Source organism: Calonectris borealis, chromosome Z, assembly GCF_964195595.1.
Source record: "Calonectris borealis chromosome Z, bCalBor7.hap1.2, whole genome shotgun sequence".
NCBI classification, from domain to species: domain Eukaryota; kingdom Metazoa; phylum Chordata; class Aves; order Procellariiformes; family Procellariidae; genus Calonectris; species Calonectris borealis.
In genome coordinates, this window is record NC_134352.1 from 69,279,351 (window position 1) to 69,351,439 (window position 72,089).

Genomic DNA, 72,089 nt, shown 5'->3' on the forward strand with positions numbered 1-72,089 from the left:
TGGACTAGATTTTGACACTTCAATATCTGAGTTTGTCTTATCTTTAGAGGACTGCCTAGATGGAAGAGGCAGCTTTACAGGTAGAAGTGTTTGGGGGAACAGGAAAGTTTGGTTCTTTCTGTATGACCATCTATAACAGAATAAGGGAGAGTGTGAGTCTGTCCTATGCCACTGCAGGCAACTCTTGGGGATATGGGTCAGATTTCTTTTGATTTTTCTTTGGTTTTTTCTATGATCAAGAAGATCTGATCACTGGACTCTTCCAGTCTTACTTCTACATGTTCCTTCCTGTGGTTACAAATATGTTTATTTAGGGAGGGCTCCTAAGTTTTTCAGTATCAATAGCTTTTTATGGGTTTTTCTTTTCTTTTCTATTAAAACAGAGTAATCCAGACCAGTTCGCTGAGAACTAGTTTGATTGTTATAACTTATTATGTCTGTTGCATACAAGCAAGGTCGCACAGTATTTAATAAAATACGAACCAAGACATGTCTCCATCCTGCCACAAGACTGATGGATATGGGGGATCTTTCCTACAGTTACTGTAGTGAGTCTCTACACCTACACCTGCACCTATAGTTATCTCCAAGAGAGAAAACAGCATACCAACCTCTTCTAATAACTAGAATCATTACTATCAACCAGCATTCATTGCACATTTCTATCTCCCCTCAGTCTTCTAGTTTTGTTCTCAAACCATGGCCATATCAAGCAGTGAACCTTGTTTTGAGAATTGCTTAATTGCTTCAGGTTTAGAAGCATTTTTGTTAATCACAGAAGTTGTAAGTTCCTATTGTAGCTACATGCACATCATTAATTGTGGGTTTGCATTCTTTTAAAGCCGCCCTAATTGCTTCCTACTTCCACTGCAAATTGTGAAAGTATCTTAAAAAAAGAAAGACAGGTGTTACTCTGGGCCCAAGGAGGCTTCAGTACGAATGGAAATCTCAGACAGCTGAATTCACTATCATCTTCCACATCAGTATTGATACCCCAGAGCACTGCATTCTAGGCTTTTTGTGTTCATATGTGAACCAAAGACCTCTGTATGTTCTTAAGCAAGTGTGTAACATGTATATGCTACAGCTGATCCACATCATGTATTTCTGTGGCTTTTCCAGTTTTCAGACTCACTAAAATCTAATGACTTCTAACCCTTTTGACTGCAGAGGCAATCCATTCTTTGTTGGAAGTGATGCCCACCTGAGCCTAAAGATAGCCTCAAACAGTGGCTCAGAAATGTGACTTTTACTAGCCTTGAGGATGCTTTTACTAACCTTGAGGCACAACCATTACACTTCAGTGTCAACATAATTGTTGAATGGAAGTTCATTTTGTGCCTAGACTGGCCTGGGAGTAAATTCTGCATTGAAGAATTAAAAATTTTTACACAGAGGGAATTTTTTTTTTAAAAAAAGGAGACTCACAAAATCATGGAAGAAAAAGAAGAGGAGGATAAGAAAGAAAAAAAAATTAAAAGGCCCCCAAAAAAGTTTTCTTTTTCTTTTTTTCCAAAAAAGAGATAAATTGTACTCATTTTAAAAAGGAAACTGCATATCAAATTACAATATCAGAGTGGTGAACTTCTGACTTGAATCCAACCAGTTTATCCACACTGTGGTTCTCCTCGTGGTGCCTTCTTTCACGGCATGTCCTGGATGTCCACCCTCTGTTGGTTTTGTTCCCAATAGTTTACATATCCTTATTCTGTCAAATGACTGGAGTTAAGTCCATCACATAACCAAATACAGGTATCCCTCACTATTATCACAAAAAAAGACATGCCTCTAGTCACAGGCTAGGGACAATATGTCTATATATGTCTATGTAAGAGGGCAGAGCCCAACCAAAATATTGCTCTTGTACTATAAAAACTGGGTAGTTATTTCCCCATGTGTGTATTGCCCTAAGCAGCATGGCAGCTGTAGAGCCCTGGATTTCTGCCATAACCAAGGAATAACCATTCAGTGTAGAATCTGACAGTTTCTTCTAAATGAGTCTAACTTTCCCGTTTTACAATTCAGACGTCATGAGACAGTATAGTTCATTTAATTTGCTGTGCTGATAATTCATACATAATATAGCTGTTAATTTGGTGAGCCAAAGCATCAGGCATGCTGATATTGTGCACACATTTCTTTCTCTCCTTTGGTTATTTTGTGTTGCATTATCACTGAAGATTTTTTTCCAATTCCATGTTTTGTAATAGTAAGGAAGTGAGCTGAAGAGCTACAATGATTTCATCTAAACTGTTCTCTTTTTGTCTGCACTACAAAAACTAACATCCCTTTGACAATATTTGCTTAGACATTTTTCAAATCATAAGAAAGGAAATTATGGGAGTGAGAATACAAAAATGGAGCAAAATCCTCTTTTTACCATAAAGTGTGCATTGGAAATGAGTGAGTTTCCTACTGTTCAGAACATACATGTGAACAGTAGGAGACAATGAATGCTCTAAGGGCTGTCTCCTGCCTGCCGACACAGTAAAGCAATCAGAAGAGAGAAGGCTGTTTGCCTTTTCAAAAAAAAAAAAAAAAAAAATCAGTCTTTTTTGAGAGACTGTGGCAGAGTTCTTTATTGTCATCTCTTCTATGATGCTTCACAACCTCATTGGACTTTTAAAGTTATATACAGCTACCCTCCTCTGTGCTTTCTGGTCCTGGGATTTTCCCTGGAATACATGAGATTCCCAAAGCTGAAGTCTTTAACGATGTCATTACTTGCACAAAGAAACGTGCAAGGAGTTCTGTCAGTTCTGTTACATTTGAAAAAAAAAAATCAGTTTAATATTTTTCCAGGTTTGCTTTTCTTTAACTACACACAGTATTTGCTAATAGGAGTTTTGTGAAGAACAAAACAAAGAGGAAGGGAACAACATGCAAGTGAGTAGGTATGGGGGGAGAGGACATTAGTAAAACCTGCTCACAACAGAACAAGTAGGGTCTTTTGTATACGTTGACATTACTCAAGAACTCAGATACACAAAATATCAAGTTCTGGAGTGCGTTTATCTGAAGTTTAATCCAGGATATAATTAATGTTTAACCTAATCCAACTCCAACTTCAGAAAGCATGAGTCTAAGTGTCCGAAGTCTTGACTTACCATTAAAAAACACCAGCTTTCTTTCAGTGAATACAGTTAGTTTCTTTGTATTCACTTTCTGGTTTCTAAATCATTAGGCAATGTCCATATCACGTGTTGTTTTGTTTTGTTTTTTTTTCTACAGCCATAAGTATTAGAAACTGAAAGATTTTATGACTATTTCCTCAACTGATTGACTGAATGAATGATAAATACTCTAGGGAAATTGTATAAAACAGCTGGAGGTTTAAGAAGAAACTTTGAACCTTGCAAGACATGATATCACTCTAAGATTAGTGAAACTCCATCCCTGAAGTTCTTAAAACTTCTGTTCACTTAAGTGCTGCATTTATTGTCCTAACTGACAGCATTTAAATGGACAAAATATTAAAATTTAGTTGATAGTCCTTTGATAATCAAGTAATGGTAAACATGCCAGTCTTCAAGATAAAGTTAGCACATTCTGCAGAGGCGGAAAAAAGCTCCAGTGGCATAACTGGGTCAGGATGAATCTAATGGAAAAAGTGGATTCTCCAGCCCAGGGCTCAGGTCATTTTGCAGACTCTGTCTATGCCACCACTGAGGTACTGTCCTTCATACACAGTCACTGAAGCCTTGAGTGAAACTTTAGTTCAAAGGAACGTCACAAGACCTACCTGGCTTTGGCCTTGTGCACGGGTTAAATGTAACAACTTGAACAAATCACGCAGAGAGCTAAATTCCTCCCTAAAAAAATTAGTCAGATAAGATAAGATAGACAGGGAGTCCATTTTAAAGAAAAAAAAAACCAGAGGAACCAAAGAAACCAAAGGAAAAAACACCTCCAAATTGATTCAAATACAGAAGTTCCTCTTCCTTCTTTACTAAGATAACGTGTCATAATCTCATCTTTACACAAGTTCTCTATGGTGATTTGTGTGATGAAGTAAATGCTTTTTTCAAAAAAAAAAAGAGGGAAAGAAAATAATCACTTAATCTAATAAAATTAAAATCTTTAAAAAACACTTTCTGCAGTGCAAAAATGAAACTAGCAAATCATCTTGGCATACTTTTTCTAAAAGGGATGGTTGGTCCATTAACTTTTCTCACAAATATGTTTGGTTTTGTTTAATTCACCTAGGACTTGGGAAGAAAAAAGCACAGCCAAGGTTCCCTGATTCTCCACTCTCGCCTCATTAGAAATGGATTCAACAGGATTCAGTAAAAGAAAAAAGAAAAAGGGGTCAAAAGTTCTCCCCTGAGCCTAAACAGCTTGGTGGGCCACAGCAGGTAAGGGCAATTTCTGCAGCAAATGGAAGAGAAACAAATGAAATAACTGGCATCGTGCCCAACTACCTCTGATTCACCAACAAAATGGTTCTTTACAAGGGGGTCAACTGGGAAAAGCAAGTGGAAGGAAGGTGGGGTGAGATTTGAGTTCCTGCCTCTGAACCACGCAGCTCCTGTTCTCCATCATGCACTCTCATCATGAGGGAATATTTAAAAATTTTTGCAATCTTATGGATATTCATACTTTTATGCTGATACTTACTCATGGGCGTATTCAACCCTAATTATGGGGTCACTGTCACTTTAAAAATATTTTCCAGACCTCAGCCCAGGTGCATCTTGCTTTAAATATTCTATCAAATTATTTGCTTGTAAACAATCTCTATACAAAAATAAATGCAGAGATTGAATGTTCAGTTGCAAAAAAGCAGACACATAAGAAAACCCACCCACTATGATGCAGTTTTCATTACGTTTTTGTAGCCTGAAACAGCCAGTTTGAACTCATATTCACTCATCCTGTTGTAATTCTGGTCATCCTTCAGTGCTGAAATGACTAAGGCATCTAAATCACATGAAAATTAAATCCCTTACAAGTTATTTAAACATTCTTTTTATCTTTTTCAACACTGTTAGTTTAAACAAGGTTGAACAAAACCCTGGCTTGGGGAAGAGCGGCTGGAAAGCTGCCTGTCGGAAAACGACCTGGGGGTGCTGGCTGAGAGCCGGCTGAACATGCGCCGGCAGTGTGCCCAGGTGGCCAAGAAGGCCAACGGCATCCTGGCCTGTATCAGAAATAGTGCGGCCAGCAGGAGCAGGGAGGTGATCGTGCCCCTGTACTCAGCACTGGTGAGGCCGCACCTCGAATCCTGTGTTCAGTTCTGGGCCCCTCACTCCAAGAAGGACATGGAGGTGCTGGAGCGTGTCCAGAGAAGGGCAACGAAGCTGGTGAAGGGCCTGGAGCACAACTCTTATGAGGAGCAGCTGAGGGAACTGGGACTGTTTAGCCTGGAGAAGAGAAGGCTGAGGGGAGACCTCATCGCGCTCTACAACTACCTGAAAGGAGGTTGTAGCGAGGTGGGTGTTGGTCTCTTCTCACAAGTAACAAGTGATAGGACAAGAGGAAATGGCCTCAAGTTGCACCAAGGGAGGTTTAGATTGGACATTAGGAAAAATTTCTTCACTGAAAGAGGGGTCAGGCCTTGGAACAGGCTGCCTAGGGAAGTGGTTGAGTCACCATCCCTGGAAGTATTTAAAAGACGTGTAGATGTGGTGCTTAGGGACATGGATTAGTGGGCCTGGTGGTGTTGAGTTGATGGTTGGACTTGATGATCTTAAAGGTCTTTTCCAACCTTAATGATTCTATGATTCTATAAAAGGAATGCATTTTCTCCATCAGATTCAAACACATAATTAGGTGTAAATCTCAACTGAATTTAAATCTGATGTCATGGTTGGTATGGCAAACACAGCTTATATGATCCATATTTTTGTAAAAATAGAAAAGAGGACAAGAAATTTAGTACATCTAATAGCTGGGAGACAGCAAGCTGCCCTGGAGCCACTGTGGGCTTGGCAGCAGTGAAGGCCAGCAGCATCCTGTGGTGCATCAGCAAAAGAATCACCAGATCAAGGGATGTGATTATTCCATTCCACTCGGCACTTGTTAGGCCACACCTGGAACCAGCTTTCATGCTCAAATTCAGGAGACACATTGAAAAAATAGAAAGGGTGCAGTGGAGGGCCATCAAGATGGTTACAGAACTGGAGAACTTGAGATATGAAGAAATGTTGATGGAATTGAATTTGCTCCACCTAGAGGACAGAAGGTTCAGGGGGAACTTAATCACACTCCACCAATATCATAAGTATACTTATAGAGAAGATGGAGGTACTGTCTTTACAAGGGAGCATGGTGAGAAGACAACAGGAACAAGTTGCTTCAGGAGAAATTCTCTCTGGATATAAGAAAAATATTCCTACTATGAGAACAATAAAACATTGGAGTAGACTGCCCAAAGAAGTGGTGGAAACTCCCTTGCCAGAAGTATTGAAGACATGGCTTAACAGGTCCCTAGAAAACCTAATCTAAAGCTCTGCTTTCAACAGAGGTTGGACCAGATGATCATCAGAGGTCCCTCCAACCTTTTAATGACTTTTGAATGATTCAATTTATCTTTTCTTTGGTATTCTCGCTCCACTCTTGAAGATCTTATCTTTTTCCTAAAATGACACTTACTTTCTAAAATCAAAAAAGTTTTTAAAGTACATGAGAAAGAAAATGTGCATGGTGTATTGATGCTCAGTCCCTCTGCTGGATTTGCAAGAGCACAAAAGGGATATGTGAAAGAAAAATGAGAATGTGCTCTTTATCTGACTCAACTGTTCATGTAATTTCCACAGGAGAAATGTATAATGAGGCTTTGAATTTAAGCTACACTGCCTCTGGGTTCCCCCCTCCAGTTATGAGGTTGCAACTCGAGTCACATTACACTTATACAAAAGTGGGATTACATTCCCCTAATGGAGCAGAATTAAGTCAAAGAAGGTGGAACAGCTTTCAAAGGAGCAACTTCAACACAGGGGGCCAAATTCTACTCTCAGTTACACACATGTGACTGTCACAGTGATTTCAATGGGGATACTCAGGTGTAACCAGGGGAGGAGTGCCTTTGTGACACGGAGCAGATGTGAAAAATCCAAGCGTAGACTAACCATGAGCATCTCATTTTTAAACAGCCACTTTATTGTGGATGGCAAGCAACAGAGCTTTAAATAGGACCGTAATCTACTGCACCGCATTCAGAAGTAAAACTTTCTCCCATACTGGATTCACTTTCACCCTCTTGCAACCGCTACAAAATACAGCAAACCTACAGTAAGAGACATTGAAAAGTGACAGTGAGATTCTGGAAGGTGAGATTCTCTTCTCAAAGAGCTTACCATTTCTCTGGTTGTTGAAGCATTTGTCTCACCTCCATCACTACAGCACCTGCAGTGTCAGGCTGTGTTCAGAGCTACTTTATATCCTTCTATTTTAATTCTTGCAGTTTTTAAAAGTCAATGTCTCATTTTTTTTGTCTTAGAGAATTTTTTTACTTATCTCTGCATTTCTGTTTTCATGTAAGTTAGCAAGTGTAATAAAACTGTAATGAAGATGGTTTTTTTAAAGCTTTATGTAAGTAAAGGAGATTTTAACATGTCTCACAATATGGATCCCTCATTTGGAATAGACCAGACAGACTTTGTGGTAAATTTCATCAATGTCTGTACAAGAATGTAAGTTCAACAATATTAATTCACACCAGCAATTTGCCAGAGTGCTAATAAATTGTATCATGAGTGGCTGAGATACAGTCACATGGAAGGAATGGAAAAGTACCAGTAGAAAAGCAAATAGCTGACTGGTACACTTCTGTCCAATCTATCTTCTGTCTAGGATCAGCTCATCTGATCTGAAAGACACCATCACATGCAGAGGCTCTCAGTATATTGTCCACATTATGTGAACATATAAGCAATGCTGACAGAATGAGTCATGTGATGGGCAGTGCAGCTGCCTGTCACCCAAGAGTGGGGAGCTTTGGCTGTGCTGCCAGGAGCCCCCCAGCCCCCAGAGAGAGTGCACACTGTGACCTCCTTCATGGCCGTGCCGCAGACCACTGTGTCATTGAAATAAAAAAGAGAAGGGGAAGGGGAAGGGGAGGGAGAAGGAGAAGGGGAATTAATCTGGCAATAAAGTAGGGATTTGCTCTAAATGAAATATGTAAATGCAAGTAACCCATGTAAACTTGTATTAAAGCTATTGTACACTACAGAAATTATTCCCATTACATTTTCTTTTTCCTGAGAAATGTTCCTATAGCTCTTTAATCAAGTTATTTCACTACCACCTTTTGAGAACTGACCGCCTCTACATCCTCAGCCTAGTCTACAGCTTGGGAAGGTGAGAATGGAATCCAAAGCCAGGAATAAAGATACATCAATGACACTTGTCTTAAAGTTGTTAGGGTAAGCTATACTCAAGCCATACTTGGACCATACTCGTAAATAGTTAGAAGCCAGAAGTTGTGTCAGGTAATACTGTGGCTCTATAATTTCCGTGAGCCTCCAAAGGCAAGCTTCATCTCTCACTATGCATTAGCCATCCAAAAGTTGCATATCTTATCAAAACCATCCGGAAGAGAAGTCAAGAGAGGTCAATTAAAACTGGGATATTAGGAAATGACAAGAAAGGGTCCTAGGTTTATGTTGAAGTGAGGTGGTATCTTTTGAGAGAGACCAGGCTGGGACCTAGAAGCTGTCCAGGGCAGACTAACTTACATCATTAAGTGTAGGATAAATTATTTATCCAAAAAAAAGACAGCCTCTTCACTGTATTTTGCAGAACTCAAGAGGAACCATGCAGCTACCTAAGGAATACCAGAAGGACTAAGCTGTCTCCCTGCCACGCTGTGACACATTGGTGCCAGATGCTCCTAAATCTCACTAGCATTTGCTGAAGCCATCTGAAACTGCTTCTCCAGCAGCATACAGAGAAAGCATCACATCCTTTCTCTGTAGCATATGATGAATTTAGATTCTGATTTTCATACAAAAAAGGCAGAACACACTAAGTAACAGCAGAAAACTAATACTGAATAATCAATCTATTTGATAAGAAAAATAGCACAAGAAGTATGGAAGAGGAATATTAACTGATCATCTCCCTAGATGCATAGAACTAGACAATGCATTCACAAATAATGTATTCTTTAAAAGGCAGAGAAAAATCATTGAGAAAATAATTTTGCAAATAATGTTTGAATAGTACTCATCTTAACTCAGCTTCACACAGCTGTCACTAAAATTTACCATACCTGACTGCCCTTTACCATTGTGATTAATGCTAATAAAAAAATCTAGTAGTGTTTTATAACCTTGTCAAAAAAAAAAAAATCTGCACAGGGCAAGAGGGTGAATAAAAATTTGCAGCACTTACTTAGAGTCATAAGTATTACTGATTAATAAGGTGTGGTCCCTGTGATATACCTGTAATTACTCTTCCCACTGCTTTATTCACTTGGGGCTTGGTTGTGCATGGCTGGAATTAATGTTATTGTACCACAGGTAGACACAGAGATGCGCTTAGGTCTTTCTGGGAAATACTGAATAAACAAATCTCAGTGACATTCATAACATATAAGAACCACCAATGCCTTCATAGATTTAAAAACAAAAAAGACATAGATGTTTTCCTTGTACCTTTCTTTGAAGCCAATTTTATTTATGCCCTGTCCTGGCATTCTCCACCAATTTTCTAATGTGTAGTTTCATCCAAAGCATTACTCAGGAAAACTGCCTAAGATATCTTTTCATTAGGATGGTGCAATATTCTTCTTCTCAGCAAAGGACAAGAAGCAGCATAATCTCCAGGTTCATGAAAGAGTCCAATAATGAGAGGACTTGAAAAGTAAAGTATTAAGCAATGAAGAAGAAAGAAAAGGATTTATGGAGATAGCATTTCTACCACCTGTTCATGTTATATCTTTGAGACAGATTCATACTTTGGAATAGTTCTGTTCTCCAGTAGGTACTTGGATGGCTCCTGTTACTCACTGGGACTCCACAATTACGGGGAAGATATTGGCCTACAGTTTTATTTTTGTATTGTAATTGGATTCAAAGGTAGCAAGCCTGTAATAATTCATAAAGAATATGTGTCAACTAGGTCAGTAGGATGTTTGTTCTGGGATCATATTGGCTTACAAGTTCTTATTAAACTAAGAATTTACAGAAGAACAGTAAAGGAAGTAGTGTCATCAGATGAGCTATTACATAACACAAATCTAATGATAGTTAAAAGACAGTATCCAAACTGTTAGTTTTGGAGATTTTACATTTTCTCCAGATACCTACAAAAAAATTCCAGTGGTGTCAAAGCCCAGAAGAGCAAAAAAAGGAGAATCACTTTTTTGAGACAATAAGGAATAGCTTGAGAGGATCATATTGAGCCATAACATGGCTTGGGGTCATTTGAAGAAATTGTCTGCTACAGGAACATTTCATTAGCTAAAATGTTGTATTTAAAGGGTGTTGAGTACACCATGACTTCTTTTCTCTAATGCTTTGGTCCTGCTACAAAAGAAATACTTCTTTAAGAAGGCTGACCAATGCTTACAAAGTCATGGAGAGAATAACACAAGTGCTGAACCAGGTTATTTAGAGAAATTTTGATCGAGAGCTGATATAGAAAGGTGAGACATAAGGAATTCTGTCCCTGCTCCTAGGTTTGTTGCCCTCTCTCATTATCACAACATCAGAAAGGTTGTATGTGTTGATATTGCACCTCTGCTCAGCTTCCTCATGTAGACTGAGACCACATCTACCTCCAGCAGGAGCAAATCAGGTTGAGGAGAAAATGCCATTATCATGGTAATTGTGGCAGCTATTAAAAAGGGTTCTATTCAAAAGCCCAAGTTCAGTACAAACAAGAACTCACACAATGCCACAGAATTGTTCTTAGTATATCTGTAAAGAGTCTGGGTGGTTTATAGTGATAGTGGCATCTTCTAAAGATTTTACTAGTTGAGTTCTAAATGCCATAATTCAATACATTTTCTTTTTTCTCCAGTGGGAATAGGAGGAAAAATGCAGTTTTGATTTGAAATTGTGTCTTGCCCTAGTGTTTTATTCCTGCAGTGCATGAGAGCATATTGTTGTAGTTAATGTGGACAAATTCCAGGCTAGAGGTAGTGTTATACGTACCATGATGGTGAAGAGATCAGATCCCACATCCTGGGTTTCATTCTTCTCTGAATTACTTTTGATCCAGTCATTTGCTTGACTTGGAGGAATCCAGTTAATTTGTTTTTGCAACAAAACCCATCCAAACTCTTCTATTTGCAGAATCCTATCAACTCATGCCAATTCAGTTCATACTTAAGTTCATACATTTGGACAAAATCCTGAATGATAAGAAGGAGGCGTTGCCCTTATCACAGTTTTTGAAATATGGTTTCCTTAGGAATGACCTTCACTGAGGGTACATTCTGTGCATACAAAAAGCAGAGTCATTAATAAGTTATATACAATGTAGGACTTGAAAAATACATACAAGGTAGACAAAGCTTTGTAGTTTAAAAAAGCTGCTTGGAACTGTTAATATATGATATGACATGAACAAAAAGTAACTGACCATACAAGAAGTGTTTTTAGACAATCCAGTACCATTTGATTGGAAAGAAAAATCAAAAGGAGAACTCAACAAAATAATGTTACCTGCTGTTTTTATGGACTGCTAGAAATAAGAGTAGCAAAGTTGTTCAGAGTTTGCGGAAGGGGAGGTCATAGCAAATTTTGACCCCTAAATTCTTTTTTACTTGGAGAGTTCAAACTAAAATTTTGGGGATAATCAAATGACAATGATACTCCATATATATATATACACACATAAGGAAATATCTGAATAATAATTAAGATGATTGTTTGTAATGTTACAGTACTATCATTCATTTCAAATAATTTAGACATAATTTACTACACTGAAATATTAAATTTAATTTCAAACAGAATGTTTAATCTCTGTTAACACTTGTATAGCTTATTGGGAACAAATAAACTAGAATTATATGGGCTGAAAAAAGGTAGATCCCAGTCTTTCAAGGAGGAGAATTTTGAGGAAATGTCAAAAACCATCACCTCCAGTGAAAGACAAGAGGGTGATGTCAAGTACTATCACTTCTGTACAAATGAGTCAAAATTTTATTTTAATAAAGAAGCTGAAGCCTACAAAATAGCAAGGACTCAATCATCCTGACAGTGAAGCAAGCAGGTTGAAATTCCATGCCATTCAGTGAGACAAGACTGAGTCCTGACCATGTTACGAACTACAGCACCGCATCAGACAAGGTCCTTCTATCCTGTCTCTGGGAAAAGCATAAGAAAACAAGATACATACAGAGTAACCCATCCCTGACAGAACCTTCTAGAGACCAAAATTTGTCTGCATTAACTGATTTTGTTCCTTTTGGAATCTATTTACCTCTCAGCATCCGTAAAATCATGTGACAGTGAGCACAGCATAGTTATTAATTATACGTTACCTGAAAAAATGCTACATATTGTTTGCTTTTATACCTGCTGCCTGATAAACTGAAGTAGCTCAAGCGATAAATAGGCTTTTTATTCTTTATCTTTGACTTATCCTATATTGTAATATGAGCCCATCATTTTATGGTGGAAGAGCTCTCATTATCTTCTATAAGAATATTTTAGGAACTATTGCATACAGAAATGTAGGCACAGAACCTGTGTATCTGCGAAGAATCCAAGTGTACTCTACTTTTAGGGGTATTTCTAATGAGAAACATCATAAATGCTGTGTTCAGTTTTGTAAGGGACTTCAGTGCAGCACAAGTTCTTGTGCTCAGTCATCGCTTCCTCAGGAACATCCAGTGGGTCCCATTTCCAGTGAGGCATTGTGTAAGATCATGTTTATAACTGATCACCTGAAGTGGAACAGGAATGGTGGTGAGTCAGTGCTCTATCACTCTTGCTAAGAGCAATAGCTTATGTCAGGCCTTACTGCCTGCACAGAAGGTGGCAGTTTGCTGAAGATGTATGAAGTGTAATGGTAACTGGTCATGCTAGTGTGTGGCTGCTCTCTTTCAATGACTTTCTTACTGTTTCCCTACCTGTATTAGGACTGACCAGATACAGGATTTATTGCGCTGTTGCTGCATGGAGCTGAAGCATGATTGCTGCCTGCTCCAGACAGTGGCAGAGAAATGTTGCTTTTTAGGGAAACAGTGTTCTGGTTTGCTTAATGAAATAAAAGTCTCCATGGACATTTGTTTCATGTTATACACTCTTACAAACATGACTGCATCAGACAGCTAAGGGATACTTCAGGGTCAAATTCTGATTTATACCTATCAAATTGTATTCAAACCAGTGGAATTGAGCAGTATGGAAGTGAGAATAGTAAGTCACCATCTGTCTCTGGTAGATCCTCAGACACAGAGAAACTAGAATATATTTGATTGTGCAGTTTTATTTAAAATACATCACGTTAGTCTGCACATTTGAGTAAACTTCCAGTCTAGAGCATCATGACAAAGAATTAATAGCGTCAGAACACTGACAAATGATAGAAATACTGGAAATACTTTTTAAAAAACAAACATTGTTTTCAAATGAGAGCACCCAAGCTAGCTGAAAGAAGAAACAGCTACAAAATTATTTAATATTAAAGAGCAGGAAAAACACAACGAAGCCTATAACAGCCTTGCAGCTTGGGTGGGTCTCACTCGATCCTCAAAAAAGTACACAATGCCTCATACTCTGATATTCTGCTATATAATGCTATACCGGGCAGAATCTCCAAACCTCAGACAGACAGCTTCCTGTGGGAAAATCCCTAACTTTTTCTTTACGACCTTGAATCTTGCTAGGGGCAAGCAGAAAGAATATTTTGGTGATTAAGTGTAGGATAAATTCTTTAAAAATATCTTTGGGGAGGGTTAGCGTAGTCATTAGTAATATGGTATTTTTAAATATCCTGGATCAAATCTTCAAACCATGCCCCAACCTCTTTGTGTTGTGGGTGTGGTACAAAAGACAAAAAGCTGCCCTTGTAGGGCTCTGTTGCACCTCCATGAGCCTGCGCTGTGTATCTGGTATCAGGACAGAGCAGTGTACGTAATCAAGGTAGAATGAAAAGAGGAAGGAAAACTGCTGTGGTTTCCTCATTTGCATCTAAAACTCTGTTTTAGATGGCACTGAACTATTTTGTAGCATATCTATTACATGCTGATAAAAAATATGATCAGAATGAACTGATAATCCTTAAAAAAATATGATCAGAATGAACTGATAATCCTTAAAATCTCATTATTCTGGAAAAAAACATGATGTTGTGCTTCTATTCCTCCCATCCCCGTACTTATTTTTGTTGCTTTAGTTTCGAATGAATAATGGTGAAAATAAAGCATTTCTTTCCACATCAGATGAATCTTTGCATTGATCATACACTCCCCACCACTACTTTCCATCAATTTTTAAATGATCATTTTAAAGGATCCAAGCAACAGTTTCCATTAAAAACCCTGGTGAGATTCTTTTGCACTCTCTGATACAGTCCTCCATTGCCAAGAGATTTCTCCTGATATTCATGGAGTCAGTTGCATTACAAATTGCAATTATTATCCAAATTATACTTTCAGTGTGGTTTTAGACAAGCCTGCTTGTCTAAAGCTGCTGGTGTTTGACTCACTCCGTAGAACTGAATAAAGCAAGGATTACCAAACTTAATTTGAAGAGGTAAGAGTATCTTAGAGCTCTGTGCAAGGTCAAGTTCTTGCACAGGAACTGCTCAGTTGTTCACATACTGCACTGAACTGTTGCATAGCAAGTACAACAGTTTGGGAACCTCTCAATAAAACAGTGGTACCCCTAATATAAATATGACAGAGTTTCTGACAAGCTCAAGAAGAGGTGACCATGTCTACTAGTACTCTAGGAAGAAACACAATGGTTACTCACAGTCTTTGAAGGGAAAATCTGGGATTACAGCTATTACAGATATAAATATAGTATTTTTAAAAATCATATAAAGAAAGATTCACCTCTAACTTAGAAAATAGTTTCTCCAAGATGGGCTCAAAACCTTATCGATGCCTATCTTTCTCAAATATATGCCTTTTCCTCTGCAATCTCCTTTTCTTCACCCTCCCAAAAAACTTGGTCATGTCCTGCAGGTCAGCATATTCTGGCTAGATTGACAACAGGCAAGACCGGAGAATAAACTCAGAAGCAGAGACTTGGAGAAACTTGCTGACAGGTGGTTCTTTTCCATTTTCATATTGTGGCTGCTCCAATTTAGCACCAACTAGCACAGGTTGCAGCTGTGGACAGATTGTGCAGATATATGTTCATGTTCTCATACAGGCAGGCTATATACGCTCTGCAGGTCAAAATTATATTTTGAAACTTCACCTGGAGACCAAGTGGCTAGCAGAGCTCTGGGAACACTGGTCTCATGTTCCCAGCGAGATATGTTGCTTAGTGAGCAGAGGTGGCACTCTGATCGAGTCGTAGCTCAGACCGATGCGTTTGCTGTAACACAGAGACCATTGCAAGAACCTAGGTGCCGGGGCACGGCTCACAAGAGCAAGGTCTTCATTCAAAAGTTATAGTAACAAATGTCTAACCAGAAAATGATAGAGAAGTGTTGTGGGGAAGCTTGCCTTCCACCCGCTGAGATGGGATCACCTAGCAGCAGCCAAAGCCTCAGTAATGCTTCCAGCTTGGCAGCCGGCAGAGCCCCTGATGAGCAGGGCAGGTACGAGCTCTGCCCTACCTGCCGGCAGCTTCCTCCAGCCTGCGGCATTGCCTGAAGCCTTATGCGGACCGAGATGTGGCCAGCTCTCAGCCGTTTCTCAGTCTCACCCACACACTGGGCAAGGCACTTGAAAGCAGTGAGCAAGTTAAATGAGGCACAGACCGAGGGTCCCTGTTTTCCCTTGCGCGATCCCCGCCACACTGCTCTGACACTGCTAGGACGATGGAAGTTGGCCAGATCTTTCCTCCCGTGGAGGCTCTGGGTCCCTTCTGGCAGGTGTTGTCAGCACCCTGCAAACACTCTCCACAGCAGCGGCCTTCCAAAAAGGGGCTGAGGTGCCCAGCGTGAGGCTTCAGTGCGATTTAAGCACTTAGGCCCAAAACTGGGATCCTCAAAACTTTGCTCAGCTGATGACCTCTGGAGAGGCTTCAGTTTTCTACATTGGAGTTTCTTAAAACACCCACAACTCTGCCTGCACATGTGCCCAGGATGCCTGTTCCTGACAGGCCACACACCTCAGACAAAACCCATCCTCCAAATGGAATCAAACCTGCTTCCCATGACAAAGGTTTCAACCCTCATATTCTCATTTCCTCTCTCCAGTCTTCCCTATGCTGCAGAATAGCTTCAGTGGGCAGGATGGAAACACCCTGCCACACACACACCCCCCAGCCCTACACATACACAGCCTATAGCCCAAAGATTAGGGACGCTGCCTTGGCTGGGGGAGGGACACATGGCTGCCTCCCCTCAGGCACGGAGGGAATCTGAAACCAGGTCTGTCACGTCCTAAGTAAACGCTATAACCACTGATCACTTCTAGAGTAGGGGGAGCTACCGCTCCAGGCATCTTCTGAAAGCTAAAAATTATACCCTGCATCCCTGAAATAAAAAAAAAAAGGGAAAAAAAGAAAAAGGACATAAGTGCCTGCTGTTAAGAAACGGCCTAGGCTGTAAATTCTGAGAGTAGAGAGATGACTTCTAGTAGCACTGGGGCCTACGCCCTGAAGAAGGGTAGCATCTGCGATGTATGCCTCTGCTCAATAAGCAGCAGCTGTTTTTCTGTGAACCCCACTCAGCTCTCGCCATCCACCCGCCTCAGCACAAGATGCTGCTCTGCAGCCTGTACTCCATTACAGAGCCAGGTGTCCAAAAGCAGCTGTTGCAGCACACGCTCTGCCCCACCGAAGCTCAGCCCCCGAGCGTGGGCAGCTCTCGCTGTATCCCAAGCTTTGGCCGTGGCGCAGGCTCTCAGGCACGCCGAGCACAGCATTAGCACGGAGCTGCAGCTCCTCTCTGGGCAGCACATGGCACAGGCGCGTTACGGCCCCAGCCTGTGCCTCCTTGCAAGCCCGATGCTCGGGTGGGATGCCTGCAGAAGCACGCTGGCCCTTTCCCATCACAGGCTTTACACAGCTGGTGCCATGTGCTAAGTCTCACGTCCCAGCTTTTTGGACGGAGGCCTACATCCCGTCACGAAGCACGTGCACGGATCCCGTGCCGGCTGAGAAGATGGAGGGGGCCCAGGTGAAGCCTCGCTCAAGCCGGCCGCAGCATCCTGCACGTAGCCAAGGCTGCATCGCCGGAGTGAGAACAGCCCATGCCGGAGGCAGGGCTGAGGAGTGTGGGAACTCAGGGCGAGAAGCCAGCCAGGGCCGGGCTCTCCCACATCTGGAGGCTTCCAGGTCATGGCCTGAGCAGTGCAGGGGGAGGAAGAGCAGTGATGCATTAAGGGAAGGGCAGGCACCCGCGCTCCTGAGAACAGGAAATTTTCAGCTCCCAGCCCCGGCCTCCCTGCAACTGCTCTGGAGGGGCTTTCATAGAGATGGAGAAAGCCTTGACTGAAACACAAGCCCAGGTCATCCCTGTAAGCTCTGCAGACCAGCTACCAATACTTCATTTCAGCTGTAAAAAAGGCACAAGGAAGTTCATCAGCAACACCTGATCTCTCTCCACCATCGAGAGATCAGCTCTCTCTGTGGTCAGTGCCTGTTCCTGTGAATCCGAGGCAACTCTGTGCTTTGGGAACTATTCTGCCACAACTTTTTTCAGCGTCCGTCCTAGGAAGAGAGTACCTGTCTAACCATCCCTGCCAAGGACTCCTCAGCCGCTGCTGAAGAAAGTGTCCTTTCCTAGAGGAGCTCTGCTGCCTCTCACTAGCAGTGAGCTCCTTCACAAGCCCACGAGAGGCTGGACTGCGCCATGAAACAAGGGCTTTAATACCAGAGAGCGTTATCAGGGTGTCACAGGCTCTGCATCATGTCACAGGTAGACTTGAACCGCCTCCATGCTCCCTTTTTCTCTTTCACATTGCCCTCACAATTTCATTTACCACTCTACTGCCCCTGGGAGTTTCACTGACCTGATTGTTCCTTTTTAGGACCCCACATTCACAAAAGGCTGTACCTCCCCCAACTCTATTCACTTTTATCCCCAAATAAGAAATATCTTACAATATTAAAAAAAAAAAAGTATAAAACAATCATTAACTAAAGGGCAACTCAAATTAAGATGATCTGACTGAAAGACATGATTAAGAATTGGAGCGGATAACTCACCATACTTAAACATAAAACTTGTACTGCTAATTGCAGTGCTGCTACTTGTCATGCTATTTCATTCTTAATGCCCATTTTTTTTTCGAGGCACTTACTGAATGAAGAGACCAAATTCTCCTGTGGAAGTTAGCAACAATTTTGCCATAGAAACAGGAATAAGCGCAGTGTTGAAAAATCATTTTGTGGGAATTTAGCATCTATAAGACACAAGGCTTTACGTCTATATTAGCCAATTATTACTGTAAAGTTGTATTAACATCACCGTGTTCTTTTATTTACTGTTGTTGACCACGTTGGTTACAACATTGCTCTAAAGACCTGTGAGGAGCATAGGTTGTTGTATTAGACACTGCACAACCGTGGAACAGCTGTAAACACCCTCAGATGAATCCCTGCTTGAATGACCTAATGATTTCAGAAAGAAATGTCTTTTTATAAACAAAACATTCACTGGGAAAAATGGCAAACTGACAAAGAATAGTTTTGATTTGACAGTTCTAAGAAATGGTACCTCCCTTTCTTAATCTCTGGGCTTTTTTTTTTTTCCCCTGTGGTAATTACTTAGTAAGTTAAATTAAAACTGCAAACACACTTCCCTAATATAATCAGTTTTGAAGAGCCAATGTACTGTGGAACAGAGATCCCAAATAGTGAAATTTCACTTCCAGGACTACATTAATGACCAATTCTTCTGTTCTGAAGTACCTCATAATAATATTTTTACCACAAAGAAATATGATATGTGGCGGTCATTGCAAAAATCTAAATGTTCTTGCCTTTGCCACTATATAATCGGCACAGATCGCTGAATTTGAAATGGGATGGGCTCAACTGAATTGAGGACACATGACTCTCTTAAAGTCCGTTGGGGCTTTACTCAGGAAAAAAATTAAGATCAGGGCATAAAACAGCTGTGCTTACCGGAACGACAAGCAAAGATGCCTTGAAAACTAATTCATTAGACGAACAACTGTGAACCACAAGAACAGAATTTAAAACCTAGCTTTTAAAAACTGTGATGAAGATGACGCGCCTAATGTCTTGAATATACTGCTCCTGTATGAACACTGGGAGTTAGTTGTTTCCCCAGTTTACACTATCCAGTAAGCCGAAAAGATCTGGAATGAATGCTGGACTAAAAAACTTCCATTTAAAGTGATACAACAATTTGAGGTCTCTGGCCACTAAGTGCTCAATCCTGCTCATCCTGACTTAACTATCAAAACCACCCAGGGTTTTCAGCCAGAAAAGGCCCAACTCTGAATAAGGTTACTTGAATAACTAAAAAAAGCTCTAGCCTTTCAAGTGCTAAAATCATGAAATTCTTGCTGCAGAAAAAAGAATCTGAGTAAAGTAAAAAAAATTATTTACTACCAATTCATTTTCACTAAAGGAAACCCTGCATCTTTAGCACACCTCAAATCCTGTGCTGTGTGTGAAGTTTGGGATCATTCTGCAACAGCCGATTGGGCAGTTGCCTGGCTCGGAACAAGCCTCAATTTGAGTCACACTGGTAGGGCCAAATCCTGCAAAACCTTCCTTGCTTCATATCATTATGGTAAGATAAACTAGAACTTCAGAGCTGGTGTGGGGCTAATTCTATTAAGTTTTGCTAAGAGTTTCCTCCTGTAAAATATAATGTAAGTAATTTGTATGTAGTGTCCTACCCCAGAATTCACAATATAAGAAATTTCCCTTAGGCAGCAATAAGTGAAACAGGGAGTGGCTGTTTTATTTTATAATATTCTATACGTTCAGATGAACTATTTGCTCCTGTTTCTCATTACCACATCAAGCAAGATGCTTTTACCGATGCATCGATAGCTTAAGAGGGTTTTTCTCTTATAACAGAAAATTATGCCGTCATTTAAGGTCAAATATGTAAAAAAATGAGGGTAGTGGAAAGGAAATTATTTTTTTCCCTACAAAATCACAGCACTGATTTTATACCTACATGTCTAGAAGATTTTTGCTACTAACTTCAGTGAGAATTGGACTTGAGCCTTCAGAGCTACACATTCCTGCTTCACTAGAGGTTAGCAGCAAATCTTTCACTACTTTCACAGAAGGCCCTGTGTAAACTAGAAAGTTTGCTCCTGCAATTCGTGATTCACTAAAGTGGTCTAATATTAATTACTTCAGATTATTTGCAGTAAGCTCTTCGAGGACTAGGACCTCAGTTTGTGTCTTCAAGCTGGGGAAAAAAATGTTTGGGCTCCAAATATTGGAGTATTTTTTTAAGTGTCATATATATTGTAAGATCTTCTACATATCATCGTAACTTTGTAAAAAAAGGTTAATTTATGGGCTGTAGTTAAAACCTTCATAAACTTTTCAAGTTAATTCCCACCATATTTTACTTTATCATGAACAGTGACACGTCAGTATTATCTCAATATACCTGCTAAGTTTAACACTTTTCAAACACCACCTTGTATTTGTGACAGTTAAAAATAAACACGAAGTTTTACCCATGAGAAAAAAAAAAGAGGAGTATCAGGATCATGGTTAAGATTCCTTTTCTAGGAAATGTTGCTCTCTTGATCCTGAACTCCCTGAGTTATTGGGAATTTAAAATGGCTTAAATGTGTTTGATGGAAAATTACTACAAAAGCCTTGCAATATAATTTGCTCTGTACACGAGGAAATTTGCAGCTACTAAATCTAGAAAACAGCACTTATCCACAAACCTTCTAAACTGCACAGAGAAAGAGTCCTACCCACTGGCAAATTTCATAATTCCACATTAGCAGACTCAATTACAATATCCGCTGCAAACAGCATATCAGTGCATCATGGTTATAACAATCAGCTTGCTTTCTTCCAAAATGGGGTATCATGGCCCCGAACTCAACCGCACTGAGAAACAGCACGGAGTTTGGAGAGGAATTGCACAGATTCGCAGCAAACCGTTCTGCGTTACAGTAAAGAAACAACAGAGACGATGGACGAGCTCATGCTCTGCTCAGAAACCTGGAAACCCACCATCCACCCGCCAACGTGCCAGGAGAGTTTGAAAGCTCAAGAAAACAGATGAATAAATAGAAAGAGTGACATCCAACTAAAAGATGCCTCTTTCTCCCTGCTTTCCAAAATGCTGATTGCTATTGAGTTAAATGCTTTTATTGATCCCAACCGCCTCAAACAAGCTTTACAGCTTGCAATATCCACAAATCCCGCATAAAGGGACTTACACAGAAGGCAATTTTCTACTCCCAAAGAAGATCTTGTATCTAAGCTAACTTCCTGTCTCTTAATTGATTTGCTTCGATCATTCCTTAATGTTGGTGAACAAGAGTAAGTTTGGATATTTTTTCCCATTCTCTGCAAAACTTCAACTGGGAAAAAAAAAATACTAGTAGCGCCAAACACAACACGGAGGGGGTCGGGGAGAAAAAAGACAAAACAGCACTCCTGACCCCAGCGGGGCTGGAGTGCCCACTGCCACATCTTGCCGCCGAGGTGGCCTTTCGGTGCCCGGAGGGCGACAGGGGCAGCTGCCGTGGCAAGCAGCGGGCTGTACGTTTTACTCAGCCGCCCGGCGGTCACCCCTGCCCGGCGGCCGGGGGCGGGGGGGAGGCAGGGCCGCAGCCGCGGCGGCCCGGGAACAACAAAGCGGGCTGTAAAGCCTCCAGGTGGTGGGTGTATTTGTTGTCCTGTCTGCGAGGTGCGGTGGCTCCCCGGCCCCGGCAGATCCCAGTGCTGCTGTGGACATTAAGAAAAGTCTCTTTTGGCTGATTCCAAAACCAGATAAGGAGCCGCCGAGCCACCAGCTCTGTCTAGACTCCGGACCTCACAAGTCAAACGGGTTGTTTGGATTAGCCTTGGAGATCTACCGACCTGAACAGCCCTCCTAAAGAAAAGCCACAGTAACACCCTATTTTCCTCTTCCCATTGCCGCCCGAGGTCTGCCCGGAGATAGGAGCCGAGCTCTGCTTTGGTCCCTGTCACTTATTTCTGGAAAAATTTTCCGCCCTCTCTCTCCCCCACAAACACACCTTTTGCCCTGTTTTGTCTGCCAGGAGAAAAGAAAACAACAACAGGAAAAAAAAAAAAAAGGCAAAGAGACACTCCGGCAAAAATCCTGTTTTGCAACCTTCCTCGTTCCTTCTCTCTCCCCGCCACACACCCTCGGAGAAAGCCGGAGCCGCAGGTAACAATCCAGCTGCAGCCGCGGCGGAGAGCAGCCGGGCCGCTCGGCCGGGTTGCTGCCCGGCTGCTGCCGGTCCCGGGAGAACGGGCGCGGCGGAGAGTACGGGCCTCTCGCGCGGAGGCTGCGCGCCCTCCCTGCCTCCACCGCCCTCCCTCCCCGGCCCCGGACGAGCCCAGAGCACTTGTTTAGTGGCGCTTAGCCGCGGCAAGAAAATTGAACGAAATTCAAAGGAAGCAGCAGCCTGATGTAAAAGCCGCATGTCTCGCCTGGGATGCTGAGAAGAGCGGCGCCCAGAGCCTGCCCGACCTCCGGCACGGGCAGGAGGCTCGGGGAAAGGCACCGATTAATTTTACACCCCTTTCCCCTGGCTAATGACGGAAGATACCGTGCAATATGGAAAGCTCGGCCATCCAGCCGAGCCTCCCCCCGCCCCCCCGGTGCCTGCCTCCTTGGGACCTGCCTTCTCCGCCTGCACTTCACAAGTCCCGGGAGGTGAGGAGTGATCCTCCAGCAGGGCCGGCACACTGGGAGCTGTTAAGTTTATGTTTGTGGCGCCTGAGCTCAGTCAGTCATTCAGTGGCTTGCTCTGTTATCAAGAAAACAACAATCAGGGACAATCAGTAAACAGGATCCCTTTCCAGCCCCTTTATTAACTACTTACAGCTCCGCTGAAGCACGCAAAGCGCCCAGCAGCGGCATCTCTTACCGTAAAACGCTGTCGCCGTTTCGGGCGTGCAGAGCAGGCGAGGGCGGCTCGCTGCCCGTGAAACCCGCCCGGCTGCGCGGACCCTGAACGCGCTCCGGCTCTGGCTCCGGCTTCGTCCCGGGCGCTGCGCTGGTGCTGCGGCGGCCCGAGGGCCGGCACAGCCGGGGGGGGCCCTCATTCCTTCCCCGCTGCCCATTTTTGGGTGACCTAACATGGATTTGTTAAGATATGTATGTATATGTACGTATATAAAGGCAAGCACTTACTGTTGTTACGTTCGACTGATTTCAACGCTGGAATTCACGTCCCCGGCTTCTGCGTCTCACTGCTACATTGGCTGGAGATGCTGAGAGCTAATTAACCTGGTACAAATATTGAAATGAGAAGCGTTTGAATATTGGTGTCTGTGTGTGCAAACAAAATTCTCAGAGAAATTACAGCAGGCTTTAACAGACCTTTTCTGACATTATTAAGAGAGGCTGCAGCGAGAAGAAAACGGGCAGACCTGGGCCTGCTAATTGCCGCCCTCGCCCGTATCGGAGAGAGGAACCAGAGCAGGAACCTGCACAGAGCACCATAAGGACATGCATTTCATGAGGAGGATGTTTTCTCTCGCTTGCACAAATCCTGCTGCCCGAGCTCAGGAAGGGTGTTCTCCTGAAGGCACTAGGAGGGACCGCTCGACAGTTTGTCTCTACTTGCTCCATGGCGATAATACTCAAAGTTTTGAGGGAGGGAAGAAATACGCCACAAACACATACTATGGAAAAGGGAACCAAAGGCCATAAAAGAACACCCTCCGCCCCGCAAAAAGAAATAATCTTAAAATAAGACGAGGTTTGTTTAACTGAGATTTGGAGCGGGGAGGCTCTGGTGTGACCCCGGGGACGCAGGTCGGCTCAAAGGGGCGGGCCGGAGCGGGGTAGTGGCGGCCGGGGAGACGGGGACACCCCCGGGCGGCCGCTGTGGAAGGGACTGCGGCCCCCCCGGAAGGCTCGGGCGGGGCTCAGGCCCTCCGCAGGGGTGCAGGCAGGAGACCGGCGGTAGGTGTGGGTGCAGGCACATCCCGAGCGGTGCTGCCGCCCGCAGCCCGCTGCAGAACCGAGGAGCAGAAGAGCGGTGCAGCCCTCCGAAGGCACGCTGCCTTGTGTGTTTCGAGGCGCAGGACGCTCCATTGGCAGCCCAAGCGCTAACCCCTGCCTCCCGGCGAGTCACTTATCTCGGCGGCAGCCCCAGCCGCCGGGAGGGCGCGCCGGGACCGCGGGGCGTCGCGCAGCGCAGCCCCGGCCCCGCGCGGGGCTGGGGGGCCTTTCCCCCTCGCAAGGAGGGACAGGAGCGACAGCCAAAATTCGCCTTTTCCTCCTGCGTGGCCCTCGGAGACGACAGACCTTCACCGGCCCGAAGGTCCTGCCCTGGGCGGGAGTGGGTTCTCAGCAATGCCCCTGCGCGCAGGTTGCTCTCCCGCGGGGTCACCCCCACCCCGGCGGAACCCTGCGCCTCTCCCCGCGGAGTGGCCGCGCTTCCCACCTACGCGTTAGCCTCCAGGCGGTAAAAGGCGAACGGAAAGGCCCCCGTGTGGCCCTGACCTTATGGGGTTTCAGCGCCAATTAAAGACCCCCCCGAGTCGGAGACTCGGCCTCCGGACTCTCCACTCCCCCCCCTCCCGCCAGTAAGAGCCACTCAGACAACTTACACGTTAGACCACCGGGCAGAAATGACACCCTTTCTCCCTCCCGCCCCCCGAAGCGTCGTACCAAGCCTCTGATCCTGCATGAAAACACAAGGGTTACTGACCACACAGTTTAAGGTAGATTTCATATTTATTTAAATATTTATCAAGTACTCAAAAATGTATTACACTTGAGCATACAAAATGAATCCAGTTTCTAATCAGGATGATTGAAATCCTTGTATTAGGCTTTTAACCTTTTTTTTTAATGTTCTCTGTACTGTCGAAATGGTTTGTCTCTATAGCTGAGCTTGCTCAGGGTGGGCTGAGATGGTGAGGAGGGAGGAAAAAGAAGGTTATGTTAAGAAAACATTAGGTTTTGGAGTAACTGTCATGCAAACCAACTTGTCTTTGTCAGACTAAAGATCTCTGTATATTCCAGTTGTTAAGGGTTTTTTAAAGCGAGCCTTTGCCTTGGGCTGCTCGGCAGTGCTAGGGAGCACTTGGATTGGAGCAAAAAAAACCCCTTTCCTATGTTTTTTTTTTTCCTTCTCCTTCTTTCTACTTTTCCCCAAGAAATCGCCCACGTTTCTAGCTTTCACCACCCTCTCCCCCGCAAATTAAAAAAGGAAGAAAAGAGGGAGTGAAGAGAGGGAAGTCGACAGAAAATAAGGAACACCATTCGTGCAATTTCACAGCAATATCCCCTAAATTTATTCCTCCTGCAGCATTTTTCAATCGTTTTGACAGCAGACACTGATAAATAATGGTCATACTTGACTTGTTAAGCAAAAAGCGTCCCTTTTATCAGGGGCTTATACTTAAAGTACAGGTCACTTCAACAATCTCAACAACGAGGCTTTGGTATACAGCACTTTCTTTTTATTATTTTTAAAAAATAATAGAACTCAGCAAAAACTGAGCCCCCAGTTCTTTAGATGTCTTAACGTTATGTCAGATCATGCCTAGAGTAATATTACTTTTAAGGGCAAGGGATGGGGGGAACAAGAGAGTTTCTAACGTTATCGATTGAAAGCTAAGGCATCCAACTAGCCCTGATATAGTTGTTGAAACAGAAATTTACAAGCTGGTCGTTAATACTTGCAATAAAATATCACACTCCTTTTATTCACTAATGACCTGCTTTGCATGCAATATTTTATTTCAGGTATTTTAGCTGCTAACTTGTAAATATTTAAAAGAGGGAACTTTGTTCATTATTTAATATTAATATTATTATTATTTTCTCTATTCCAAACGCTTATTTAGTGAAATAGTCCTGAAGATATAATAATTCTACATATGGCGCTTTTATTTCACATAATATTTAAGGAAAAAAAAAAAAAGACAAAAACCACATAGAATTAGACATATAATTCAAAGACCACGGTACAACCTTTTCTTTTTTTTCTTTTTTTTTCTTTTTTTTTTTTCTTTTACTTCAGCAAACAAAAAATAGTCAAATGACATGAAAAGTGGCAAGTCTTCCGATAATAAATAATAAATTATTTTATAATTTTGCAATGCAAGAGCAAACAAAAAGGTTTTTTTTTCTTTTTCCTTTTACTTTTTTTTTTTACTTTTTTTTCTGTTTTGAGAGAGAGAGAGAGACAGAGAGACAGAGAGAGAAAGAGAGAAAAACAGTCGTTTTAACCGATTACTATACACATCTCTGGGGGAGGGGAGGGTTCTTGGACGGACACATTTCAAACACAATCCCGAGACGCTTTGTGGCAAAATAGAGGTATACCTTGTTGCAATGCTTTTATAAATTGGTTTTTAAAGAGGAATTCAAAAACCTATTTTTAATCGCTTCAGACTTGATAGAGGGTGGATCTCAACCAAACAAAACCAAAACCCCGCTACAGTACATGCTAGAAGAGACCCAGGAAACAACCCCTTGTTAAGAGTCAACTAAAAACAACATTGCAAACCAATGCAGCTCCACCTTCCTGCAATGAATCTTTCAACAATGCAGGGCTAAATCGTCTCTTTCCTGATGATGGAAAACCTACTGGAGCTTCTTTTGGCAAGGCAATCACCGATATAGAAACAGCACCATTCGGATTGGGAGGACTGGATAGAAAGTCCCTCTACCTTGGTTTCTCCCTAAGATGTGCAGTCAAATGAAAAGATTTTTTTTTTCTCACTGTTTTTTGAGATCCACGAGTACAAATCCTTCACGTTTTGAAAACGTCTTTTTGATCCTCCTCTGATCATTGAATAGCACGGTTTTTTGTTTGTTTGTTTGTTTTTTTGTGTTTTTTTTTGTTTTTGTTTTTGTTTTTTGTATTTATTCTAGTAAGATCCCATGATTGTCTTCACAGTGTTGCTACCATATTACCTTGTCTTTTCAAACATGACTCCGTTCATTTCATGGAGCGGTTCCTTGCTAGGTTCATTACAGGGTTGTTAAATACTTTTTCCCCCTAAGTTTCGGAGTCCCAACGCGATCACTTTCCCACTCTCTCCAACAGGACTGAGGGTAAGGGCAGAAACAACAACAACAGAAATCTGAATGAATGTTCCTCATGCCTCAATAGGACTGGCTACCATGCTGTTGGGGGTATCTGGCAGCTGAGAGGACATTGATGCTACTTCACTTCCAGTAGAATTGGAACCGGGTCCTCCTTCTGAAAAATTAACCTGCCAAAAAAAAAAAAAAAAGAAAAAAAAGAAGAAAAATAAGAAAAAGAAGTGTTGTTACAATTGTAACAATCAAAGAAAAGTAGCAGGCAAAGGCAAAGAAGAACACAAAAATAAATACACAGGCATGCAGCTGAACGGCCTGATATATCTCCACGGGAGGCTGTGTTACTGTTTGTTGCTTTGTTTAGCTTCCCCATTGACTTCACAGGAATCTTCTCCAGGTCTTTTGCCAAATCACCGCAAAAAAAAGCAGGTTAAAAAAAAACTTTAAAAAAAGGACTGAAAAATCAAGCAAATAAACAAATAAACTTATTAATGAGGCCTTTTTCCTTGTCTTGCAAAAGCGTCAATCCCAACAGGATCTTCTAGTCAATTATGTAAGAGTGCATGTGGGTTTTTGACACGAAACTGCAAGGTTACTTTTTTCCCCTTTTGTGCACATTCTAAAATAAACCTGGAAGGAGCATCCAGGAGCAGAAGGCATTTGAAACAAGCCATCCTCTTTCATTTGTGATTTGAAGTGGGTGCTATCTCTTTTTAACGAGAGTCAGTTTGATAAAAAAGGTCACACTTCTCCATCCTAATGTGCCCCGCGGCTCCCGTTAGTTCAGGAGCAGCGTTGGGAAAAGGCATGATTTGAAGGGTGGAGCTTTGCTAATCCAAAAGCATTTCTTTGGCACCTATTTAGCTGGTCGATCCTGTGATTAAGGCCCTTTCCAGATTACAGACGTGCCTTGATCGGTCCATGAACTGCCTGTTCCACCCACAATTCTTTATTTTAACTCTTTTCAGTATCAGACTTTATGTCCAATATATATCAATATTCACCTATCTAATGATCTATCTACCTATATGCATGTGTGGATTTGGGCTATCCATCTTCCATTCTGCCTTTTTTTTTTTTTTTTTTTTAGAACTACTCCATATAAAAACTCTCTGCATCAAAGGTTTTTAAAGTCTCCTATTCTGTTAAGGCACAATAAGTAAGGCAGCCGAAGGAGATCAATTTTTCTTATGTCTGCTTGACAGCTTGATTAAAGCAGGAAAACCGGTGGTTGCTCTAGAGGTAAGATGATGCAAACAGCCCTGCTGTGTGCTACAGCTTCCCGACGAGCACGGTGTGCGAGGGGAGGGAAGCACGCTGCAGCCTGCCACTGGGCAAAAGAAAAGCGATCCTGCAAGAGAGCGTGATACTAAACTGAAAAGGTCTGAAAACAATTCTAGGTATGTCTACAAACCTTCATTTCATGTCGAAAAATGCCCAACAGATCAAAAAAATGTCTATATGTTAATTTTTCAACATTAAGTATTATTCTGAATCACTGAAAAACCATACACAACGTACCTTATTATTTTAAAGATCTGGTTTTAACACACTTAGGCCAGGAAATTGAGTTAAGGCTGAACTTCTGTCCTTAATTCACCTTGTTGGGCCTAAGTATTGTAGATGATATGGTCCCATATGAGCTGCCAAATGACGTAGGCATAAGGAAGTGAGTTAAGAACAGAATTTATTCTAAAAGGTCTGTTTTCTTTTGGCTTAAGGCAGCTTATTGTATTGTTGGAATTTGTCACGTGAATACGTACTAACAATTCCCTTTCCAAAGCACAACATCTAATGCAAACTATATATATGTAGATATTTGTGTGTGTATATGTATATATAGATATATAAAGTTATATCCAGAGATACATGCTTAAAACAAGGACTTCAAAAATTTAATTAAGCTGTTCGTGTTTGTGTGACAGAATGAGGGCACAGGCTGATATTACAATCATGTATTTAAAATCCACCCTATCACATAAAGGCAAAATTGGGCTGAAGAGGGGAGGGGCAAATTTTAGAAACTGCTTTCACAAATGTACATACAATTAAGTGACACGTGAAGAGTGTTTAGTTCTCTGGATAGAGATGCTTTCAGTTTTCAGCAGTGTGCAGGCTGATTTAGTCTCAGACCTGGATCGGGCCTTACCCAGCTCCCACTCAACTCGGCGAGAGCTCTGCTATGCACTAAGGTACATTTTGCACCAAGCCCTATTAAGTCAATTCAGTTCGCCGCATTTACAGAGTACGATCATGCCCACCTTGCAATTTCAGGAAAACCTGGCAAGTCTGGATTGCTCATCTCTCTGAGGGCATCCGGCACGTTTAGAGAATCCCCCATTGCTCTGCCCCGGGTACAGCCTGGCCTGCTCCGGCTGGGAACCGACACTTACTAGTTGCTGAAAAGCAGGTTGGTCTATGTCACTCTGCAATGCGAAGTCACTCAGTACTTTCCAGGGCGGCTGGTAACTCTGCACCTCCACCGGGTTCGCCTGCAAACCACCGTCATGTCTCTCCGGACTAGCAGCCACCATCGGAGTTCCTGTCATCCCTTGGATATTCTGTAAACAGCCCAGCAAAAGATGTTAATGAGCTTGGTTAACTTTATTGTATATAAGCGCTGAGTCAATAAACTGCTTTCTATCTTATCTATACAGTCGCTTGTATTTGCTTTGTTAATCTGCTGTGAATGTCTTACTCTATTCTACTCTAGGTCAGCCTATTTCTACCCGCTGCATTTATCACGGTGGAAGTTTACTTTCTTTCCCTTTAATCCTCCTATTTCTCTCAAGGCATACCCCCTCCGCCCCAATCTTTCTTAAACTCGAACACTCTGTATCTTGGCTGCCGATGCACAGCTCGGCACAAGAAACGGTTAATCATGCTGCCTTCCTATGTCGCATCCAGGCTGGTTTTGTTCTGCGTGACCTTAACTGGATCGTATATCCACTGCATGGCAAACCTGGGGGGCGTCAGTGCTGCGCTCTTTCCAAAAAAAAAAAAAAAGGAAACCCCAGCCCTTCCAGTATGCCCTGTGGTGCAGGCACTGTGTACAAAATAACTCCAAGCCTCGACGAATAGATTGTTCAGGCGAGTTAATAACATCGTGTTTTATTGCATTCCAACACGGTAAAATGAAACTCCTTAAATTCCACTTAACTAGGCAGCCTTACGAATTAATAGTCATTCTTAGGTCAGTCAATGTACAGAGGGAGAATAACAGACTCTTCTTCAACTGGACTAGCAACAACAGGGGAAAAAAAAAAAAAAAAAGTTGGCTTAAAATGGAGACAGCCAATTTGCTCTGCTGAACCCAACGCTTTCCGCTTGTTTGCATCACACATGCATATGCCCGCAGACAAAAACTCAATATATTTCTGCGCAACAACTACATATATTTTAAGTAACCTGTAAACACGATGGTAATTCAAAAAACTTCGCATTGCATTTGTCTTTTTTTTACAGTAAGTGCACCGCAAACACACACGTACACATTGTAGTATATAAAGTGCTAAGAAAATACATCAAATTTCCCTTCTACTCATGGGTTTTACTTCTGGGTTTATTCCTGTGTAAAACCATTGAAGAGGACGAAAGCGTCATTTTCCCCTCAATGAGCCCTTTGCATTTGCAATATAAATATTACACAAGGCTGGGCTTATTACATGCCATAAGCTCTGCAGGTCACTGCAGAGAAGTTAGTCTAATCCACTGCGTATCCTTAGCCCCACAAAAAGACATGTGTTCGCTTGAGCAGCCTGTATCGGCTTCTCGCTGTGGTCTGTTTTAATAGTACTGACAGCAGAAACAAGCGGATAATAGTTAAGCGGTGTAATTTTCTTTGTTTAAGGGAGCTCCCAAAAAATCAAAAGCATCAAACCGACCGGAGAGGCTGGCCGGGCTGGACATAGCCCAGGCATTTCTCCTTGGGAAGGAAGGCAGCGCACGGTCAGAGGCTGAAGCCACTTACAGTTTTGTCATTGGGTTGCTGCTGCTGAAGTTGCTTCATCATAATGCTCCTTTTTTTGTCCTTGCACCGCTTGTTTTGAAACCAAACCCTGATGACCCTCGGGCTGAGGCCAGTCATTTCTACCAGTTGCTCTTTCATGAGGGCGTCAGGTCTGGGGTTGGCAGCGTAGCAGGTCCTCAAGGTGTGAAGCTGTTTTTCATTAAGGACAGTCCGGACTCGGGTGGTCTTCTCGGGCTGCTTGTGGACGTGGGGTCGCAGAGCTGGCTGTCTGGCAGAGATAGGTTCTGCTGTAAGGGAAGGGGAAGGGAGGAACAGGATCCCCATGAGTAGGAAGCAGGGGGTCTGCGGAGGCTATGAATCTAAGCTGGTGGGACGGGGGGAGGCGGGGGGGTGGTGGTGGTGATGAACCCGCTTTCAAAGGCCATTCAAGGAGTCAGTCCTATCGGAACTCCTGCAGCCTGCTCTGCTTTATGCGCTAGTGGAGTGACAGGACTGACATTTCTGACTCCACAGATAATTAATTTGCAAAAACAAACCACCCCCCTAAACCCTTTAATGACAGAAGCTTGAACCTGTATGAGACTTGACAGAGGAGGGCGGGTTCCCTTAGGTGTGCGTGCTCTAGGAAAGGTGGGGGAGGGTTTTATGTATTTCTTTCCTGACAAACCACCAAAACAGATTTTTGGCCCGAAAATTGGTGAAAGAATACTCTTAAATTAATCATAATTCGGGTCTGCTTCTTGTATACTGAATCTAGTTCCGTTTAGCCAGAGGCCGCGATGACGTGCAACAGCTCCCGGCAGTTTGATGCTTCCAAATCAAAGCAAAACGAGCCAACTCCGCTGCACCGCGACCGTGGAGGAAAATCTTGTGAGAGCCCCGTATCCCAGAGCTCGGAAGACGGGGGTGTGTCTTAGAAAGTGGAGGTGCTAGGTGAATTTATATCGACTTTTGACGAATACTTAAAAAATATAAATGTTTCGCCAGTTCTTTAAAAGGGCAACAAGCATAGCAACTCATGGAAACTGCCGAGAAATGCAAACCTACGGGTAGCGTCACATCAAGAGCTAAAAGTATTAATGTGATTCTGCTATTGTGTAATTGTAATTCTGTGTATTGTGCAGCTGTAGCTATCTAGATGTAATTTGACGCAGTCAAGGGAAAAATACAAACACTAGGTGGTTTTTTTTTTTTCGCTAAAACTCTGGTTAGCTGATATTCAGAGGTGCTTGCTTTTGTACAGTCGGGTTCCGACTTTACTGATGATAACAATAAATCAGCAAATGTGATGAAGACAATACGAAGGCTTCAAATATTAGCAGTATTGTACCTGCCGACACAATACGCCTTTCGGAGATACGCACAAACGCACTATAGGGAGCACGCACAATCTCTCTAAAATTCTGCGATGATGAGCTACGGGATTATTTCTCCCTATATATAGATATGTCACCTGAAAGCAGCTCAGAAGCGGGAAACGAGCCCGTTTCAACATAGCTGTGTTTGTAAATAACCTTTCGAGTTACAGTTACTCGCACAGCAATAACGCCGGCCAACCTTGTATTGCCCATCCTAGTTTGCCTCAGAGACGTGCCCCTTCCTAAGCTAAGCATCTCTGAGTATCTGGTGTACCAGTCGAGAACTAAAAGTGTAAGTAAAGTTGTAAGGTGGGGCGACTCTGAAGTTACAATGCTGAGTTTTAAGATTAAATTCTCATCAAATCACATCAAACGTTTCAAGAAGGCAGAGTCACTTTAAAAGGCAATTACCGAAGATTAGCTTGTTGACAGTTTTAAATTACAGCCTAAGTGCTCGCCTGTAGTTATGAAGTCTATCTCTTTTCGGACCCCGCTTCCACCTTGTGCTTAGAACAGCTTTTCCACACGCTCCGGCGGCAGAGGGGTCTGCGCTGTGACGCAGACCTGCTCCCTGCAGCGGCTTGTCCCTCTCCGACTTGGGCTCCCGGCTGCCCCGGGCTCGCGGGGGGACGACTCGGGCACCCGGTGCACGGTCGGAGCAGGAGGGGCACAGGCTGGCGGGAGTGCGGCGCCCTGCGCAGGTGTCTCCGCCTCACGCGTACCGCGTACGCGGGCGTTCCTCGCAGCAACCGGACCCGCGGCAGCCCCGGGCGCGGGGCGCGCCGCCGCCGCCGCCGCCTCTCCGCGGGCGCGCACGCTCAGGGCCGCCTTTCCGCGGGGGTGCGGGACCCGCTGCAAGCGGCGGGGCCCTCCGCCAGGCGCCGGGCCGGGCGGCGCCAAACCCCGCGGGCTTCCGCGGCGCCGGGTGCGGGCGGTACCTGCCATCTGCAGCGGCCGGGCGGGGTGCAGGGGGCTGAGGGGGTCCCCGGCGCCCAGGCTGGCCCGCTCCACCACGTCGTGGTCCGCCCGGCAGAAGAGACCGTCCTCCCGCAGCGCGAATTCATCGCCGGGGATGAGCTGGCGGCTGCAGGCCACGCAGCGGAAACACTCGATGTGGTACACCTTGGCGCGGGCGCGCATCACGAAGTCATTCTTGCTGAAGCCGATGCTGCACTTGGCGCACTTGATGCCGTATAACCTGAGCAGGGCCCAGCCCGGAAAGAAGGAGAAGGGAGGGAAGGAGAGAGAGCGCGGGAGGGGGAAGGCAGGGCAGGGAAGGGGCGGGTGGGGTGGGAGGGGGGGGCGGAAGAAAGGAAGGGAAAAAAGAAAGAGAGAGGTTTTCACTCCCGCTCGTGGGCAGCCCCATGGCCCCGCGTAGACGCGCCACACGCAGTCCACTAGTTAAACAAGCCTTGAAAATACAGAAGCCAGAAGAGGAAAGGAACAAAACGGATTCGTTTGCTGCCGGTGCCCTGATCCACACGCCGTAAAAGTCGGTGGGGACCCGGACACACCGGTGGGGCAAGGAGAGGAAGGGGGAAGGGGCGGCGGAGGTGGAAGGAGAAACAGGGGGAGAAACAAAAAAAGACCCCCTTCCTTCCCGAGGAGATGCCGAGCTCTCCCTCCTGCCCCAGCGCCTGGGCTGCGGCAGGCGAGGGGCCGTCCCTGCCTTCTCCTTCCCTCGTCACGGCGAGGGACCTGACCTAGCCTGGTCCGGGGCTGAACAGGACCGCCCGGGTACACCGGGGAAAGGCGAGGCTGGCGAAGCTGCCGTCCACTCCCCACGCACAAACGTGCCAGCCTCGCCAAATGGTGTTATTTTTGCGAGGAACCCACTCTGCCACTTAATGCGTGCCCAGGCTACCGGCAACTTAGCCTCTGGGACGCGGCAGGGGTGGCTCTGCCAGCGGCCGGGGCTCTTCCTCTTATCCCCTCTTTCCAGGTTAATCTTATACAACAACATGGGCATACACACCCCACCCCCCCTTATATATATACACGCTCACATATACAGTGGTGTAACTCCCCTCCCCCGCCCCCTACTAAAAGGCATTTTGGGCGCTCTGGCTCTGCAGCCCGCCCCTGCGTCAGCCTCCCTGCCCCGTCTCCCCTCCTGCTGACGCTCCCGCCTTGAGCCGGGGCTCAGGCCCCCCGGCAGCACTGAAAGGGCAACTTCTCGCTGACAGCCCCACAGGCAAATAATGGGTTTCTGGGGTTACATGCTGGAGTGGGTGGCGGGTTCCTCGTCTCCCGTGGAGGAGAGGGGGACAGTTCACCCATCCGTAGATGAACATGAAAAAATGCTCCAACCCGGGTATCTAAAACTGCACAGTCTCTCGGCTCCCACCGAGTGCTCCTTAGCCAGCCTCCCTGGTATTAAGTAAAATTAACCACTTTCCACAAATGTACGGATACACGCACATAGGCACGCACACCACCCACAGAACTGTGAAAGCTGTTCCTAAAACTGAGCTAATATTCATCCCTACACATCTCCTCACCAGTACACTTCCTTAGAGATACGGTCTTTGATGTATGCTTGTGGGTAGAGATGTTTATTTACACACATCTTTAGCTGCTATGTCTATTGAGGTGTACTAATCCTATATTCAGGGCTACATATTTTCTAATTATAAGGTTTTGAGAAGAAAAAAACCCAAACAAACAGCTAAACGGCAAAAGGACAGAGAGATCGCAAAGTGTACGCATTAATAGGTACAAAAGTTGGGGGGATTGCCCACATGTCTGACAATTATAGATGGGCTCACGGTCTAATTCGAAGTCGACTTGCACATAACGTACATCTTACTTTTCAAATTGTAGGAAATGAAATGTATTCCGTATTAACTTAAAAGAGCTGCCATATTTTTTTTCGTTTAAATTTCGCCCGCTGAGTTCTAGCAGGAGGTAAGTGAGTACACCTCAGTCCAAACGTTTTCCTTTCATTTGAAATTAGTGAAAGGACAACATTTAAAAGCACGGCTGCAAAGTGCGTTTAAAAGTAAAGAAAGAAAAAAAAAGTGGGCTGTTTTTCGCCATGGTAAAACTTTCAGAATAATCTCACAACACGGCTTGAAGGAATGATTCTTATGAATTGGGCACTGGAGAAGGAAAGACTTTATTTCAATTCAGAATTACAAAGAAACTAGAAAAGATATCTTAGGTGGCTAGGTGGGTACTTGCTCCCAAAACTTTCTGTAGAAAAAATACTGTCCGTACGTCAGTGTCATATACAAAGTTCTGGTTTGGCAAACCCAGTAGACGACACTGAAACGGATCAGCATGACCCAGGAGCACAAATAATGAACACACTCGAAATTCCTGCTTTGGTTTCTCTATAGTGTCAAGATTGGCAACTCTCACATTTTATCAGTTACCAGATTTTAATGTGAGGAAGGAAGCGGTTCCATTATCTAAATATACCCAATTGTTCGCGAACAGATGATGGGCAATTTGATCTGCTCTGTCTAATTCATCAGTGCAGATAAGATAAGAAAGAAAAGGCAGTCAGATATCACCAAAGGGGTTAATATTTAAAAAGATTAAATGTCAGTTATTTTAGCGAAGAAACACTTCGGTCTAGGTTTTAACCTTCCTATAAAAGCATCCTTCATTCTGAAGAAAACTTCGGTTTTGTTTTTCTTTTGCCTTTTTGTTTTTGATAGGCCTAGTTTAAATAGTTTTTTCCGCCCCGTGTATTTATTTTTACGGCATACATGCTTGAAGTGCCTTTTTTATGAATGCCTTTGCAAAAACACAGAGAGATGCGTTTCTCAGGTTGTGTTAAAAAAGCGATCGGTTCCGAGTTGGTCGTTATATCTACACTATTGAAAATATTCTCGACTACCTACGATATCCCTCTGTGTTAGAATCACAAGATGCATTGCCAAAGTCCTCGGGAGGGTCCCACACAGTCGCTTGCTGTCCCCAAATGTGGTTTTGTTTATGCAAAAATTTGCGTTTGAACCTGTGGAATAAAAAACTTGACAACTCTAACTTTTTTCCTCGCCTATCTATCTATGGGGAAATCACTTAAAAGCATACCAATTGTCTTTTCACGCTCTTTTTCGCAATATTTCCTGTTCCTGCCTTTGTCAGATTTATAAAGTTAAAAAAAAAAAAAAAGAAATCTCACCGAAGAATTAAACAAAAGTAAATGGCGTACCTGATATAATCTCTTTTACAGTAGGTTTTGCCATCCCTAACAAAGCACGTACAGGTCTCGTCCAAATACTGATTACACTCTGCACACTTCAAACACGCCGCATGCCATTCCAAATCCGGAGAAACCCTCAGAATATATTGATCGTGAATTTGATTGCCGCAACCAACACATAGGGAAATCAGGCGTTTTTCTGAAATGAAAATAAATACATGATTGACTAACCGTTTACTCTCCTACAGAGATAAACACACTTTTAGTGTCGTTCCCTTATAGGGCGTACTCTGGGAGTGTTTGGGTTTTTTTTTTAAAAGAGTATTACACTTTGGGATGGTAATTGAAGTGTGCCATCAAAACCTTGCCTCGTTTAGAAAGGAGGCAGAACATACGTTAAAATGCAGATGTGAAGAGTCTTCGGGGTGAAGGTCCTCATTTCGCAAGCCTTGCACGGAATCAAAACTCCAAACTCCCTCGTTGTTTTATTTTTATTTTATTGTTTGCTTGTTTGGTTTCCTTTCCTTACGGGATAGCGCCTATATGTTTGATTTCATTTTTTAAGAGACTCTGACTGATGAACGCGTGGCTGGTGCGCTTCCCATTCAGCCCTTTGCTATAGAAGACGGGACTCCAGGCTGCTAGCAAGAACAAGCATCATTACGGTTGTCACTTGCTCTCTTTTGCAAGACTAATGCTAATTCCCCTAGAGGGACTAGGTGCTGGATAGTCAGACAGATTCACCGCAGTCTAGCACGAGGAGAATTTAAGGCTCCGTGGTTGGAGATCCCATTAAAATCCCGTCTGCTCCCCAAACTTTAAAAGAGAGCAGGACCCAAGGCTATTAACATACAAGGCTACGAAGTTAAAACACAGCAAGCATGCAGGCATGGCAACAAAGGCACCTTCTCTACCATTCAAATGAAGTTCAGCTCTTTAGCAGTTCGCCTGCCTGAGACGATTACAATAGACAGCACATTTATTCCAACAACGGTAAAAATTCCGCCTTACTTTTTGGTGGGTCTCCCATGTCTCCCATATCTGTAAGAGGGTGTAATGTCCACAGTGAAATGGTGTACGGTTTCGTTTTAAGACCCCAAAGTAGGTTTGAGAGCTGTCGCTAAAAATAAAAATAAAAAAAAAAAAAGTAGAAGTAGTAATAACAAAAGAAAAAAAAAAGAGACTCGAAATGAAAAAAAAAAAAAGAAAAAGAAAAACAAAACACCACCGGCGTGGGAGATACTGTCAGGGCTGCGGAGAGAGAAGGGGGCGCGCGGTGAGGCGCGGTGCGGGGCGCGGTGCGGCGCCGGGGACGCGGCGGGTCCGGCCGCGCGGTGCGGGAGCGATGCGGTGCGGGAGCGGTGCGGTGCGGTGCGGTAACGGCGCGGCGCGGCGCGGTGCGGTGCGGTGCGGCGGCGCGGCGGTGCCGGACTGGGCGCTGGCGGCTCGGGCACTCGCCTCGCCCTTATCTCTTACTCAAACTTCTCTACTCCAACTCAGCCCGCTCGCCATTGGCCTGACGTCATGCGCGGGGACGTCACGCCTGCGCGGCGCCCATTGGCTGCGGGCAGCGAGGCGCAGCTGTTCTGATTATCATATTTCAGCGTCTGGCGGCACGGCGGCCCCGGCTCGGGCTCTCGGAGGCAACTTTTCCTCGCTCCTCATTTGTATTTCCCTTTATACTTGCTTCTTGTCGCTCTCCTCCATCCCCGCCGCTTATCTCCCGTCACACCTTTCATTTTCCTTCCCGGCCCCGCTCGGGCTCCTCCACCCCTTCCCCCTCTCGAGCTTGCCGTGCCATATTTACCGTTTCCATATATATATATATATTTATTAGATTTTTTTTGGGGGGTAGTGGTGCTAACCCAACTGTTTCCTTTCCTAGCGTTTATCTCTTCTAAGCGGGAGCCACTGCCGGTTTGCCCAGGCGAAGCTGCCCTCAGCGGGGAGGGAAGGGCAGGCTGGCTGGGCATGGCCCCAGCCGCGAGGTGGGACTGTTCATGTTTTTCCTCCAGGCTCCTTCTCTCTTAAAATCGTGGATAAAAGCTTCATGTATTTCTCTTACACACAAGATCGAAGAAGGTACAAATATTTACCTTAAATCATCTCTCAACACTCCCTCCATTCTATTTATGTTTTCCAATCCCTTCTAGATCTTTTTCTTTTCTTTCTTTTTTTTTTTTTTTTTTTTCCCTTCCCCAGTCTGTAAATAGAAATGCATCCTGTGTTTAGATGGTTTCGTAGGTTGGCCGGGAATGAAGATTCGCGGAGAAAAGTGAAGAACTTCTGCCTTTCTCCGTGGACAGTCCCTTAAAATTCTTATTAAAAAAAAAAAAAAAAAAAAAGAGGAAGAAGATGCGGACTCCCCCGTTTGCGCGGCTCTGCGGTGCTGCTCCCTGGAGCCTATGTGGGAAGCCCGGACCCGAGAGACGCGGCCGGCCGCGGTGCGGTGCGGTGCCCGCGCCTCTCGCTGCGCACCGCCACACGGCGCTCCGCAGCCTGCCCCGCCGGCCACCGGTCCCCGCGGGGCTGCAGGCTCCAGCGGGCGGTTATCTGAAAGCTTCCCAAACCAGGCGAAATGGGCACGGATTTCTTTGTGTATGTTTTTCAAAGGGCAGGCTGCGCTTAGGCTGCACGGTGTCTTTCCTTTGGTCTGTGTGCGAAACTGTACCCGCTCCAGAGCGTGTCCACCCCAAACCCTTCTGAATCCCCCCCCCCATCTTAAACGTCCCCTTTGAGTTTGTTTAGATCCCATTTTTGTGTTCTGTTCCGTATGGGCTGTTACACCGCCCTCACCAACGTAGTGTATAAGTGCCCTCCAATCACTACTCATCAGGAAAATATAATTTTTTCAAAGTCCTATTTTTTTAAAAGGCAACCGGCAAGACTAGAGTTTGGGTGAAAACGAGGCAAAGACATACTCACACGGAATATCTTCCTGCGGGGAAATCTGGTTGCAGTGAAACAGCCAAGAAAAAGTTCTGAAACTTGCATTTGCTGCTGAGAGATCTACTAGACAACGGACCTCCTCGGAGCCCTAACTTAGTTTGCAAGATGTTTGCCTTTCCGAAGCTGCGGGAGCAAACACACCCTCCAGCTTTATTTCAAACAAGAAGTGGGACCCGACGTTGCCACTTGTAGAGATAACTAAGCTGTCTTGAAATGATCTCAAGATAGTGTCAGGAGGTAAAGATATGGTTGTAAACACACACACAGTTACTTTACATATTCGACGTTTAAATAAACAGTGGGAAATGCAACTTTGCCAGGTGATCACTTCTACACCCAAGAAACTGGCGATATACGTATACGTGGGGGTGTTTATGCATATATATATAAGACACTAGGTATGCGTATGCTTTATAATTTTGTGCGTTAGCTGAGTAAACCAAAAAGCAGTTATTAGGAATTACTGCTGCTGCTGGCAGTTTCGGACAGCCTAGCGCGTGTTTGGGGCAAACCTTCAGCAACTGCCAATTTCTCTTAAACCGACTCAGGCTGTGGTGTCGCCCCTGTGTGCCGCTCGCCCGGGCCGGGGGACCACCGCCGTGCTCCGCTCCTCCCCGCGCCCCCGCGGCCCGCAGCCCCCGCCGCTCGGCACGGCTGCCTCCCCCGCGGGGCCGCCGCGCGCGTTGCGGTGCTTGGCGTGCACCGCGGTGGTGCGGTGGCGGGGGATGGCTGTCCGCGGGGGACCGTCCCCCGCCCGGTCGCCCGGTCCCCAGCCGGCCTCGCCCCGCGCCGGGGCGCGCAGGCAGCGCGCAGGCAGCGCGGCGACCTCTGCTGGCCGAGGGGCGACCGGCCGCGGCCCCGCGCGGTGGGCGCGTTTCGGACCTTTTGTGCCTTTCCTCCTGGTACTCTGCAAATATCATCCTCTTTCCCCCGCACGGGGCATGGCGAGACCCCCCTCGCCCCCCCCCGGGTGACCTGGCGGGCTGCGAGCTGGCAAAAGATCCGAATAATTAAAAAAAAAAAAAAGAGTCATCCCGGTGGGTAAGAAAAAAAATCCGCGGATTTTATGAGAGAGGCTGAAACGAGGAAGGTGTTTTTCCGTACTGCGTCCAATGCATTTTTCCCCCATGGATGTTTGCATTTCTTTCAAAAATTTGGCCTGATTAAAATACACCCCCTCCCAGCTCTGTAATAACGCATCTTACTTTCCACCGTTACACCTTTGTTGGGAAATAATTCAATCTGGTTTTAATTCTATTAACCCCCATCCCCTAACTTTTGGGGTTTTAACTACTACTTCTGGGAGAGGTGATTGCATTTTAAGCCTGATCTTTGCAAATCATGTGCAATAAGCGAGAAACCTGTCTCCGCCCCAACAAACCAGGATTGGGAAAAAAAAGAAGGCTTTGATCAGGGTTTTTTCCCCCTTCTGTGCTACTGATTTGCTTACTCGATTCGCGTTCCCAGGAAGGCGAAGCTCTATATTTAGCCAGCATCAGAATCAGGTTTAAAGGAGTGGAATAATGAGTGGAACTGCCAGTTTCAATTTAGAGAAAAACCCTGCTGAAGGATTTTTCTTTTATGATATGAATATACATGTGGATGGGAAGACATAAAACGGGATTTGTACATATTTGAGATACTTCAAAAAATATATATTAATTTTCTTTTTTTCCCTGTTTTTTTTTCCCCTTTTCTTATTTATTTACTTTTGGGGAGGGGACTGGGGGAGCCTGCTAGAAGTCGGTGGTTCTACACAGCAATCAATAGCTTTCATCACGTTGAGGGGCTCAAATGAGATTATATACATTCGAGGGAAGGGAAGGGGGAAAAAAAAAAAAAAACAACAAACCAAACCCCAAACGGACAGCGGCAATTAACCCTTTGCGTCCCGTAAAACACAGCTATAAATTCGGTCCTGAGTTTGCTTAGTGGCAAAAACTAGGACGGCTTCCCGGGGGGGGAAAAAGGGGGAGAAAAAAAAAATCAGCTTTGGGAAATGATTAAAGGGGTAGTGCTCGTTTCGGAAGGGCAGCAGCAGTAAGGGCTGGGTCAGATGCCCTTGCCGGTTAGGGCTGGGGCAGTACCAGGCTGCGGCGGCCGAGCCGGGGGCGCGAACGGGGCAGCGGAGGGATCCCCATCCGTCCCCCCGTGGCCCGTCACGGTCACCGTCCCGGGGCTCGGACCCGGGGACCTGCCTGCCGGAGGCAACGACGTGTCGTGTCCCCCCCCCCCCCCCCCCAGCGACTCCGGCTCCGGCTGGGAGGGCTATTTTTGTCCCAATGCATCGCGGTGGCTCAGCGCCACTCGGGCACGCAGAAAGGCTCCTTCAGCCAGCTCCGGCTTAAAACTTTTCTTGAGGAGCTTTGGGCCAGAAAAATGCTTTGCAAGAAGAGTCTGGGTTTGGGTTCCCTGAGGTTCAGTTTTGCCCTCGCTGCCTTGCGGGACGCGGCGAGGAGACCAGGGCTGAGCCCGTGCAGCGGAAACAACTGGAAACAACGGGAAACAACGCAGCGGGGAAATCAATCACGAAATGTATTAGCTGCTCCGGGGTGTAGATGAGGCTTTGACTCATCTAGAGGTGTGCGATCTTTAATCTTCAAGTCTTAGCTACTGCATGTGAGGGAGAATTGTACCGTAACAGCACTAAATCTATCAAAACACAAGAAGACCTGTCAGTGGGCTTCTGCGCGCCCAGGAAACCTTCGTGACTTTAATAATACAATTTGGCGTATTAAATCGCGCTACCGCTTAAAAAAAAAAAAAAAGAAAAAAAAGCGCCATCCTTTCCCTCCTAGAGCCTTCTCGGAGTGCACTAACTCTGTAACGGGACTGGCCAACGGCACCGGCCCCGCTTTAATCCGGTCAAAAATGGGCACACTGTAACGAGGAGTGCAGGCAGGGGAGCAAGATCTTTGGCAGTTGGGGGAAAATTCGGGGGGGGGTGTGTGTGAATATCCCCAAAAGATGTTTAGAAGGTGACAGAGCGCAGGTCGGGCCAAGTCCAGAACAGGACTGGAAAAGCCCAATTTCTCCACAGCCGAGAGCCGCCTGGCCTCAGCAAGCCGCAGACGCGGGCGCACACGGGGGGCGAGGCGGGTCAGGGATATTTATTGCTTTAAACTTTCCCCTTTGTTATCTTCCCCGTGTCAGGAAGTGTTCGAGGACAGGAAATACAGCGGCGATTTTGTCTCCGGGGTGAACAGAAATCTCTGGGTAGTGAGTGAGTTTAAGGCCCGCTTTCCAGTCCCAGCTCTTGCGGGGGTCCCACCGGGGGGGATCAGGCCCTTTCGTTCTCCCCGTGGGCCGTGGGGGCCGTCGGGGCCGTGGGGGGAGGCAGCGAGCCGCGCCGGCCCCAAAGGGCGCCCGGCCCACGTCGGGGGACAAACTACCGGGAGAGGGGGGATGCGGAGCTGCCGGAAAACTCCGTCCCCCACTAGTCTGTCTTGCCATGAGTGTGCGTGGGGGACACTCTACTCCTACCCCCTTATAAACAGGCTCGTTCCCACTGGAAATTTGCCTCGCCGAAATAACTTCAAGCAGGGTCCCAGCTCAGTGCTGCTACAATGGTCACTTCTTCAGGAAAACAGCTCAGGCTCCCGCCCTGAGCTGTGGCCCTGGAAAGAAAAAAAAAACCCAACCCAAAAAAGCCCACCTAAATAATTAATAACATCCTTATCATCAACAGTAACAATAACAACAACAGCACAAGCAGCAGCCGAGGCGGGCGTGGGGGCCCGGTGCTGTCGGGGCCCGCGGTCGCTGCGGAAGGCTGCGGGGCGGGAGAGGGCTGTCCGCTGCCTGCCCACCCCGTCCCGGCCGGAGGGCACGGGGCTACCCCCTCAGGCGCGATCTGCCGGCAGCCGCGGCGCCTCGCTGGGCGGCCCCGCGCCGCTCCCCGCCGGCGGGACGGCGCTGCCCGCTCCGCGCAGCTCCGCGCAGTTCCGCGCAGCTCTACGGGGGCGCCCGGCTGCTCGGCGAGGCGGCCGCCCCGGGGCCAAGGCGAGGAGAGCTGCGGGAGAGCTGCAAACCCTCCTGGTGCGAGCGGCACCAGCTGCCCTACAAAGGGCTCTTCCTGGCGGAGCGAAGACGCCTTCCCTCAGAGGCAATTAGGCATTATTACTGCCACCCTCGCCCCGATCCCTGCTCACGGCCACGTCTTTAATGTCTCACCAACTTTGAAATCGCTGCACGGGAGGTACTGCCCGGTTGTCCTTCCGAGGCTCTCTTCCCCTGCGCCTTACTGACCTTCGCAATAGTGTTTCAAGGGATGCAAAAAACCCCAAGACCCAAGAACAGCAGTAAAGGAGAAAGAACACCAAATAAATGAAGGAATATAGCAACTAGAAGAAACTAAGTTTAAACCATTGGTAGTGGATTACTTGTCTGACGGGCAATGATCTGCCTTAGACCTAGCGGAGGATATGCCACTCGTCTTTGGTCATTATAAGGTATATTTATTGTTTCCCAAAAGAGCACAATAAAATTGACAGCTGCAACCTGAAAAAAAAAATTGTATGCATTTTAAAAACAAACACACAGAGTTATCTGCATGGAGGTTAGACAGGTCGAGTTAATTAGCTGAAGAGAGTAGATATGTGTAAACACAAAATGAAGCCCTGTCAAATTAGCTATTATTGCTTAGACCCTGAAAACAAATCTTGCAAAATTTGCAGATTTTGCTTCGAGAGAGTAGGGAGTAGGGAGACCTAGAAAGGAGATGAAGTCTAAACAGGGAACAGTTAAAACTCAGTGTACATAAATACTGCAAGTTTGGTGTGCTTACATAAATATCCCTGCAATGCACACAATTTATTATACTTGATCTGAGGAGAAGCTGCCTCACTACAACAGGAAAAAATAAAAAAACAAACCAAAACAAAAAACCCTTAACAAGATTTGCATAATGCCAACCTTGCAAGTTTCAAAACTGCAGACAGAAACTTGTTAAAGTGGCTACATACAAAATAGGAGAATCCTGAGTGAAAGTAGTGCAATCAGCATGTTAGAGGGATGAATTAAAGATAGACCGTGACCCTTTGTACAATCATTTCTCATGCATGAAAGCAAAAGAAAGAAGGGGGGAGATTTTTATATATTGTCCACTGCTCAGCGGTCTCTGTTTTGAACAGGGGCAAATAAAAGCCATCAATAAATCATAAATCTTACACTGAGAACAAGCACTCACAACATACTTATGGCTTAGTATTTTTTCCCGCTAGTGGGACATGTGCCATCCATTACGTATGAAGATGAAAGGTATATCATACAATACAGTGGTATTGGGTTATATATGTATATAGATAGAAAGACAATCAGAGTATTAATGCAATAGATACCACCAATACATGTGTTACACATTTGTAACATTCATCTGGAGCATATAATCATTATTAAAGCTACTTGTGGTTTCCTTTGTATTGCTCAGAATCCTGCATTCAGCCCCAGCTCATGAAAAGAAATGCATCATGAGTAAGTGTAGCAAGAGCTTGAGCTGCCTGTCATCGTTTGTTCTCTTTCTCTATAGGATGTGTATTTCTGCCCATATGGTTATTTGCATCCACATATTGTGACTTTTCCAACTCTGTTGCACACAGCTTCTGTTTCCCTGTGTAAACAAACACATACAGGGTGAAGTCAGTATCTGAAGACCCTGCAAGTATGGTGTATACTTTAACAGTTTCACCGCCAAATATATGTTTTGCAGATCAGGAATTTTTAAATGGTATCAACTTCCTATCTGCACATATAATGTATCTGAACTGCAGATCAGAGGAAATTTGATGTCTTTACAATGATTTTCCAGTTTGCCTATAGATTGTCTGCTATGCACTAGTCCACTTGCTTTCATGAAAGGTTGGATAGAAAAGAAAATCTCTTTGGAAGAGGCAGGCCAGTAAATGTGTTCTAGCCCCAGGACCAAAGTGATGACACGTACTATGGGCAATGCTGCAAGTGCAATCAGTAAAGAGGCTGTGTCATTCCCACTGTTGTGGGAAGAGTGCCAAAATGAATGGGGGGCCTTGGAAAGAGGCTGGATATGATCTGATCTGAAGACAATATGCATTTGTACCATGTGGTAGGACAAAATGTGTGTGCGAGGAGTGAGTACAGTAAAGAGAATGAGGGCTAGGGAAAAGGTAAAAAAGGATGAATGTGGTGATAGGGGTAGGAGAAGCATAAGCAAAAATGTATGGAGGAATAAGTAGAAGCACAGAGGGGCAGAGGTGAGAGAAATGTTTCAGAAATTGAATGCCGTGCCATAGGAAACTGAGAAAATAAGGAAGAAGGAAAGAAACTGATGGTGAAAAGAATATAAAAGAAAGAACATGTCAGAATGAGGAATGAAGAGAGAGAAGATGGAAGCAGTGCAGGAAAATAGAAAGAAGAGAGCTTCTTTCTCGGAGACGCTGTGTGTGTTTGTGTTTGATGCTGAGGCTGTGACAAATCAGATGCTGCCACCAATGACGATGATTTGGCACTGGGCTGCAAAAGTTTTGCAGTCTCTCTCACAAAAATATTTATCTGCTAGGGCTACAATCAGTCTTAATATATTTGACAAAACATGGTCATGTTTATATTCATTGTTACATTGTAATTGTTTAATTATTTGCCACTCTTGGATTTGCATAGGATTTCTTTGTCCTAAAAAACAAAATGCTTTTTTTTGTTTATTTGTTTGTTTTGTTTTTAAGAAAGCACTGCTCTTTCAAAAGAAAGTACACCCCCCCAAAACCTCCCACCCCAAAAATCTCCCTCACTCTCTGTAACTCCTGTAGGTCAAAGAGGACCCCTGCTACGCATATGTGCAGAAACTAGCAGGCCTATAAAAACTTGATGTGAGTCAGCACTGCTCCATAAAAGGTCAACTACAGCTGAATCAAGCTACTCTTAAAAGGCATCTACCACAGAGAAGAAATATGAGACAGACAGGAACAGTATAGAAAGGGATAGGTATTAATCAGAGCAAAAGACAGAAGGCAAAGAACAGAAAATTCTGCCAAGCCTTAATACTTTTCCACTGATATGTTCAACAATGCCCTTATACCCTACACAGACTGATTGGCTAAGGTCAGGTTGATCTTAGCAATGCAAAAGGAAGCAGCTGTCAACTGTGGCACATGGCAGATGGAGAACTCTTATCAGATTTTTTAAAACCTGAAATTACTTTTTTTTTTTAATTTAGAAATTGATTTGCTGTGTGACATTAGAAGCCCTAATACTGGCACCACATGTTGCAATGAACCATCTTCCACCTCTGTGTGACAAGATAAGAATGTTTTTATGATGTGTGTATATTTTGCCATACTTGGATTTTCAAAGATAATTGGGGTCAGCCTTATTTGTTTCAGGCCTCCTGCCTCTTTATCTAGACTGCACTATAAATATTACTCTGTCGATACTGAAACTATTGGGTTTGACAACATCTGCTTATGTGGTGGAAAGGAAAAAACAGCTTTATTGCAGGAATTATGACACGACGGCAAAATAAATGAGCAGAATAGTCCTTCCTCTCCCTCAAATCTCTGTAAGTTGGCAGTGTTTCTTGGTGGAGCTTCTCCGACATCAACAGTTATAGCACCCATACTCAAAAGTTGAGCAAATGGCTAACATGTTAAGACAAAAATAAGGTATGCCAGGTGCATGAAGCACCTGTTTAGAAGCACCATTTTAGAATATACTTTGTAACAAGGCTGTAATTATTGGCTTTAATGATAATGATAATACTATGCTCATCTGTTGATTTCTCAGGATCTCAAGGACTCAACACAGTCATTACCTCAGGGACTCAGTCCTTAATAACAGGATGGGAGTTGTGAATATCTGTGCACAGGGGGGATCTGCAGGACTCAGTCAAAAGTTTTTAGCCAAACAACATGGCGAGGCATGCAATAATCATTATACCCATTTTACAGCTACACTGAACTGTCCTTCAAGTGAAAAAGGGTGAAATTCTACTGCCAGTATTGTCAGTGGGAGGCTTGTTGTTGATTTATAGTGCAATATCCTGACATATTTCTCAGCCTTAAGAATCAAAGTAACACTGACCCTACATCTTTACATTCTGGCAAATAAATGAGTGTGTTACAAAGGTAGCCGTGTGTGCAATATTATACTGGGGTATCAGCTTTAATACTTGAGCAGACATAAACCCAATTTTTTTTACATACCTTTTCATCTGTGATCCAACTAGATCTGCAAATCTTACAGATGCTCCTGCCTACTAGCAAGCAGTTATAAAGTGAAAAAACCCACAAAATTTTGGATGGTATTTTCTTCCTTATATACTTTACAGTACACATAAATGACCTTTGACTCTAAGGTTATTTCTTATGCAAGTGGACTCCTTATGGGCATAAAAGCACTGTTTATAAAGTGGTTAAGCATTTGCCCATTTTTAAGGACTCAAGTCAGTTCACTGTCATAAATGGCACATAGGTTTGAAGGTAGGCATGTAAAGTATGTGGCTTCCTGAACCTCTGTCACCTTTCATTCATTTACAATATTTCTCACATACTGTCATCATCACAAAGGGCCAATTTTAGTTGTTTTGAGTGAAATCTTGCCTCTACTCTTAAGAACTCTTATTGAAGAGGAAGGAAGGACTTTCGGAAAGTCACCAGCTTGAACTGTTAGTTGACTTCACGTCTTTCCTTCTTTTGGAAGAAGTGTTTTGGTTTATACAGGATGGCTGCATCTACACTCATTTTGCATCTGGAGTCTTCTATAAATTTAAGAGCTCAGAAAGAAATGCAGCCATGTACTTCAGAAGGGTTGCTCTTTGATTTAGGGAAATAACAGAGCAACGGTTTCATGGTCTTTATGGAAAGTCAAACAGATATTAGGCAAAGGTTCTTGCAGCCTGCTTCTGTTTTATGAACGTGTTTCAGTTTCATTTCCTGTAATCTTTTCTTCCTGCGAGTTACTCCTATTCAATATAGTTCAATAGAAGAAAAATGAATGATTGAATGTACATGAACACAGCTTAGATTAATAGGATTATCTGGAATAGTCAAGTATGACAGGCCAGAACTGTAGAAACATGCATTCTGGGGCCTAAACATATAAATCGTTACTCAGATGATCAATGACATTGATGCCAGTTGGGCTACAGGTATATGTAGTTTTATTCACTTAAATCAGGACCTCTATTACAAAAGTTTCAGTACAGAGTTCTGTGGCAGAAACCTTAGTCAAAGGTGTTATTTTGTTCAGGTCAATGCAATTTTCATATGAGAAAAAATCCACATTTTTGCTGTCTAATATGTACACTACAGATGAGGATTTTTTTTTTTTCCAGAAAGTAGCAAGATTGGGTATATCACAGTCATTAGAATACTTTTTCATCAGAAGCCGGAAATATCTCTCTGATCTATGTCCGGTTACAGAAAAAAAATTTATATAAGCTTCATAAAATTGTACCTAAGACAAACCCAATTTGTTCAAACCAATTAACAGAAGTGCTTCTATAGATAGGAAAATGAGCACTGGAAATTACTTATAGACAGTCAAAATACTGTTGAAAATTGAATTTTTAGCTTAAATATATATTAAAAATGAAGCATAATTTTTTGAATCTTTTAATGTCTTCCAATTCATGTTCTGATGACATAGAAACAAAATGGAAAAGAAACGAGGAGAGGGTGAGAAGTGAAGTGGAATTAAATGGAGTCATGCACAAACTATAGTCTTTTTCATAGAAGGAATATCTTGTGAGTAGAGGTTTACTTTAGTAGCAGAATCCTAAACAGTGAGTATAGTTAAGTTGTACTTTACTTCCTTCTTTTAGGTTTGTTCTGTCCTTTTTAAAGAATTTCAATCAAATATGCAATTAATCTGCCAGCATCAACAAGGTCTTTAGAAAACTTCCAACACAGAATGAGCATGTTTTTCCATGTACTATAAATATTTACCTTTTATGATAATCCCACTACCCCATATTATTCTCAAAAAAGTTTTGGATTGCCAAATAAACATCTTGATGCAATTATATTCAGAAACTTACAACAACAAAATGTGTCTAGTGCTTGTGAATAGAACGCACATAATCTATATAAATCTACCAACTCACTAATACTACCATTTCAGTATCCTCTGTGCAACCATCAATAAATTATGACTTTGCAGCTAGATCTTTAACTGATTAATTGCAGGCTTTCACAAAGAAGCTTTCTTCCCCCCCCCCCCCCCCCCCCAATATGTCAGTAATAGAGCTATTACATTCACAGACAAAAGAGTGTGCTGATACAACATTAAGCTTGTGAAACTAACTTAAAACCATGACAAGCTTTTGTTGGGTATAAAATGCTGAATATCTGAGACAATATGCACTTTGTTTTGCTTAGGTAATGCAGGGATATGCAGAAAAACCCTGAAGCAGAAACAGGCAAACTAATTGCTATGACCATTAATTTCCTTGTTATCAATTCAATTAGTTAAGAAAAAGAGAAATATCTCCCGTTCCCGATTCCTGTGACTGAGCCATGGCAAAAAAAAGTATAGGGGATGTGTCACAGAGCTGCGTTTTTGGGACCTACTTTTATAAACACTGAATACCAGGGTCAGTCCTACAGCTTGCCTTAAAACTACTATTGTCTGATAGCTATTGATTATGTTGCAAAGTCGAATGGAACCCTGATGTGAATGTGGTGGACGTAATTTTCCTGGTGAAGTAATGCCTAAATATTGGCTATATGTGACCTATAACTTATTGAAATACACATTTTTGTATCCATTTAAAAGTAGATATAAAAAGACTTCAAAAAAATGAGGAATTGGCAGATGTTGTTGTATGCAGATGCTTGTGAAGAATCTCTGTTCAGTCCACCCATTGGAGTGGTTTATGACTTTGAGACCATCCTTCAAGCTCCTATTTCTTGAGGTCCTAATAGCTGATGTGAGAATGCATGGCCCTTTTTACAGGACTGTCGCATGATCTGTGCTCCACTGGAGTACAGTGATGCTCTGGCCACAGAACATGTCTTAGAGCCAGCTACTGAGATGCTGTTCAGTTTTCTGTGCATCTGGGTGAACAAAAAGCTTAACGGCTTCTGTGCAGCAGTGACATGAACAGGGCCAGAGTGGCCCTCAGGGTATGCCTCAGTACATTCATGAGGATACAGAAAGGTACTAAGGCAATATTAGTTGTTCCTTCTTTAAAAGCTGTGGTTCTGGTTGCCTTGAACATCACCAGAGATACTATTAGCATTACAGTCCCCAGTGGGAATCAAGGCATATCATGTTTGCCACCATAAAAACATAATAATAAAAAATAAGTCTGCTATAATACTGGTGAGGGGAAGGAGGGGAAGCAGAAATGGCATAAAAAGTGAGTTTTTGAAGATTAAACAGCATGCATGAGAAGAACATGTAATGAAATGCAGGTTTTCTGAGTTCCATGTTATTGAATATCTCTACATACTCTGAGCTGAATATGCATAATCATAAATACCGTGAGGCCTAGATCCAAGAAAAGTGGTGTAATTATAGCAGATTTACGTCTTGTCCTCCAAAACACTCTGATTTTTTTGTGACGAGAATCTGGAACCCTGGCTTAGGTGCCTCAGCTTGCAGCAGTGGGGTGAGGTACATGGTCCCAAATGCATGTCCGCCATAACAATGTTTGCCTGCAGTCAGCATGCTGATCAAGGAGATGTGTAGAGTTCCTGAGTGAAAAGCACCTGAAAACTATTAGGTCTTCAGTCCCTTCCCTGTTCATAGCTTTGACTACTTAGCCATGGCTGCGAAAAAGCACTTTAATCTGGCTGGGAGTAATAGCTCAGTGATCTTACAGGTCTTTTATGAAAAAGCAGAGCAGAAGTCCCCATTTAAAAAAAAAAAAAAAACAAAACCAACAGAAAACAAAGCAAACCACAACATGCTGCTGTCAGGCACCTGTTATACAATAACCTAGAGATTACAGGGCTCAGCCCAGAAGTACCTGAGAAGACTCAAGATAACACCTTCCATGTCCCACCAGAGAGCTCCTATCCCCTTGCTATTATTACCCTGGTGGGACCAGGGGACAGAGAAAAGACATCTCCCAGCCACTCTGTTGAAGATCTACAACTGTGAAGAAGAGACGTGCTGAACCAGAAAGCAAGAACAGGAAGAAACATGATTCTGAATCATCACCTCACTGACCTGGATGAAGAAAAACCCAGGCTGTGATCTCTGTCTCAAGGCTTATAAACATATTTTGTTCATGGAAGCTTCATATAGTAGTTGGACAAGGAGCTGGAAATATGATTTTCTCTGCTCTTCAATCAACAGATTAAAGAATCACGTTCCTCTGGTTCTCAGCTTTTGGTCCTATAAATCTTGAATTATTTTCTGACCTCTGAAGAAGCCAGTTAAAGTATCAGAAACACTGCGCACACATTAGCACAGCTCTGTGCCCACTCGGCGTGAGCTCAGGTGACACCACGTAGAGCTGGGGTGGACATACTCCAAAGTCTCATCATCTGTGTGTTTAGTTAAGTATTTGTAAGAGTGCCATATACTGACTCCAAGTAATGTATCAGAAAGAGCACAACAGAGAATTAAAAGAATACTTTAAAACTGAAAGGTTCCTATTACTTATTTCGCTTATTTAGTTCGCTACTTAGTTCACTTATTTACCGTCAGATATTTCCAAGAAAATTGTCAGTGACACACAGCATTGTTTCTCATTGTATGTAAGCCAAGAGAACACAAATGCATAGTGAACAACCAATAACAAAGTACTTTCAATGTGACTTTTGGAACAAATAAGTGTCTGTGCTATGAGTCTATGCAGATTTTTTAATGAGTATCTGTTTTACATTAATGAACGCTTGGAAACTGTAGCAAGCAATGAATAGACAGTGGAGAAATCTCATGACTGCATCTCTTTCCATTCTCCACCAAGCCCTCAAATGCAGCAGAAATGTCAAATGTGGATGGTGTTAGTATTACACCACAGCTCTCTTGTGCTGATGGAGGGATCCAGCTAATGGACACTTTTGTAAGACAGATCATTATTTCCTGTCCTTATTCTTTCTGAAAAGTGTCCTTTTCCTCCCTCCTGGTCTTTCTCTGCCATTCACACACTTCTGGTCTGCTCACCTCTTTCATCATCATGTGTGCACTACCAATTCCTTTTTCTTCCCATTCTTTTTCTCTGTCCTCTGCAATCTCTCAATGTCTCTTTAGAGCATTCCTAAATTTCATTCTGCTTTCTGTCCTTCTGGCAATGGAGCAGAGGTAGTGAATTGCTAGAAAGGAGTAAGAGAAGGACTACAGAGTAGCCACCTTTGCTCCCAGTCTGCACTTTTTCTCTCAGAATGAAACTTTCCCCTTTATGTCAGGGGAAGGGAAAGGTGTTGCTCAGCTTCAGGCTGCTAAATGAGAGGGGGCGCATTGCCTCAACATCATTAATGGCTTCCCGGACACCTCAGTTCCATTATAAACACCAATTAGTCTGGTGTTCTGCTCCTCAGCTTTTCTTTTTGTCTCTCCCAGCCTTCCCTTTTCCCTCAGATAATGGAGGAACTGTTAGGAGTTTCACAGCCTCACAAAGACCAGTCTTATAACCCATGACTTTCAGGGGGGGGAAAAAGTGACAAATTTTAATTGGACTATCAGTCTACACTGATTTGTATTGGCTCACATTTTCAAGGATGTCTCTGTAAAGAAGAAGGACCTCCTACTTGACGTGGATGTTAAGATTAACTTTGACATTTAGAACATTTCACAAGCAGTATTGACTTTGTAGGTCATCAGAGCCATCTGGGGCCTGATTCCGTAACTGCTTTTATGAGCAGAAATGCTTTCTAGGACTGAACATCTTATGAGCAGTGAATGGAAGTGTTAGGTGTATATCAACTGAATATATCTAGAAGATCTTGTAATTTTTTTTCTTTCTTTTGAAGGCATATGATCACCCTGAATTTCAGAATTAGCAAAGCACAGCTGTTCCTGGATTGCAAGTCACTTCCATTTAAGAGGTTGTAGCCTTTATTCTTATTGCTCTGATATGGACCTTGTGCAGTTATTCTTCCCATTATAAATTCTGCTGGATAATTTCAGAGCTTTCTTTCTGAGATTGCTTTGAAGTCCACTAACAGTATGAGAGTAATTCAGAGCACAATTTCTTACCTAATTAGCTTTGTTGTCTCTAAGGAGTACATGATATCTTTTCCCACAGACTTCTAGTTTGCTTGCAGGTCAGTTTGTGATACCAGCTTTAAACTATGATCTACATGGTTTGAGTCAACTGTACCTCAAAAACAAGTTCTGCCCCTACTGCAATTCCAACAGCTCTGAGCTTGTTAGCTCTCTTGCCACCGTGTGTGGCATAGCTCTCCTCTTCTGATATGTGGTGGGACTCCCCATCTTCTTGTTCCATGGTACAGGCTCTCCTCAAAACAGGTCCACACAATAAGGCATTACGGCCTTGAAGTCTCTTTCCTGCTGTTCCAGAGTTTGTGATATAGGACTCTGTCCCATGATGTGACCCCCTTCTGTTTCCATGGGTTTTATGTTTAACTCCCTTCCTAAAGGTGTGTGTGTGTGTGTGTGTGTGTGTAAATTGAAGTCTGCGTTAAAAACCTTCCTATTCTTGTCTCTCATCCATTACAATGAGCAGCTGGAGATAGGATATCACAACCCCATTCAGGGAAACTCAAACAAACTCTCCACTCATTCTCAAGGGGACAACAATCAATGTATGTAACTCTGTTTTCCCTGAATATTCCAGAAAAATGATGGTGAAACTGCAACCCATAACTAAACCAGCAAGTGGTACTATTCTGAACAATATGTGAACAGAGGCCTAGAAGTCCAAGCCAGCAGTGACAGGAGATGATTGGAGGAGTCTGGAGGCAGCAACTGGAAGTAGATGGCAATACTGCCTTATGCCTCAAAGAAGAGTTACTTCAGAAAAGTAAAACAATCATCAAATTAAAGAGTGACAAAAAATACTATTGTGTATAGTATTTTGTATTACTGTGTATAGTAATGTGAAAAATGATATAATGATAAATTACTAGCATTGGTGTGTTCAGATTATTTATTAGTTTCTTAACAACCTGTTGCTTAATCAATAAACACTGTAGTCTCTTGAACAGGTTATAATCAAGCCTGTAATATAAAGAAGGAGAATGGTGCTGGTGAAGTAACAGGTAAGCAAGAAGAAGGTAAGCCATGAAGAAATAAATTATTAGATGAGTACATCAGTTGCAGGAGGGATGAGCTGAGGAATATCAGATCTACCTCCTAGTTTTTATTTAGCTTGAATGTTTAACCTGATACGTTCTTTAGCCAAAGGGTATGAATCTAATATTTGTGTAGTACAGCTTTAGTAAGGTTCAGCCTTTTTGCAGCACTTAGAACTTGGATTTATGCTTTTTACCTAAAGTTCTGCCATTTTCTCCTGAAGTTCCTTGCCAGTTCAGTAAGTCAGGAAGGACATGAGGAGACTCATTTTCTTTGGTATCTGTCACAGGTGAATTTTTAAGAGAAGTCGTCATTGTGGGGTTAACTAAAAGGGTTTTATTAATGATTAAATGATGATCCAATTATAATTCATTGATGACTGAATGATAATCAAATGGTGATTAAGCAATAATTGAATGGTAATTAAACAGTGATTTAGCAATGATTTGACAATGATTTAATGACGATTTAAACAATAATTTAGATGGTGATTAGACGGTGTCAAACATTCTACTACTTACTACACTTCTAATAATTAAGCTATAGCTGGATATATAAATGTCACTAGCACACAATATAATTTTAGGCCCAGTGTAAAATGTCTCTTACCTCGTTATAGACATCAAATACTGGGTAAGGGGTTTCTGAACCTTGAGGAGTAATCTTGACAGGTGTCCCTGCTCAAGGGGAGATCACCATTACGCAGCCCACTGCCATGCAGAAGAGCTCAATGGGCTCGGGGGACTACAGATACCTATAGTGTAAAGTGATTGACTTGTAATCAACCCCCACTTTGGTGTGTGTGCAGTTGTGCAGCTGTAGCAGTTTTAGTTTTGTCTAGTCCCAGCTCAGCCTGGTACTGTTAGCTCCATAAGACATGGCTTAGACTCCTTGGTTCCCAAAAAGACTTGATCTAGCACTGTTCTCAAGATTTACACAGGAGGGCTGATTTCAGTCAGGCCTACTTCTCAATGATGCTTGAATCAAAGTAGTACTCACTTGCTCAGAGTGGGGGCATCTGTCTCAGTATCCTTGTGTAAAAAAATCAAACTTTTTTTTCTTTTTTTTTTAACCTTTCTTCACAAAGTCAGTCTGATATGCTGGTGAACATTTGGAGTCCACTCTGACTTTAAACGAAGGCAGCATCACCTGGTGGTGGGGTTATACAATGTGGGTTATACATTGTTTATAACATAGCATAAAAAAGGGTTGCTTAAGTTTACATTTAGTTTTGATGTTGCTTTCGGCCAATTACCAAGGAGCCACAATTGTTAAATGGGGTGCCAACAATTAGATTTTAACAGGATACACTTTTGTTCCTTCTGTTCACCTTTGGTATTTCAGATTTTAAGAGCTTGTGGCTTTAAACTTCTGTCTACAACTGTGAAAATTAAAATCTCTCTGTATGTGAAAGCCAAGATCCTTCTCTAACACTGATTTCAGGAGTTAGTGCCTAAGTGAAATATTGTGAGTGTGTCAGTAAAATTCTGAGACCTGGCAATAAGGTTCATCCAGAAATTCTGTACTGCAGCCAAAATCAGCATAGCTTAATTAAACCTAATTCTCACTGCATCTCATTAACAATAGTTTGCATTAGTAGCTTTCCACCATTAGGTGCCTAAATACTGGAGTTTTCAGTGTGTTATAAAAACCTGGGGAGTCAGACAGACAGCGGAGCGCACACTGAAAGGTGGATGTCTGAGCCCGCATGCTCTGTGATTTACACAGGCTGAGCCCCACCTGAACATGGGGTTTTCTCTCCTCCTTCACATAGAGACAGAAGACGGAGTCTTCAGGCTCCTCCTGTGTGAATCAGACCACCTAAAAGTGGGGGCAGGAGCCCCATTTCTGCCTCTGAGCTCAAGGGAGACATAAATAAATGTACTAGAAAGGTGAGGACAATTAGACAAGAGTGTCTCCACTGACTATATTAGAATCGATATGGCAAAAGACCTCACAATTCCAGCAGAGATGGAGATATATTTAAAAAGAAACCTCATAACTTTTCTTTTTTATTTTTTCTTTTTTTTTACTGCAACAGGGACAAAACCTATCATCCACTCAGACAAATTACAAGTAGATTTGAGAGGACTTTTCCTGTGCCACTCCAGTCTCATCCTCATTTTTGCTTCTGCTGCTGTATATTTTCATTTATGTGCATGCAAGTTCCCTAAGAAAATGTTTACTTAAGTTTGACGGTTGGCAGCTTTACAGAACTAAACCAAACTAACTTCCTCCAGAATAGCACTATTTTGCATATTCCCTGGTGACTGGATAATGTGAAATACTTTACTTGAAATTCTAATTAAGTTTAAATTAAAATTCTTTAGGTTTTTAATAGGAGATGAAACATTTTGTTGCCTCTTTCATTTCAGTGTTATATTTGCCAGCCTGCCTGATCAAGCCAACTTCATTTACACACTTTATATTGTTATTTTTTGTGGGTTTTGGCCTTGAGACCTTAGAAAAATGATACTGTTGAAATAATTCCCATCTTTCTCTGCTTAAAAATATCTCCTCTTAAGTTTACGGTCACAAGCATTCCAAAGAATAAATAAATGCAACATTCTTGTCATAGAAAAGTTCACACTTTCATGGTGCTGAAATTTTTCTAAAAACATGGCTAGACAGGAAAATTTGTATGCAGATTTAGGTTATTATACTATAGCTTACGTCTAGGGCTAGGTTCTAGCTTCCATTACATTTCTACAGTGCCACAGCTGTCCATGCAGTTGGATTAATCTGAAGGAGTATGGGCACTCTTCAATGAGCTTGGGCTGTTCACGCAATGACCACATCCATCAGAGTACAGCAGTACGAGAAACATGACCCATGGAGGCACAGCCCAGAAGTCTGCAGTGAAGTGCTGCCAAAGCTTACAGTTTAAGGCGAGAGGCAGTTCAAAGCTATGCTTTTTCTCTCTCTTCCCAGCACATCCTAAGGATAGGGAACGATGTTTCAGTCTCTGTGTATGATCTTCATAAAGATGTAGGCAGTTTTTCAGCCATGCAAATGTGAAAATAGGTTTTTACAGATCTTTGAAAATTAGGCTTTGAGTTGGCTCATGTATAAAACAAAGATGTAGCAACATGCAGAAAAGGTGGCGTATTTCCGATAGCTCTATGGAGTAGTGCCATCAACTTGACATTTGGAGATACAGAGGGGTGGTGGAGATCTCCTCTTTCCACCTCCTCATGCTTATCCCAAGTTCCTCATGGCTTCTGTAGGTAATCCTGGTCTCACTGTACTCTTGTTTCTTTTAACTTGGCATCATGGATGAGATAACTAGTTATTACTAATTAGATGACACTGTACTAGCAGCCCAAATGGTTACTGGTTTGATGTCTTAAGGACAGCATCTTAAAAGGATGACATTATTAACAGCATGACTTTAATACATGCAAGACCAAAAGTAAATCCGTAGGAGCATGTATTATTTCAGTGGAATATATCCACATTTTTATATGGGAGAAGAATATGAATTTATTTACTAAGTTAAAATGTTCTGCATTGCTAAAATTCAGAGGAAGTCCGTTTCAGTTATAAAGACGCTATTTTAGATCTGCCAGTTTACACATTATACATGTAGGTATACGGGACCAAACATCATTTGGCTGGGTTTGCCTAGCTTGTCTTGTATCAGTGGAGTTGCTGCAGCTGTAAGAATTGGAACTAGCTATAAAGTCCTAAAAGTTAAATTCTCAGGTCTTTGCTTCTTAAAAAAAATCTATTCAGTTACTTCATTCAACAACCTGTAGCATTTTCACACTGATAATACATAGTTGAACATGCCTTTTGATCCTTTCAGACATTCTTTTCACTCTGTCTTGAGTGGAACTCATGGTTTTGTTTTAGCTTCCTGAAGTAAAAACATCTGAGACACAAGCGTTTTTTAGGACAGGTAAAAAATGAGTTTAAAAAAGTTAGCTTTTACTCTCCTTTTCTTTTTCCTCCCACTTGCTTTCATGGCTGGCACTCTTAGGTTTGCTTCATTGTCCAAGAGTGTCTTGTCTCATGTTTCAGGAGGCTTATGGCTGATTATAGTCACCCAGACACTATGCTCCCTCCATGAAACTGCTTCAGATCTATTCCTGTAAATCTAATTGGTTTTATCCTTGATTATTGCCTCTGCCTTTCTCAAAGTTTCTGGAGTGCAAAATGTTCCTGCCCATTTTCTTACATATACCAAAAAATATATCCGGAAGTCTAAATTATCCCATTGAGCTCTTATGTGGATTTCAAGAGGTCCTCTCCAGAGACACCCATGTAGTCATCTCTACTATATGTAGACAACCTCTTATTTTAAGACATTAAGTTGATGTTGCTTAATGCCACCAGAAATAAAAGGTTAAAGCCGAGGCAAGTGGAGAGCAAAACACAATATTGACCAGGGCACGTTGCTTGCAATATATTGTTTTCCATAGGACAGTAAAGGTTGAAGAGAGTTTTACAGTCTGCATCAAAGTTTCTGGTCATCTTTTTATGATTTTGCTCTTCTGTCCTTGCAAGTGGGTGATTATTTGAGTAAGTATTTTGCTTTATCAATTTTACTACAGCTGATGAATCTCCTGTTTCTCCCCTTCAACTTTAGAAAGGGCCAAATCATGTTTTCTCCTGCTTAGAAGTTGCTTCAAAACTGGCATTAATCCCAAAACTGGCATTAATCTCTATATGCCAAACTGCTTCTTTCTCTGGATATGTGTTTTCGGGAAGTGTATCACCTGATCAGGAAAGAGATGGTCAGTTTCATGTTTGCTGTGGGAAAAGGACATCTCTAGCAGGCCTGGCTCAAGATCCAGGTCAAGGAGGCTGTTGAAACATGCCGCAGTGTCTTGCTGCCTTGTGTAACTGTTCTGTTTTGTGTGGAATCACAGTTTGATATATAGACAGTTAATGTCTAAGCCTTGTCACCCAACATGGAGTCAGAAGGAGCTTGGGATGAGCTCCTGGATCCCATCCCACATCCATCATTAAGGATAATGGGAATATTCAGGGAACAGGGTCCTGTTGCTTCAGGGAAGTGACTATTTTCTGATGTTTTTCTGGATTCTTCCCGTGGAATGTGACTCCTTCAGGATTTATCTTTTGATGATGAAATAGATCTTTGTTTTTGCTCTTGTATTTACAGCTGGAAATTCTACAGCTTTAGTGTCATCTGACACTGAGGGGACAGACAGGTTCTTTTAGGGATCCTTGGCAGAATGATGATGGCACTAAATCGTAGTTACAATTAAAGCTCTATTTTCTTAACAGGATTTTATGATTAGTATAGAAAAGAATTTATGATTAGAATGGCACAGGATTTCTACAAGCAAAATCAATGTAGTACAATCTATAAGTAGCATAATACAGAATTTATAATACAACTTAACTTATGATTTCTAATCGCCTAGATCCTCTGCAGATTGGGTCAAATCTTGATACATGGTTTACTGTATCAATATAACAATCACAGTCTAGACCTGAATATCCTATGAAAGAATACAAGTTGCTCAGTCCTCAAAGGAAGCAGATGATGGTGGAGGTGTCCCTGGCCATTGGGACATCACAGGTCTCACTGTCCAGCAGCAGTTCTGGTCCAGGTTCCCCACTTAGGACTTGTAAGTACTTGATTTTATGGACAGTGCTCTGGGTGCTGTTACACTTCCCTGCTCTGTGAGGGGGTCATCACCACCACCTGGTTGCCCAAGTGCCTGGGACCTTCAAGGCCAGTGAGGAAGAGAATAATCAGCCTGGTGCCCAGGAATCTTGAGGCCAGTAGGGAGAGGACGAAGAAATCTGTTTGGTTTGTCTGCTTGGTTCACAGGACCTTCAGGACCTGATAATGAGGGAACGGGAACGAATATGTGACTCGCTCAGTCACAGAGAATGCCTGCTTGCCTCAGAAAATGGTGTTCGTTATGCTAACCACATTACCAGAGGTCAGAAGCAGGGGGTACCTGTCACATTTAGTCGTCGGTAATGGAGTAATTTACTTTCCAGAGGCTCTATCATGTTCTTTATCTTTTGTTTGTTTGTTTGTTTGTTTGTTTATAAAAGCTGTCCTATAAATGTGGATCCTTTCATCTTATGAGAGTATATGGCATAATCTGACCACATATAGTCCATTTACCTTGAACAAAGTCTCCCAAACATGGACTTTATCACAGACTGTGGAGGCAAAAGGGAACCATGGTCTCTGTGCGATCTTTATTACTTCTGTCTTCTGTAGAAAACACATCTGGGTCAGAAAGTCCTGGAGCTAGAATGATATAAGAGGGTTTACATTTACCAAATTCTTACTCTTCCACAAAAATCAGCTTATGGCTTCAGATTGGCACAGAGCATGGGGATAGATGGGCCTTGATGACAGAATGACCCTTAAAACTATCCTCACATTTTTACCTCCACCCACAGTTGTTGCTTTATTAATCTGGATTGCTTTGGAGCCCGCTGCACTAGATTTCACAGTGCAGATGTAAGGGGGGAACAGTTTGATCAAGCAGAATCCAAGAACCAGCTAGTCACATTCTCAGCACTCTCTTTATTCCTGGCTGCCAGTTGTTCACTGATTTGGGTCTCCAAAGCCTGCCATCTGTTTGCAGCTTAGCCAAAATCAAGGTGTTTTTAAAATTTGTGATGCAGCCAAACTTCTAACAGAGACAGATTTTAAACTACCAGATTCATTCACTGCTTGACCTTGATTATTTCTGAACTTTCTTTAGCTATTTCATTTAGGAAATTTACTTGAGATTTTTGCTAGTAGACCAAAGACTAGAATTTGCTCCCTGGTCATTTTGTTTACATGGATGTATTTCTAGCTACGTTGTGCTCATTACCAAGGGAACTAAGCTCTTACCAAATACTATAGAATTCCCTTTGACATCAGGCATAGTGTAGGCACTATATGTCATTAAAATAATGTGAACTTATCTGCATGCATAGGGAATGGAAGATAGAAAATAGAATGGAATAATAAAATTATTCTGTTTAACATGCTTCATATTTAGAATCATTTCAGAACTGGTGACATTTTAGGTTTAAGTCAAAATTTTTAGAATAACATCTCTGTCACTACTACATATAATGAAAAAAAGAAGGGCTCAGGGACTCTGGTTCTGCAAATTATTCCATCTAGTATCTTCACAGACCTCCACAGAGGTTGACAGCATTGTCCATAAGTTTAAAATCTATCCTCAAGTGGTAATGTATGCCTAAAGGATCACAGGGCATGGTGTTTGGCTGTTTCTGAATATCTTCATTGGATATATCACTCCTTTTCCAAGTGAATAGGCACCCCTCACACAAATTCCTCACAGACCTGAAAATGACATCTGCACTCGTTTGAGGAGCCTGAGCCCTGTTCTTCAAGCTTTTCAGAGTATCTCAGAAACAGGTTCCTTGTTTCTGAAAACAAGCTTGTAGTCTGAAAACAAGCAGTGAATTATCACTGAGAACGAGCCGTGGTGCTCCAGTGGCTGCCCAGTCCAAAGTGGCCGGCATTGGTCTCTGAACACACCAGGTGCAAGCAGAGGGCTTCAGGCTCCAGGAATGCATATCTTGCACATGACACAGCTCAGACATTACATATGCCCTATCCCAATATGTAACTATAATACCTTCACTTTACAGCACATATTAGTGTTTATGTTCCAAGTTAAAACTTATATGCTGTGTTATTCAGCAACAATAACACACAGGCTGGCATTCCAGGGCTACAGCTCTTGCCACTTAGTCCCCATGGGCACAGCAAGGAGACCATAAGTACATATAATTCTGCCAGTTTCTATGGGTAAAGCAAGGGTCAGAGTAAGTACAATACTTTGAACTGCAACAGTCTGAAAGACCCCTCACTGTAACAGCAGCGAAACACGTTTTGCATACCTGAAAGTTAATTGCCTAAAGCAGCCCATGTTCTAAAATTCATGACTTGCATTTTTAAATTGTTAGAAAACCTCTTTCTTAAATGGTATAAAGACATATCATGTCTATGATTACTTACCTCTGTAATTCCAAAAAAAATGTCAATGTGCTGGCTGGAAACTCTCAAGAAAATAAATATGTACATTTCTTCCTCTGTGTAGGAGTAAGTTATATTTTGATGAAAAAGAGAATGTGATAGAGCCAGCTAACTTTTCAAAGACAAAAAAAGCCCTTTATATTTGAGAACTGGCAATATTTTCACAGAACTCCTTTTCTTTAAGGGGGTGTGTTCAGCTGGAAAACATCCTATTCAAATGCTACTACTGGATACTATACAGAAACTGAAATGACATTTTCAATATATTTACTGAACTCAAGCACTCCAGTGCTTCCCCCACCCCCCCTCCCCACCCACCCCCCCCAGTGCAGTAACATTTCTAGAGGTAGTAACTGTGTGACAAAGGAAATAATTTTCTTTGGCTAAAATTCCCAAATCAGTCTCACAACCTTCAATCCATGCAAACCCTCATTTTAATTTCATGTAAATATGCAGTTTATACATTTTGTATATAATGTGTGGCCTTTAGTACTATATATCAAATGGCCAGTGTTTCAATAAACCAGTGGAAAATAGAGCCATCTGCAATCTGTAGGCTGAGCATAGAAATAAAATTATGCTTTAATGCAACCGTGAAACTGTGGCATTCCAAAAATGGCATATTGCAATGTGTCCTAGAGCATTAGATATCCGTTAATCTTTTAGCAGCTTTTTGGGCAGGACATCTCTTTGAGCATGAATGCTTGTTTCCAAAGAGACCATGCCCATGTCTTAGGGGGGAGGTTATGAAGACTACTGAAGAAATTTGTCAGGACACCAGATTTATTATCCTTCTCTTTTTCAAAATGTACCATGTAATTGCTAATCTCTGGAAAACTTTGATTTAACATGTCATCTAAAAGATATTACTGTATTATTACTAGCACACTAGCCAGAATGTAAAATACAAGGGTGTGAGTAGAAGGAATGCATCCCAGATTTTCAGACATGACTGGCTAGAGTCTCCTGACACAGCAGTGATAGTGGCACCTTCCAGTCAAATTGTACCCTGTATGTTTAACTATATTATCTCCAGTAGCATAATTTTCAAGAATTAAAAAGCTGAAGCTTTACAAGTATAGTTTTAGAGAAGCAGACATTTTGTTGAGATAAAACGTCTATTACAGCCATTTCAAATGCCTGCAGTTCTCACAGCCTTAAAATCTTTTGTCTGGAAATAAGGATCTGTAGCAAATGTAAGCCTACTGTCAACAGACTTCATTTTTTTACACAGTAGAAGTTTTTTGCAAACATGCAGGACCCACAGCCCACCGATGGAAAACCACTACTTGTTTACCCAAGTGTTAAGACTGTATGAGACTTGATCCCTGGAACCTTGCAGCATACTAACAGGTCAAGAGACTTCAGAGAAAGAAATCAAAATGGCAAGACACTACTTATTCATCATGAACTAGGAATACCAGAGCAAGATGTTCACCTCTTCTCAAGCAAGCTGTATGTGTGCTGCAAGATACAATACATTGTCTATTCCCTTCGTAATGTGAGTTAATTTCTTCCCATTCTTCCAACTGATAATGACAAAAAAAAGTATCATGTCCTTTTCAGTCCTGGTTACAAGATACTCATTTACGGTTAGTCTTTACAGGTGTCTGCATAATCAGTTTCACAATATACTTCTGTTTTTTTCCTTAAGAATAGGGCTTGGAATGCCATGCTTTCAAGATGTGAAATGCCACATCATATGAAACAAAATCCATTGGCTGAAGGAATTTTAGAGTGTTATAAGATTATATTTCATTTTATAATGTCAAAGGTTCCATAGGCAAAAATTTGCTACAGTTAACAAGTATGACCTTTAAATTAGTCACATGAAATTCAAGGCATAAACTTTAATATTCACTCATGAACAGCATGTTTTTGCCTAAAAAATCTGGTGGAAGGAATGAATCCACCAGTCCTTATTAATATCACATTGGTGAATGGTACCAGAGTGGTGGTTCAAATCTATAGCACTTACTTGAGTAAGCAAGAGAGCTGAATCAGGCCAAATGAAAAAGAAGATCCTTGAAATAGTTAGATTTCAGCTCCTAAATCAATCATTGAACATTTCCAGCCATAAGTATGTGAGTAAACCTCTGCTTTTCAGCTCAGTTCTTAAGCATATGCTTACTTTGGAAAACTTGATGTGGTGAATCATGATGAAAAGAATCTTGTTAGATCTGTTCGCCCATTTATACCATATACAAGTAGGTGATAGGGGTTTTTTTTGTTTCAATTGCAGAGTAGAACTTAGAGTCCTTGTCAGCTACCTTAGATCAATAGAGTTTGCAAATGGATTTGTTAAAAAGGATAAAAATAACGCATAAGAGAATATGCTTTGAAAATTAATCAGCTTCGGAAGACCAAGGCTCACCCCTACTGTCACCTGTACAAATACTTACAAGAGTTGTGAAATATGCAGATGTCAAAGATACCTCCCACAGCTTGGGCATAGAATCCAAAAGTGAGGCATGTTCACTACAAGATGTGCAACCTTTTCCACTAGTGCTTCTCATCGGAAGTTAAATGTAAACATAATCTCTTACAATTCACCAAAGTTAAAATAGCTATGTACCTAAGAGTTCTACTGATTTTAATTATTTCATTTGGCATCACTAGATATTATTTTGATGTAATATGTTCTATAAGACTGAAAAATAAAGCTATGAAGTCAAAATAATCCAAAGTGGTGGCCTTTGCTTTTCAATATGCTAGTCCTACCCTCTGAGTTCTAAAGAATATTTTAAAGTTCCATTTCATTCAGCAAGAAACGGGTATATATTCCAGGTCATGCATATGATACTTCTACAGAAATTGCTGATGCTGAAATGCTGTTTATACTTTTAGTGTCTGCATTTGAAAAAGGATGCTGCAAAAAATTAATAGGAGATAGGAATTAGCCTCTGTGTGACTGAATGAGTGGAAAGCTTCTCAGTGGGAGGCTTAAAACAGTGTGTTTAGGACACCGAAAAGAAAACTGAGAGTTGAGTTGCTTACAGCATTTAAGTGCTTTCACATGGAGAAAATACAGTCATAAAATGAGACTTTTAAGAAAGGAATGACAAGGTTCAGCACAAAGGATCTGAGGCCAGACAAATTTAAATAGAAAATAAGACATATTTTTAATGGTGAATTGCAATCAGTCACTTAAACTTCCATTGGATGGGTGTGGTTAATTCCCAGATCTCTGGATGACTTCAGATACATACTTAGGAGATACGTTTTGACTAAAAGCAAGTTAGTGAGACTCAGCACAGTGGTAAAAGAATGAAATGTATGATCTAGTGATATATTTGAAGAGGGACTAGATAACCACATAGCTTGCTGGTCCTGAACTCTCAAACTATGTTTACATGACCGAATTGTTTACAGAAGTAAGAATCACTGAAGATATATGTCAGCCTTAGGCATTTGCTTTTTGTTTATGTTTCACTTTTTGGGATGCAAGATGAGCAATTTGATTTTTCTTTATATTAAATATCCCTTTTAGGAGTTGGGTTAATGAAATAGTAGAATAGGTTCTACCACCTCATGAACTTCAATAGTTAGATTTTTTGCTGTATTCTGTGTATATATCCACATTTTTTTCCTGGTTAAGTTGGTTTTTTTTCTACAAAATAAGCTAAGGGGAATGCAGTGGTACTCCACATGACTCAAAACTAAGATTGTTTTAATGCCAGACTTTTCTACACCATAAACAAAATAGATGTCATTTAATATCTTAAGGAGGATTTCTTTCATGGTGATGTCACCTTACATTTACATTGGTATGCATCTCAGTTACCTGTGAATTTTTCACACTCTTTAAGAACCACATTCTCTACAGTTCACTATTTATGAAATGAGGTTATAAAACAAGATTTTACAGTTAATTGCTGAGCTTCAGTCCTTTGTTTCAGCACTTCTGTGATAAATGTGGAACTGGAGGGATAGGCTGGAGCACTGGTGAGAACAGTATTATGACTGTGAAGGCACTGAAGAAGACAGTTTTTTGTGTCCTCTTGGGGTAAGTTCTCTGGAGGGTATGCAAACCTGGGAGGACCAACTGTGCCTAACATGAAAATCCATGAGTTGCTGTGATTTCCATGGGCTGCATATTATGAACAGAGCCTTTGCAAAGTACAGATAAAAAATGTATCTACATCCTACAGTTTTCCCAAATTTACTGAAACAAGGGGCTGACAGGCCCATTCCAGTACTCTCCATTGTTATGTGTAATGGTTATCAATTTCAAACAAGCCAAGTATTTGCTGGTTTTATTTTTCAAATGGAAAATTAGAGTACACATGGCAATCAACCATAGATCTTTAAAGTTCCAGTTGGTGGCTAATTCCACAGAATTACAGTGAGAGCACGGAAATTAAAACAGCCTCTCACTCCCCGCAGAACTAGTCACCTCTTACAATTCTAGCACTGGATGGTTTAGCTGAAACAGTGCCATTCCCTACTTTATGTTCAGCTACTGTCTACATGGTTAAGTAATAAAAATTATAATTTTTGAGAAAAAATGTATCAGAAAAAATGCAGCTTGCAGTAGGTTGCCAGAAAACAGATCAAGATAAAAACAATACTTTCTTACTGGGAATGATCTTGAACTAAAGGTTAAGCAGAAGAATGTGTGGGAAACCTTGACATCTCTCTTTTACTAAATACCAATTTACAAAAAAATTGTATATGTTTATTGCAGATTTCACAATAAATAAAGATGAGTTACTTTCTTACGATTAATCTATTCTTTAAGAAAGAGGAAAAAATTTTGGTTTTGCTAGAAGTGATTCTTTATGGCTTAGAGACCTATACAGTGACTTATCTAGGTTCTAGTAGCTAGCTGTAATAAAATATCTAGTTATTACAACATTTTCCAGGGTTTTTTACAAATCAGAAATTATTTAAATAGTCTGAGACACAGCTTTGTGTGACAATGGTATAATCTGAAATAATTAGTATAAATTAGTGAGTTGGGATGCTTAGAGGGCAGTATTGTTAAAACCAAAACACCTATTTTACTTTCTCTCTTATTATTTAAATGTCACTATGTGCTAGCACTGTACAGCTGGAAATAATAACCATCTTCAATTACCTCATCTTTGATGCTTGCCAAAAAGTACATGCAATAGCATGTTTAATTCATCATGTTTTGTTTGTACATTAATAAAAGGAAATTGCACAGACAGGAACTGCACAGTACTGTATAGCAGAAGTAACGAGTAGACAGCAAAAGGTCTGGTTTGGAAGTTCAATGTTCATTTACAAGCTATGGACCTAAAATAAAGTATGGTTCAAAGCAAACTGTGGCTATGCATTCAATATTTGCAAAATAAATTAAAAGTATACTTCCATTTCTTTAAACTTTTATTTTAAATAAGGAACATTTTCCTCTGGAAATAGTGCTAAAACCTTCAGCTGGACTACCAAATTGTTAGCTGATTCATTGATAACCTTTGTAAGAATTTTCTGAACAAGTTCTATAAAAGAACTGGATTAAATTTGACAGGTGAAGCCAGAAGCTATCACCTAGGGCAGAATTTTATTCTGCTGAAACAATGGAGAATAATGGAGGTACCTTCTGAGAGAAAAGTATAAATCAGGTACTTTAACTTCAGAAATTGAAACTCTCCATGACTGACAATTTTTGCACCCTTTCTTTTTATTTTTGTGAGATCTTATTTTCATTTGCCATTCTCAGACTGTTGAAGTCTTGGGAAACTTTTCAGTCAAAGGAAAAGAAAAAAGACAACTAGCAGCAGAATTAACATTTTTCTTTATTATTGTCAAACTTCAGCAGCACCCAAGTATGGGAAGGAAGTGGAGAAAGAAAGAACTGGGAATAAAGTTTAGGCTTTATTTGCATCTTTGCACAGAGAGGAGCTGCTTCAGCTCATTCCCAACAGAAAATAGAGTTTTCAGTAACTCTTAAAATGACCAAATTTAGCAGAACGCTAAAGTAACACCTGAATCCTAAGCTTATAATGAGGTCCTCTGGGAATCAATCCTTTCACCCATTAAAATGCAGATTTTTTTCTTTCTTGTGGCACAAAGTGGATGCCAGCTATTGTACTGTGGTGAACCTGGGAATCTCTGCCAGTGTGCAGAAATAGGTGCGAGGCTGTATTGCTGTGTCTGCAGGTGCATTGTTGTCTCGAGTAACCTGTGTGTCTTTTCCTTCTGCAGAGGTACACAGCAAACAAAAAGAGAGTGGAAGGAGGCACAGCTGAAGAAGGGGGCACTTCTGAAAAGGCACAGTTTTTATGGTTTAAGGAGGAATTTAGCTAGCCTCTCTCGAGCCTCTCCTTCCTTGAGTGCTGTGATGCACTCTTTGCTCCTTCCTCTGCAAATCAAAGACAAATCCAGCACATAATTCCAAAACCCAATTAAGTCTAGTATCAAAGTAAATTTAAGAGTTCAAAACATAGAGTGAATTAATCAACTGCAGATTATTCCTTTTGGATTTGAACAGCTTATTATAATAGGCCAAGGAATATGAAATATCACAGTGAAGGAAAGACAGGATTTCGTCATACGCAACGTTTGCTGTGGATTAACTGGAATTACATCATGTTAAACCCCCTTGAATCTGTTCTTTACTTTCCCTCTGGTGTAAATAACATGTCATTTTATCATAGATTATTAATCCTTCTTTGAAAGTAGGTTTCCCGAGATATGGTCTGTATTCATTCTAATGCAATCGCTGTGGATGCTGAATACTGAAACAGCTGTCACACTCTTTTGCTGGTCAGGTTACCTGTTAATCTCTCAGTCACCTGTGATCATAATGCACGTGTATCACCTAACGAGTTTAAATGCAAGTTCATGGACATTTGTATGCCTTTGGCCCAGAATTCACATAACTGTACTATAACATCGAGATACACCTTGTACATGAGTGTGAATTGCTCCTGAGATCTGGCTGTCAGGGAAAGGGTGCATATAAGGCCATTGAATGATCATTTAGCATGCACATGCACATTAGCACCTCCAAAGCAGGCATCACAGGCAGGATTCTAGTCCCTCCCTATGCAACAAGAATATAAGGAACAGCAATAAGACCCCTGGAATATCACTGCAGAGTGTAGAAACACAGTTTCCATCCCTTCCTCTCCAATACGCAAAGGTTCAACAGACATCACTTTTGCTGCCCTCGTTCTTGCTATGTTTTTTTCCCTCCATCTCATCTGAATAAAAGGAAAGTCTTTCACCAAAACAGCTGATGGCAAAAATAAAGAGCTGCACAATCTTTTTGAAGCACATGGCATTTAAAGAAGAAATGTACCTGACTGCCGCTACTTGGTTTCTTGGAACAAGGACAGAGAACTTTGATTTTCAGTGTTTTTTAACTTCATACTTATTGAAATCCTAATATTTATTATCATGCTGAAGATTTACAACACTTGTCTTAGCAAGTTCATTGATCTTTATCTGAAAAAAATATCAGGGAATATGTGTTTGTATTAATTGGTGTCACTCTTATACAGTCACTGAAATCCCAGTTTTACTGTATTACAAAATCTAGTTTCAGTGACTCCACAAATGCATTCTATTACATTGCAGATAGGGAAAAAAAAATCTGCCTAAATATTTGCACAAAGTTTGATAGAGTGGGTGCATGAATGATAAAATCCTTTTATTACAACACACTTGAAGGACACGTGTCCTGAACTTGATTAGTGCTTCCCACAGTACTCTATAAGTATCTATCTCAACGATTTAAAGTGTAAACACAGTGCATCCTTGACTGTTCAGCAGAAGAATTGCAACATCTTGAAGGATGTTCAAAACAAAACAAGCAGCAAGTATTACTCATAGCCTTCCAAGACATAGTGAAAATCTTTAGGGAAATTAATTCCTCTAGAATGAGTGCAGAGTCCATTGCCTTCAGTGGGAACCCTCAGAAGAAAGTGACTCTCATCTCTTAAAACAGCCCCTACAGAAACTGGTAGGATGCTTATGACATGGGACATTTTCATATTCTCTGATTGATATCATTGAACCCAGGAAGATAATCTACATGGATTTGATCTGAACACCCCTGTCATCTTATGATCTGAGGTGGAGGTCAAGAATAGATACATGAGTCCAATAAAGTTGGTATACAATTCAGTGTCACCTGCCATGAAAAGCCACGGATTACCTTCCTGGAGTCAGAGCACCAGTATCTTTTTGACAGAAAGTCTGTAAACCAAGGACTGCTAGAGACGGAAAAAGTATCCTGGAGAAGTATCACTACATGATTGTGTTTTTCTTATAATCTTCACCAAATGCCTGCTGTTGGGCAGTGTTGGAAACCGGACACTGGGCTAGCAGGACCACTGGTCTAAGTATTGCACTTTTATTTTTATGGCTGCCACGGCTGCCTCAACAGTTCCTATTGTCATTTCTACAGTAAGATAGCAATATCCTTTTTCACATTGAAGGGAATGAACAAGGCACCCCACTGAGGTGTGTCTAAAAGCAGGGAAACCACACTTGATCTGTGAGAGGAAGCCCATCACCTCTGTGGAAACAATGTATTGGGGTCTAGAAATCATGCAGTTGAGCTACCACTGTGTTGACACAAGAAGTGAAATGAAGTATTTAATCACAATTTTACAGTAAGATGTCTACACATGTAATGAAGATACATTAAATCTGCAACAAAATTTCAGGTGTTAGCATGCCATATGCTCTTAGCTTCTTGTGAAACTACTTATATAGAATGTAATGAACAAAAGGACAAAGTGATAATTACTGCTAGATGGACATAAGGAGATTTCAATGAAGCAGTGCTTCATTAGTTGGAGGTTGGTTTTCACCAGATTTTCAGTCCTATTTAACATCATTTTACAGTTACATTTTGCAGCGCATAGCCCTGGATATAGTATTTTTGATCTGTAAAAAATGCAGAGATTTTTAAAGGCAGAAAAGGAAATAGAGAGTGACACTTGATGCCAAGCACAGATTCAAAGACCTCAGACGTTGAGGATTGTGGTTGTTTATGTTCTTGCATAAAGCAAAGAGAGTTTTTGGAGGCCATAGCATAGATCTGAATGAAAATACGGAAATCCTGATAGCCTGAAACATTTCTTCTAGAATAACGTTACTTAAGAAAATTGAAAGTAATTTAAACCTCCATCCTGCTCCCCTTCAGTTTAGCATTGTCAAGGGTACTTCTTGGGTCAATTCCTCATTATCTGTGGTCTCTGCACTCTGTGAATATTTGTTTTAGTGGCTTTTCTCTGAATATTTTTCTTTAGCTACCTGTATACA

The 72,089-nt window shown here is 42.4% G+C and overlaps 1 protein-coding gene across 1 annotated transcript; it reads right to left on the reverse strand.

Annotated features, from left to right (window-relative positions):
• Positions 1-25,767: 25,767 nt before the first annotated feature.
• ISL1 (ISL LIM homeobox 1) lies at positions 25,768-38,574 on the reverse strand. The gene is made up of 6 exons (XM_075136803.1): positions 37,733-38,574; positions 36,731-36,920; positions 33,504-33,763; positions 31,208-31,494; positions 29,631-29,798; positions 25,768-27,410 (listed from the first exon to the last, which is right to left on the reverse strand). The coding sequence occupies exons 1-6, from the start codon at positions 37,758-37,760 to the stop codon at positions 27,294-27,296; spliced, it is 1,050 nt and encodes a 349-aa protein (XP_074992904.1). The 5' UTR covers positions 37,761-38,574; the 3' UTR covers positions 25,768-27,293.
• Between the last annotated feature and the right edge of the window lie 33,515 nt (positions 38,575-72,089).

What these genes read in the sequence shown, in the direction of transcription:
- ISL1 (XM_075136803.1), bottom strand. Translation starts at nt 37,760, where the DNA reads ATGGGAGACATGGGAGACCCACCAAAAA. An exon ending in CATGGGAGACCCACCAAAAA is followed by an intron (nt 36,921 to 37,732) that starts GTAAGGCGGAAT and finishes TTTTCATTTCAG; the next exon opens with AAAAACGCCTGATTTCCCTA. An exon ending in TGTAAAAGAGATTATATCAG is followed by an intron (nt 33,764 to 36,730) that starts GTACGCCATTTA and finishes GGCCCTGCTCAG; the next exon opens with GTTATACGGCATCAAGTGCG.